Source organism: Populus nigra, chromosome 2 (assembly GCF_951802175.1).
Source record: "Populus nigra chromosome 2, ddPopNigr1.1, whole genome shotgun sequence".
Classification (NCBI taxonomy): Eukaryota; Viridiplantae; Streptophyta; class Magnoliopsida; order Malpighiales; family Salicaceae; genus Populus; species Populus nigra.
In genome coordinates this window covers 46,692,954-46,759,638 of record NC_084853.1, presented here as the reverse complement: position 1 = coordinate 46,759,638, position 66,685 = coordinate 46,692,954, and the positions used below count along the sequence as shown (strand labels likewise).

The window sequence follows — 66,685 nt, the reverse complement described above, 5'->3', positions numbered from 1 at the left end:
AATTAAAAAAAAATCAAGAAAATGATAAGAATATAGCAATCAAAAGAATGATGACCAATAATGAATTAAAAAATGCAATAAATTTAAAAGGGATGAAATTAAAAAAAATAAAGAAAAGTATAAAGCACATAAATAAAGTAATTAGAAGTAAAAGGGACTAAATCGAATAAAAAAATCAAATTGAATAAAATAATGAGGTATGAAATTGAAAACAATCAAAACTTCAAAAAGCATCAAATACCAAATAAACAATAATTAAAAGAAGAATGACAAAATAAAAAATAATTAAAATTACAAGGTTAGTTTTGTCATTTTACTATTTAAAAAAGAGGACAGAGAAGCCCATCCATGCATGTATATTTTTTTCTCTTTCAAGGAAAAGATGAAAAATCCCCTCATCAAAGGTGTTTTTGTTGCTTTTAAAGGTAAAATAATTATTGTATTGTATTGTAAGAAAAAAAACATGATTAGGCCATTTTGCTCTAAATCAATTTTATAATGTTGGATATATCCCAATAGAGAAGACATTTTTACCTTTAATTGAAAGTTTAATCAGTTTTTTTTTTCAATAATAATATTGTATTTACATTGTTATAATCCATATTATTCAAGTGTAACCAAATGAATATTTAAAATGATTTGAAAATAAATTTAACTCGAATCAAACTTCATTGTCAAATCAAATCTATCCATTATATCCGATCGGGTAGTAAGAGGGAAGATTCCTTTCTCTAACTTCCCAGTCAAGCATGGATGTCGCTTATTGAAGCATTATTTTCATAATAATTTGAATATTTAATTAACACATCAAACGAAGTCAAGAATCAGATTGTTGAACCTGTCATCTATCAAACACGTTTTTTTCACACGACTACACCGCGTTCAACATAAATAAAGTAAAACACAAAACTGAGGTTGATAATCCTATGAAATTAATTAAATGATTAATGTTGAACTCTCGAGTCTTAGCACTTAAGATCTGGAGAGACTGTTTCCAATTTTAGGAATGTCTGGACGCTAGTAACCTTCGAAAGAGTCCACCAATCGAGGAAAACAGAATCTTTACAGCAAAGCCCATCATCCTGCACCAACCCTCACTCCTAATTTTAAAACCTAATTCGAGATCAATAAAACCAAAATTATAAATTAAAAGAATTAATCTGGATTCTCTTGATTTTCATAAAAATAAAAACAACACTATTGTTTTTCTTTTAAAGTCAACGAATTGATAACACAGATTTTATTTGAATTAGATCCGAGTCGATCGGATTACCACATCATTCTAGATTTTTGACTGGATTAATCAAAAAAATTTATTTTATTATTTTTTAACCCATACCGGTTCAAGATCCCGGGTTAATTTCCAGGGGCTGATATGGGTTTTAAAACAATGCTTCCGCACCCTCACGTCCCAAGACAAAGAAATGAATGCCATCTCAACTGTTAACAATCCTGTTGAAATGGTATGGGCCTATATCGGCCTGTAGAAAGTAGCAAAGCTATCACACAGCCGATAGTACAGTCATGGATAATAATAAGTTGGGCCTGAACTTTGAAACCCTTGATAGAGTGGGCATGTAAATGGGCTGCGAGTTCTAGAATGGAGCCCAGGACAAAAACTCTAGCTTGCCTTCAAGGATATAAACAAGCATGATTTTCCATGAGCTAAGATTACCATGTTTAGGGCTTGTAGCCTTTTGATTTATCCTTCTCGTGAGCTAAGCTACAAGGATATTTATTATTTGACTGATTTAATTTATCTCGTTAAGATATAAATCTTATATAATTTTATCTGTGTGTTTATGTCCATTGAATTAATCCATGGATTTCTCCAAGAACAAATTGAAGCAAGGTGGCAGAGTTCTGGCAATATTTTAACTTCTCCCAACAGGGATGTGTTGCCACATACATTGCTTCGAGACTCTTGGTCGTCGGCGCCATTGAATCCACTATTTTCCATGTAGAGGATAACAATATCATCCATGGCAAGTGAATTGGAACTTGGAATGGAAGCATTCTTTTCGGTCGAATGGTTGTCAAACCTATAACGGACTGAAGAATCAACTAGAGATCTAGCTCACCCGATGTTTGGACTAAAAAAATTACCTAACTGATCGATTAAAAACATGGGTTATCTAATTATCTAGGTGGTGGTCCAATAATAAAAGTTTAGGACTAAAAAGTTTGCTCTCTCTGTGGTCTCATATTCGAACCCTGTGGTTGCTCATATAATGATCACTGGAGGCTTATATGGTCGTTAACTTCAGAGCCTGTGGGATTAGTCGAGATACACGCAAGCTAGCTCAGACACTCGTGTTAAACTAAAAAAAACATGGGTTATCCACTAGCTCATTAACATCACCGATTCATGTTTGACCATATGAAAACACTTAATAAATTGAATATTTTTAATTAAAATAATATTATGTTTTAAAAAAAATTAAGGGACGAACCGTAACGGCCTTCCTAACACATGACTCTAATCGAGTTTTGCAACCATGTTTCTACACCCTGGCACTTAGGATTTGGGATCACAGTGATGGCAGACTCATTCTAATTAAAACAAGTTAAACTTCCCATGTTCCTGTCTCATAGAAAATCTAACAAGATTTAATTAATTCCTGGACTTGTTAAAAGCTCTAATAGATAAATAACTCATAAGAAATTCCCACAAACCCTCCACCATACAACTTTCGCTTGACCAAAATGATTAGTTCTAGGCAACGGTTTAAAAGGGACCTCAATTTAAAAATAAATGGAGTCGGAAGAATAACCGGAACAGCAGCGCCGATTCAACTTTCGGCAAGCAAGCCCTGGTGCGCTGTGGTCCATCTCTTTGCTTCGGAAAATAATAATCATTCGTTGCAAAATATTACAAAGCTCTAAAAAATATATAAATTTAATATTTTTTTAAATTAAAAATATTTTTAAAAAACATGTAAAAATAAAAATACAAGCTATGCCAATAACCCTCTAAATTTAAATGATAACTGCCATCGAGAAAAAAACAATTGAAGGACTATATAGAACAGTATTATGTTGACCAAGCATGCAAAACGAACAAAAAAAAACGAAATGATACGCTGTTCGACATGCTAGTTTTTCATCATTAATCAAAGACGGTCATTAGGTATAACTTCTAGATTGATTCCAAAAAAAAAATACTTGGATTATCAAGTTAATCTAAATTATTTATTTTATTTTTTATAGCGATGTATTTTTTTAATTTAATTAATTCAATTTGAAACGAGTTTCATCATTTACTAAAAGTTTAATCGAGAAAAATTAAATTTTATCGAACCAATCAATATTTTTTATAATTTAACCTAAAATCTAATTTAAAGTATTTTCAAATCATCGAATTTAATGATAATGATAGAAGCTAAGCATGGGATGAACTTCTCCAGTATGATTTTACCAAAAAGGTAAAAAAAATAAAAAAAATCCACTGAAAATGGAGATATCTTCTGTCCGAGACTTAAATTTTTTTGTAGGCAGGCACCATGCGTGGCTAACAAATATGGCAAGGCTAATAATCGCATGGGTGCACAAGCCACGCGAGATGAGTGGCACGTGGTGGTGTCGAACAAACCTGACACTGCGTGTCCCTACTTTTTTTCAAAGTTACCGCCGCGCAGTAATCGATGACTGTGGGACCCTTCAATGTTCCTCTTCCTTACTTTATTGATTGGTCTCGGATCCTTATAGCCTATCCCACGCGCACGGCGTTCCTTTTTCGTATGAATTTCAAGACCTTTTCTTTTTGAATTAATGGACTCTGCAATTTTATATTTTTAAAATTAAAATACCTCTTTCAATACTTTTTGTTTATAAGATTAAAATTAAAATTCTCACGTGTATTAAATTTTTATTTAAAATAATATTTTTTATAGCACAGATATAGACAAAGAAAAAGAAAACTGTTTTATTAAGTGTATTAAATCAAATGTAAAAAATATTCTTAAAAATATTTACAAATAAAATTTAATCTTGATTAATAAATAAATTGATAGCAGAATAACTTAAATATCATTGAAAAATCACAATAATCTTCCTTAACTAGTAAAAAATGAGAGTAGTAAAACCGTGAAAATTAGTCTGCTAATAGCCAAATAACACTTTTAGGGTTATCTAGCAATCGGTCCAAAACCAGATACTTTGACATTCCAAGACCAACGCGCCACGCATCCATTATTCATGACAACGGAAAATCCGGAGCAAGGCCTGGGACCCACCCTAAAATGATCATTCATCAAACACCCTGATTGAAATGATCGATGCATTCTTTGACCTGCCCCAGTGCCCCACCCCATACTAGTCTACCAAACCCGCCCGGCACAAGTTAAGGCTCTGTTTGTCTATACACCGTAGGAGGTTATATTGGTTTCGCTAAAAGTTTTTTTTTTCAAATCTTTTTTTTTAACTGAAACTACAAAAATTATTAAACACCCTAATTTGTATTATAGTTCCACCTCAAAATATTTTTTATTTAGAAATATATTAAGGTGATATGTTTTTTATTTTTTAAAAATTATTTTTGATATCAACGCATCAAAACGATCCAAAAACACTAAAAAAATATTAATTTTAAACAAAAAATCTTTTGAATTTTTTAAAAACACAAGTTCTATAACGTTTCCAAATAGACTGCTATTAGTATTAATGATTTTCATGTAAAATTAGATGAAAATTAAGCTGGTAAAATCTATGTAATCCAATTAGCCTTATCAAAATCCAACTAAAATCTGTTTCGATTTATTTTTTTTAAAAAACTTAACAAATCAGGTTAACCCGCTCTGCCAATAACTCAAACTTTAAACTGAGGAATATGCTAGACCGGGTTTTATAACCACCACCCGGCCATCCATTACACTTTCACACTCCTCTCACCTCACTATATATAATAGTATATATCTCATCAGCATTGCATCTCTTGTCCCTCACTCACTCACACAAACACAAAAAAAAAAAACCCATCAATCGAAATCAAAACCAGTCAACTTCACGCCTGTAAATTCAGAAACCTTGTTCACGTTACCCGAGAAACACGTATCACAACCATCCTTTTTACAACCATCCTGATCCGTTCGTTTCCACTTCCATGCAAAATCAACGGTTGCGATCATAAATTTTCAAACTTTCATGCTCTCTGTTTACACCCCCTCACATTCCTCCTCACAGCCACTCGGGTTCAGACACAACTGAAAAAGATAAACATACGTAAAGTAACAAAGAAAGCAAAATCTCGTACACACGCTTTACTTCTATTTCAACGCAGAGAGGGTCGAGTGTGCACCGAGAGAGCATTCAAGAATGGAGGAGAGACCAGAGACGGAGTTAATATCCATTCCAGCAACGCCACGTGCATCGACGCCAGAGATACTGACTCCGTCAGGTCAAAGGTCACCAAGGCCAGCTTCAAAGGAAGCGAAATCATCGACAGCATGGACACCGACATCGTTTATCTCGCCGAGGTTTTTGAGCCCAATAGGGACGCCAATGAAGAGGGTGTTGATTAACATGAAGGGTTATTTAGAGGAAGTGGGTCATTTGACTAAGCTCAATCCGCAAGATGCTTGGCTTCCTATCACCGAGTCTCGTAATGGGAATGCTCATTATGCGGCGTTTCATAACTTGAATGCCGGTGTTGGGTTTCAAGCCCTTGTTTTGCCTGTTGCCTTTGCTTTTCTTGGCTGGTAATTACTACTCCTTGATCTTTTGCTTTACATCTTGTATGTCTGAAGAGCATATATAGAAGTACTAAACTATACTTCTTGCTTGATGCATTTATTATGTTGAAGTACTTAACTAATAATGCATCTGATGGACACTGGTTTCTAGTTATGTTCATGGGTTGATTCTTGCTTTCAGTCTATGCCCTACACCCCCTCAAATTGCTCATCTTGATCATGTTTTCAGCTTTGGACTTCATTTCTTTTTCCTTCTGTTGATGCGTTCGAGTTTCTAGTACCACTACCCAGTTATATCCTCAAACATTTTGTTGATTTTTACCTTATTTCGATTTCTTTCAGTTGTGTATATAAAATGTGAGGTGTGAGTTTTTCTCTTTTTATTTCAACGAATGAGAAAACGTGACTGTACTCTGCAGCACTGGCTTCACATGGTGGTCAGAAGAATTTTGCTAAAAGTTTATGGACTGTGGGTCTACAAAGTGATCTTCTTTGATCTTTTTATAATGTTCTTGAAGATTTGTTTTTGAATAGAAGATATAGAAACATACTAGAAAGCTGAAGCTGGTCATTCCATGTTTTGGTTTTATGCATATTCAATTATTCTAGACAAGGGATACCAAATTTGTTATTGGGCCGCTCATAATTCTGTTTTTTACCTTTGGCCAATTTCAGAGGTCCCCTTTATATTTAATTGTTGCTTTTGTAGCTTTTTGCTCATTCATGATCAAGATTGTTGATATTTTTAAATTGTGCAGCTTTCAACATTGAAACCTATCACTTCCATCGAAGTTTGATGACCAAAAAAAGTACAGAAACAGTGTTAAAATTATGCTTTTTAATATATTGCTGCCTTTAGTTCTGAAATATCATGGTTCTGACAAGAGCCGGGATGCGTTCAGTTTGACGCTTGGCTTTGACTGATTTTAGAGGGAGTAGAAAGGGACACTGTAATGAGACTGATTTGAGCATGTTTGCAGCTCCTAGAAAGTTATAAGGTCAAGAAGAGCTAAAATGACCAAATTTACCACTCTGATTTTGGTCTTTGCAATTGATTGTTTGGTTACTTAATTCAGCATTTTCTATCCTACCAAGAAAGCTAGGTAAAAGAGGAGTTAAATGCTCAAATTCAGAGACAATTAAAACAGAAAAAGATTTGCAGCGCTTCTGCTGCCGTATTCCTTAATTGGAGCTTCTAGAAAATTTCAAAATATGAGAATGGAAATTGGATTAGTTGCTTAGAGGCACAGAAGCAACTGAATTTGGTTGATTTACCTTCTTTTTTTCTGTTTCTCCAGGAGTTGGGGAATACTGTCCTTAACCATAGCCTACTGCTGGCAACTTTACACTCTATGGATTCTGGTTCAGCTGCATGAAGCTGTTCCCGGGAAGAGATACAACAGATATGTGGAGCTTGCACAAGCTGCATTCGGTGAGAATCATGTCACGCTCAGTTGAAAATCTGATAGATTCTATGCCCAATAAACTGTTAAATTCGTAAGCTCAGAAATAATGAAGCACGGGTATAGATTCAGACATTCAATCATAAAGTAAATTGTAAGAGTGTTACTTGAACTATAACCTCTGCTCAAATTGATTGGAATCAATATTTCACAGTGCTTGGTTGGCATCTCTGTTTATTTTGTCAATTGGAGTTCAATGGCATGGTGATTGAAGCTGGAGAAGTTTTTGTCTTTTGCAATTTCTGTTCTATATTGATTCTGTATTGTTGTGGTTGCAGGGGAAAGATTAGGCCTCTGGCTTGCGCTCTTCCCAACAGTTTATTTGTCAGCTGGAACCGCAACAGCTTTGATTCTTATAGGAGGGGAGACAATGAAATTATTCTTCCAAATAGTTTGTGGGCCACTCTGTTCATCAAATCCCCTAACAACAGTTGAGTGGTACCTGGTATTCACTTCTCTATGCATCGTTCTGTCCCAGCTCCCAAATCTGAATTCAATTGCGGGACTTTCACTCATCGGTGCCATAACAGCTATCACTTACTCTACCATGGTGTGGGTTCTTTCTGTTAGCCAACAAAGGCCACCTACAATCTCTTATGAACCCCTTTCTTTGCCATCCTTTAGTGCTTCTGTCTTTTCAGTCATGAATGCTCTTGGGATTGTTGCCTTTGCTTTCAGAGGGCACAATCTAGCCATGGAGATTCAGGTATTCACTCTGAGTTTCGAAGCAATGATTTTATATGAAAAAATCATTATCATTTCAGGGTTTTTTTTTTTAATCTGGAGTTTATTTGATTTTCTTCAGGCAACAATGCCATCAACATTTAAGCACCCAGCTCATGTGCCCATGTGGAAAGGAGCCAAAGTTGCCTATTTCTTTATTGCTTTGTGCCTGTTTCCAGTCGCCATTGGAGGCTTTTGGGCTTATGGGAACCTTGTGAGTTCATCATCGTGACACATTTTATTCCTCTTTTACTTTAGTGTGTGACCAGTGAAAAATGTAAAGGGAGCAAAACAATCAACATTCAGGAAAATAAAAGCAAAATAAAATTAAGTTGTGCTATAAATCTCACAAAATTGTGCTGACTAAAGGTTTGGCTGCAAGTATTGTGTTAGGATATCCAATTCCTGATAGAATTGCTATGGCTTGGATTTCGTCAAAAACTAAAACCTCACCATTACCATACGATCAAGTTTTCTCAATTGCCTTGGAGAATCTAGTACATTAACAACTGTTCATAACTTGTTTGTCCTGTGTTTTGTTCATGACCTTTCCGTTGCTTGATTCCACTCTGCCTGTATTCCCTTGCATCCATTCTCTGTAGTTTTGAATCATGGCTGTTCTCTTGTTTAGATGCCTTCAGGAGGAATTCTCAATGCCCTGTATGGGTTTCACAGCCACGACATTCCTCGAGGACTTCTTGCAATGACTTTTCTTCTCGTGGTGTTCAATTGCCTAAGCAGCTTCCAGATATATTCAATGCCTGTTTTTGACAGTTTTGAAGCTAGCTATACCACCCGAACAAACCGACCATGCTCCATTTGGGTTCGATCCGGCTTCCGGGTGTTCTATGGATTCATCTCTTTCTTCATTGGGGTAGCACTCCCTTTCCTCTCCAGTCTTGCTGGTCTCTTAGGAGGATTAACACTTCCAGTCACATTCGCTTACCCTTGCTTCATGTGGGTTCTCATAAAAAAACCTTCCAAATACAGTTTCAATTGGTACTTCAACTGGATCCTTGGTTGGTTAGGTATTGCTTTTAGCTTGGCCTTCTCCATTGGAGGTGTCTGGAGCATGGTGAACAGTGGACTTAAATTAAAATTCTTCAAGCCACCAAATTAAGAATCCTATGCAGGGGCAGCATTGAAACCTTGTAAACATTATATAGGTTTACGTTGTATGTTGTTTTTGTACCTGCTGAGAAATCTACACTTAAAATGTATGGATATGTTGCTTTTGGAAGTTGAATGGGGGTAAAGCTTATCCTGATCAATTGCCTGTGCAAGATTTTACCTGGCTTTACTAGGGGTTATCTACTTGTCTTTGATTCAATACTGTCTTGTCTTCAAAAGAATGTAGAGAAATATCAAAATATGAATGTGTTTGTTATACCTTGGAATTGGACTGCACTTTTTTCTTTCTGATTGTTAAGCTAAACCTCTCAATAAAATTTAATAAGAGGAGCAACAAGATCTAGAGTATTGGATGCAGCAATGATAGCCTATTGGCAAGTATAGTGAAAGTGACCCGTCGATTCTGAACTTGTTCCAAAGTGGATGTGGAGGTTGACTGACTAATCTGGTCTCGTTTATCTTTGTTGTGTTTGAGATAGATTCAGATTAACCTGTCGGCTTGTGTTTTGATCTATGATAAATTCAGATTGACCTGTCGACTTGTGTATTGATCTAAGATAGATTGACCCGTCGACTACTTACGATGCTAATGACAAGATGTATACCTTGACAGCTGCGCAATGTTGATCCCTCCTTTATCATCAAATCTCCACTTTTTGAAAATGCAAGTGTTTGTGTATTTTAGAATGCAAGCAAGCATTCAAAATAATCAGAAAGCTCTGGTATCCAAAGGGTCAAAAGGTCTTCAAAGGAAATGATTCAAGGCATAATTGATTTTGCACATTACAGCGACTGCGGAGGTTAAAATACTTCGTGTCTAGGAAAATAACAAAAAGCTTGAAGTGAAATGCGACTAAAACATCATGCTGCATGGGGTTCCATTGTCACGCATGCCAAACCACGGATCTCGATAATAATAGCATGAAGTCTCTTCCAGACTGAGAGATGTTGCTGTCCACTCCGAGGAACAACAGTTCCTCGAAGCTTCATGCTTGCAATGGGGCAAGGCAGGCCTCAGCTTTGTGTACTCCATAAGCTAAACATGATCATGGTCAGGGTCCACGTTTCCAAAGTAGGTCAAATAGCAAGGAAACAGCGGGCTTATACCATGTGGTGACCTTGCTACACCACCAATATGGAAACTTAGTAGGTGTTTGCACATGCCACTTAATTGGCTTCAATTTAAAGCTAGAACTAAACATTCATGATGACAAGAAATGGCATGATGACGCATGGTGCAATATTGAATTATTTGCAGCACTAATTCAAAAGTCCTTACCTGTTTTTTTGCGGTGGGTTATGATAAGCTTGTGCCCTAAATATTCAAAATTTATTAACGGTAAAGTACTTGATTGGGCCCAACTTAATAATACTTCTCATGTTCCTTAATCCATTTCTTAATGCTATGATTCGGATTTAGCTCCCTTGAATGTTTTTTTTATCTTGTAATTGAAAAAATAACTATAATTGGGATTTTTGTTTTTAAAAATAAAAATCTATTATAAAATTGCATGGACAGACAAATTTATATATATATATATATATTCATCCTCGTTTCTTCCAATCACATGTTTTTATCATTCCATGTTTTTCTATTCTAAAACACCAACCAAAATGCCATATTTGGGTGGGCATTTGGGTAGTGATAATATAACCTATCATGTTAAATGAATCTAAATGGTTGATTTTAAAATTAATTTTTTAGATTTTTTTTATAAAAATCAATAACTACTAATTTTAATACAATTTAAAAGGATTTTAACCACTCACTAACATAACATGATTAAATAGTATCCTTGTCATTGATTGAATTTATCTACATGATAGATCATGTTCCCTGATTTGAGGGGGATCCAAATCTAATCCCAAATAGATCCATTTATTTAGTTAGGTGACAGCCGACAACATGCACAAAAACCTTTGACCTTCGTAACCCATCTAGACATGTTCCATGAATTCATCGAATTAATTACCATCCACAACTTGGTGAAAATGATGCTGCTAATTCAGTGCTAATTATGTCATTCAACATTTCTGCAAGCTGGGTCGAATGAAAATGGATGCCTGTCAAACTAATTAGCACAGCATTAACCATGAACTGTCAATAACGGGCCATGTTTAGCGGCTCTATTGCTACCCCATTAATGAGCATAATCAAGCATATCCAAAACAAACACGGGAAGGAACCAGAAAAAGAAGAGCCCGGCGAAAGATGTACTCGATGTTTTGGCTTGATAGTGGAGGCAACCCAGCAAACAGGATACGGTTGGCTGTTTCTTGGATAAACGAGTGGCTAAAATATCGAAAACCGAGATAATACCAGAGTCTGGAGTCTCCAGACATTTTTCGAAAACCGGAACTCAGTTTTCATGCGTTATGTCAGATTCTTCTGCTACTTGTTCACGACAATCCAGGACAAGCACAAATAAATAAACAACAAAAAAGCATATTTTTTTCTATATTTTCTTCGAAAGATTTGTTCGAGCAAGAACCCAAAAGCTTTACAAAGACCTTAAGAAATCACTTACACAAGAGGTATGCTTCGAACTTCTCCATCTTCTATACCATAACCCTATAGTCTATACGGTCTTGCTCAGTAAACAAAAAACACAACTTGAAATTAACATAAGTTGCAGCAATCAATAAGACTAAACCTCCGAGGACATCAAAAGGGAACATGTTTTTTTCTTTTTGTGAAAAGAAAAGGCCAGTATCAGTTCAAACCTTTTCCTGCTGGAGCAGACATAACAAGATCAGGCCACGAACCAAAGTAATTTTCAGTATCTGCTGTAAATCCAGCTTGAAGCCCCCCTCCTTCAACATGATCACAATCAAGCTGCCATGGATGACATCCAGAAGTACCACCATTAACAAGAACATTTTCCATTACAGGACAGGACCAAGATCCTCTTCCACCAAATCCAATACCCATTTCACTAGGCCCGAATCCAAAACCTGACGCGTATCCATACCCGCCAAGACCAGTAAACCCATGCTGATCGTTAGAGTTCATGAGCGAAATGAAGTTTCCATCTTCAGAAGGTAATCCGTCATTCAGATTTAACCCGGCCGGTACCTCAGTTTTCACAGCTGCTAAACCAGAGTCCGTAGTCGAGGATAAAACCACTGGCATGGATTCGGGTTCATGAGTGGTGGTGAAAGCAGTCAAAGTTGCAGAATTCGAGGAAGTAGAATTAGAAGATGAGGTAGATATTGATGAAGAATTATTTGAAGTTGAGCGAGAGCGCTTGGAATTCTTGCGTGTACCGCCACCAACAGGGACATCACGGAGAGTTCCACCTTGTGTCCAGTAACGGCGGCATGACTTGCAGAAATGGCGAGGTTGAGAGAGGTTATAGTTATTGTAATAGCAAAACTTCGTGGTGGTGGAGTTACACCTTGGACAAGGCAGTGGCTCAGTCGTTCTTGGTGGTTGGTGTGTAGCCCCCATGGTGTTTTGGGCTTCTGTTGGGTGTCCCTGGCTTATTTCTGATGGCATTCTTGGTCTCTCTCTGGGCTTTCTTTCTCTTGTTGGAGAAAAATGCTATCCTGAATTGTTCTCGAGAGTCGAGGGTTTTGCTTTCGTTGTTAGGTTGAGGCGATGTTCTAAAAGGTTTTCTCGACAGGCGGTGGGTTCTGCACTGTGTACGATGTTTTTGACGGCTTGACGCGTGGTTTCGCGTGGGTCGTTTGTTTCTTCTGAAATAATAAAAAAGAAAACAAGAGAGAGGGAGACTGAAGTGGGATTTGGTGTGAGGGTTTTTGAATGGTTAGGTGCTTCTGTTAACGTGTTGGAATTTAATTTGCAGGGAACAATTGTATTCTGATGGACGAATCAAGATTGCTTCTCTGCCTTTTGATTTCTCGAGGCAGTGCACGAAAAAATATTCCTGGTCGAGTTTAAATTTTTTAAGAAATTGGAATTCCCTAACAGTATGTTTGAATATTCTTCGCTTGGTTTAGAAATTTTAATGAATTTTTATATTTTGAGTTTTGATGGTTAAATTATATAAAAATAAATCAAAGATTAACTGATATAGACGGGAGTTAAAAATAGCAAACAAACATATAATACATAAATTTAACAAGTAAAAACGGTTGTATACGTACGTGGATCGTGAATTTATAATTTTATTCTTTCTAAAAAATAATGCCGACAAGGTATGTTTAACTGTGAGGTTTACATAACCTTGATTAAGTCAGAAATCATACCTCGATTATGAAGCAAAATAAAAATCTAAAAACATAAAAAAATAAATATAAAATAACATCTCAAAAATAAAACAATGCATGGTGGCCAATGGGTTATTACATGAAAAATAGATTTTAGAAACTCTAGTAAAAAATTGAGTTTGATTTAACGACTAAATTAAAAATTATCATTTTAGTTTTGAGCGATTAAATCTTTTATTGAACCTCGACATGGACCCGACTCATTGATTTATAAATATACATGTTAGGTCATCTATCCATTTTTATGTTATATATCATTGTTTAGTTGCGAGAATCCACATGTGACTGCTTAAAAGTACCTATTACATCAATTCCGAGTAGTGTCCAACTACATCTAAGCCTTCTTATTAACCACACTAAAAAATATAAGATATTGATAAAACAAATTGTTTATTTCAAAAATTCTTATATACCAATCTCTCTTCTCACGTACGTTTAAATGAATAAGATGAAAGTAATAAAATTAATATAAAAAATAAAATTATTTAAATTTTATTTTTTCTAGACATGTAAGTTCGATTTATTCATCAATTAAATTAAAATTTAATATTATTAATAAATTTAATTGCAGTGGAAAATTAATTACAAACCGTCCATAATAATTTCTTATTAGAGTGATGCTGGTAGTAAACTGGCCAGCATTAACTCGATCCCACTAAAGAGACCTGGCTATTCAGCTAGATCAAATTAAATTAAGATGTCCTGTAACATTGCTCCAGATATTAGATTTTGGAGACAGCGAGCGTGATCCATCCAGCAGTGCTGTGAAAGTCTTTAAATGACACCAAGACAATGTACACTTGTATTTATGAGGCAGATAAACTATGTTTAATAGTCGTTTTTTTTTTGTTCAGATTTTTGAGGAAGGATTCAGAAAAAATATTGATTCGATAATGTTTGAACTATAAATAATAACATTTCAAACTTAATTTGGTGACTGGTAATAGATATTTTATATAGCATATATGCCGCGGTCGGAGCTAGGATATTTTAGATAAATAAATAAATTATTAATAAATATTTAATATTATACAGATATACATTATATAAATAAATCAATTTGAAACATATATATTAACTCATATAAAATAAAATTAATTTAAAAATATTTTTAAAATAAAAAAAGTTATATTATAATTGTTATGTTTAATTTTTTATATTTTGAAAAACATCTTCATGATAATTTTATTATCAATTTTATCAAAGATTTTTTTTTAATATATACAACCAAATTATGATTTATCTACTTATCTCTCATTTTATTTTGTAATTTATTATTGATAATATGCATAACAAAAAAAACTCTTTCTACTATAATAGTTGCAACTCATAAAAATAATAACATCTTAATAAATAGATATATTAATCTGAAAAACCCTTCCCATAACATAAATTTTTTGTTTTTACCATTTTACTCGCAAGACTAGAAGATCGTTTAGAAATGTAGGTCAATCTAGGTTTTTAAAAAATTCAAACTTTTTTTAATGAAGATTTTTTTTAATGTTTTGGATTGTTTTGATGCGCTGATCTTGAAAATATTTTTTAAAAAATAAAAAAATATCATTTTAAAGTATTTCAATATAAAAAATATATTAAAAAACAATTACAATTATACTCTCAAACAAACTATAATAATATCATATCAGAGAACTCATCATATTATTTTGATAACCATAATTTTTGTTGTTTAATATTAGTATTAGATTTTGCTTGGTGTCGCGACAAAGTTATGATATTTTTTTCTTCACCGAAGTTTTTTTTAAAAGTTCTCAACCGTGAGAATAGGGTGCGATGACTAAGTGCGTGTGTGGTGTTCTAGTAGTTCTCAAAAGGTTTTATTATTTTTTGTTTTTTAATGTTAGTGTTGGAGCTTGGAAAGGCAGTTCAATCTATATTTATAAAAAAATTAAATTTTTTTTATTAAAATTTAATATGATTTATATATTTTGGATTGTTTTGATGTGCTGATATAAAAAATAATTTTTAAAAATGAAAAAAAATCATTGATATAAATTTTAGCATGAAAAATTATTTAAAAAGCATCTGTAACCACACTGCCAAACAAGCTCTTGATGTGTTTTTATTACTGTGCCGACGTTTACCGTTATGATTTAATAAAAAAGCTATAAATGGTAATTTTTTCTTAACAAAATTTTTTTGAAATTTTTTTTAATAAAATTGAGGTGATTATTTTGTATTGTGATGTAGATTATTTTTAAAAAATATTTTTTATTTTAAAATATATTTTTTCATGTAATACATGTATTTAAAACACATTCAAAAGAAAAAAAAAGTACCCTATATTGCAGTCACACCGTTGCTTTTTTTTTAAATAATTTTTGTTCTTTGAAATTATTATTTATTATTTTTAAATTTTTTTAATATATTTATATCAAAAATAAATTTTAAAAAATAAAAAAAAATTAATGCAATAAATTTTAAAGAGAAAAAAACATCAGGACAAATAAACATAAAAAGCAAAACACTTTTGAAAACCATGTCTAGGATAAAATACAGTTTCAAGTACACACAGCAAATCCTCCGAAACGGACCATGACTTGAGAAGGTGAGGGATACAGGGTCCGAGAAGGCCATCTATCGGGAATGGAGAAGGACTAATTATAGATGAGAGAGAATTTTTTATATTTAGAATAAACGAAAACCGACAGCATCATTGGAGCTGGGCAGCGTGGGAAGCAATAACTGGGCTTTGCCTGCTCCCAGCCTTCTTATGCACTGTACAGAATCAAGATTCTCTCGGAGGACTACTGACACTGACACTTTCCTGTTGCCTGATTTATCGGGTAGCGTGATATCTGCTCCTTTGATTTTGCACTCTTACCATTCTATGCTCCAGAGCCCTGACTCCCTGCACAAGTTTGTACATGTCTCCTTCTCTTGGATTGCAAGGGGCAACTTAACAACATCTTGTTTTTTGTGTTTGGACCACGGGTCAATTATCTGTTCGGGTGCTCAAATTATATTTAAAATAATATATTTTTTTAATTTTAAAAAATTATTTTTAAATTCAACACATCAAAAAATATAAAATATAAAAAAATTAATTTTCAATAAAAAAATTTAAATTTTTTAAAAATACAAATTGTTCCACGTAACGCTCTCTTAGTGTCTTACATAGTGTTTCTTATATATGTAATATTTTATTTAAAAATATGTTAAGATATATTTTTTTTAATTATTTTTATAAGAATACATTGAAACCTTTAAAAAAATACTAAAAAAATCAATATGATATACTTTCAAGTTAATAATTTTAATCAAACATATATTTTTTAAAATATATATTTAAAAAACTTTAATTAAATGTTTTTTGTTAATTGTTTTTAAAAATCCCAATTCTAAAAGTTATGACAAAGCCGGTACACTTTTAGATGAATTGATTTTGTGTATTGATGGTTTAAATTATAATTTTAAAAAAATAAAATAAAAATATTATTTAAAGTAAAATTTGGTTCACATCACATTAATAAGTGAGTCACACGAATTATTTAAATGCAAGTGTATCATGATATTTTTTAAAATATCAAGTGGCCCACTTAAATCACCGTTTATAATCTTATTTGATTTTATTAAATTTATTTTATCAAGATTTTTTTAATAATATTGATATTATCACTATTGAAGCTTCAACTCTAATGTTAATGTTTTATTTTTTTTTCCTTTTCTTTCCTCCAAAATATATCTAGATTTATTTATTTTTTAGGATGTTTACGTGACATGCTCTGTTCATCGTTGAAATTTTTTTTTGAATATTTTTAAATTTATTTCATTGAGCAGTAATATTATCACTGGAGTTCTAGTGTCACTGTAGACTCTTATCATTTCCTGTTTCTTTCCTCTCCTCTCTGTCCTCTCATTTTATTGAACATCATGTCATACAGTGCTGCATATCACGACTTGCAAATCGAATATTGCATGTGCTGATTTTTTTAAAATATTTTTTTTATTGTGTTATCTTAATAATTTTTTTTATTATAATAGAATCCAAAAAAAAACTCGTTCTATCTAAAATCTGAACGTACCTAGGGCTAGCAGGCCAGACCCTGGCATGATACTTGGCATGGTGGAGTGACACGTTACAATTCCCACGTGACTATGCAAGGGAGCCGCTGGAGCCTCAAGTCGGTAAAACAGCAGTTAGCTGAATAAGGTAACTGAGTCCAAGGCTACATCTCTTCCCTGTCTCTGTCAAAATTACCTCGACGAAATAACATAAAGTTAGCCACCGGCTTCCCTTTTCAAACTTGTTTTGGCGGTCTCCCAGGCAGAATAATTAATGGGTCCTCGTTGGAATAAACGAAGCAATCCATGCCGACACAGTCCAACTTTCTCCAGTAAAAGACCGTGTTTGGCATTGTATTAATGTTTACTTTTTAAAAAATATCTTTTACTTAAAAATAAATTAAAATAATATTCTTTTAAAACTATTTTTAATATTAACATAGTTTAAAAATACTAAAAAAATATTTTTAATTAAAAATATTTTTTTAAAAAAAACAATTTTACTCTGCAAAAACAAATTAAATTCTTTGTTTCAATGGCAGTGATGAGTGATGCTCATGTTCTTATACAGATGTTCATAATGTATGTTTAGTACTATTTGATAGAGTGATTTTTAAAAGTTTTTTTCTTTAAAAAATAATTTTAAATGATTTGTTTTTTTAGATATTTTTATTTTTCATTTCAGCACATTGTTTATTTTTAAAAAAATATCTTTTATTTAAAAATAGATTAAAATAATATTTTTTTAAGATTATTTTTTATATTAACATGATTTAAAAATACTAAAACATATATTTTTAATTAAAAATATTTTTTTAAAAAACAATGTTTCTGCTGCAAAAACAAACTAAATACTTTGTTTCAACGGCAGTGTTGAGTGATGCTCATGGTCTTGTACAGATGTTCATAGTGTATGTTTAGTACTATTTGATAGAGTGATTTTTAAAAGTTTTTTTCTTTAAAAAATAATTTTAAATGATTTGTTTTTTAAGTATTTTTTATTTTTCATTTTAGTATATCAAAATCATAAGAAAACACTAACAAAACATTAATTTTCTATTTTTTTAAACAATTTATTTTTAAAATACATCAGAAAATAAAAGTTACTGTATTACTTGGATAATTACTGGGATCTTTCATCGTTGCTTCTTTTTTTTCCCAGTTCCCATCATGTATTTTTTTAGTAAATTAGCGCAAACATTAAATAGAAAAAAATAAGTATTGTGCTGCAGCTAATTTGATTATTGTAATATTTGATAATGCAGTTTAATCTATTTTTAAAGTATTGTTTAAATTATTTTTTATATAAAAAATATTAAATTTATATTTTTAAAATAGTTTTCATACACTAGTATCAAAACTAAAAAAAATTTAAAAAATTTATTTTAATATATTTTTAATTAAAAAACTCTTATGAAAACATATTACATGGTGTTACCGAACAGAATACATATTGCTGCTTTCAATTCTTCTTGTTTTTTTTTAATTGAGCTTTGTTACAGTAAAATATATATATATATATATATATATATACAGTGCCAATAATTTATATCATATAAGTGGCTTGTTTGTTAAGTTCCTACATTGACATCGGCGACCGGCATCTCTATCAAGTCAAGGTCTAATCCGATTTTGATAATACTGCTTTATATTTAAATTAATTTGTAATTCTTTTTCGTACATTAAAGAAACAGTATATTATAAATATAATAAAAAGACTGGTTTAACTGTTTATGAAAACAAAATACGTTATTAATATTAAACTAATTTTTATTATATAATAAAATAAAAATAATAATTTGAGTTAACGTATTTTATGTATTCTAATTGATAAGGTTATATAAAAATAATTTTTATAAAATTTAATTTAAAATTTTAGCTCAGCAAAGGATTTTAAAGTTCGAATCATCATATCAACTTTAATGACATGACGTGCTGATTTTTTTTCACTATCTAGATATTATATTTTTTATATTTTAATTTTTTTTATCCTATCCGCAATGGCAAGGCAGGAAAAAAACCAGTTTCATGGTATAAAAGAAAAAGGGCTGAAATTAGAAATATGAAAATTCAGCCGTTTATGGTTGAAGATAGTCGACGTCTTGAAGTGCCTGTCTAGGAGAGGCTGCCGAGGAGAGATATTTTTCCAAGTTAGACATGTAGGTGGTCCAGTACCACCGAAGACTGACGAGGCATCTGTAAGAGCTGTCTTGATCAATCCTGGTCGAGGCATGTAAATATGAAATCCAACTGGGGTCGCTGTTTTGTTTAGTCCACTCTCACAGAATTGGTAGAAGAATCTGTCTGAGGTGCAGATTGTGATTGAAGAAACATGGAAGCTAATATTTCAAACCTATTAGATTTTTCAGTACTTCCAAACAATCTGGTGGACCTGTTTCGTTGAATTAATACAATTCTTACTGTTCCCAATTTCCAAATGTTGTGTGGTTTTCTATATATATAGAAATAGAGGTTCTCGAGTAAAAATTTCATCTGAAAATCAATAATAACTACACTTTCAAATATCTCTGGATATTGATATTGTAGCTTCTTCTTCTTCCCGAAAAAATATACTTATAGCAGTGCTATTTTACTCGAAAAAATATTGAATCCACTAGAGATTAATTGTTTTTATTAAAATGATGATATATTTTTTTTAAATGTTAACCCAATAGATTTTGATAAGATAAATAAGATTCTATCCAAATTATTTTTTTTTTTTTTTAATTCAATGAAACATCTGGTTAGAAACAGGCTCTAAATTAACCCGACGACCGGCAACGTCCAACAAATATGCATGCATCTGGCTACTGGTCAAATTTGCCCTCTTGTGTACTTTTCTCCACAATCACGCATGGGGTTACGTTCAGGGAAGTTTTCAACTCTGCACTGCCATCTGACATTAAATTCTCTCAGCCCATCTATCTAAAATAGAGATGGCCTGTTACAGGCCAGTGGGCGGTTTGACTTATTGGCCAAGTTGTCATCTTGGACTCAAGGAGTGGCTCCACCAAAGCCAGGTAGGCTGTAACCAGCAGCACCGGCACTGGTATTTTGGTATTAGAGAGCAGAAAAAAAAATGGTTTTTGCCTGTCAAACACCCTGCAGAAATTACAGTGACTAGGAGAATAGACTACAATCTACTGTTAGAAAAACAGCACAGCATACTTCGATGCCCACGACAGACAGCTTAATTCTTCTCGGAAGGTGCATTGCAAATTCCCGTATTCGGACATCCAATGGCTAATCTGTGTCGTTTTCTGTAACCCTCCATGCTTGCCGTGCATGGTGGTCTGGGTTATCATAATTAATTATTAATATTGATATAAAAAACAAAAACAATGTTGTTTTACTGTTTACTTAGAAACAGATCACGATTTACATACTATCTGTTCATCATATCATCTGATTTTTTTTATTGATTTTGGAGGTTATTATTAGCTGCCATTTTTTTTGGGTATTATTTTTGGTTTTTCTTTTTATTTTTGTTGGAACCAGCCAAAGTTCATGATTGCTTTGAAAAGTTTTTATTTGTTGCCAAGGTTTGTGTTTACAAATAAGCTCTCATTTTTTATTTTTTTATTTATAATATTCATGTTTAAGTGCTGATATTTCATTTGATTTGTATTTTGATCCTTGATAACTGAGAGAGATAGAGGAGAGAGTCGAGCAGAGAATGCCTTTTGCAGTCATATTATTTATATTTAAGTGATGATATTTAAGTTTCCATTTTTTAATCTGCTGAAAAGGCAAGCTTACAGGCCTCCCTATCAAGTCCAAACGCATAGGGCTTGGCTTCCTAGCCCATGCCCATTTCTCTTTTCTATTTCTAAAATTCTAAATTTGATTTCTCCTCTAATCAAATAATTAAAATAATATTTTAAAAATTGAATATTGCTGTCATTCTTTTTAAAAAGAACTAGAGTATTTTGATGCTAATATGCACATATTATTCAATGAAAAAAATATTTTGTCCTTTGACTCTCTCTCTCTCTCTATATATATATATAAAAGCATTAACTCACTCGACAACTTCCAATGTTGTGTAATGGATTAGCAATTCTGAACTAGCAGTTCGAATAACCCATGTGCAATGGGGCAAGGTGATAATTCTGGGGTACTAAATTTTCTATTCAATGATAATTCAAGGACCGACTCGAAAAATAGATATTAATTCAATTGGATTTTCACTCGGGCCAACCTGATCTTTAGCTAACCTGCTTGAATTAATTGAGTTTGACTGCATAAACATTTTTTTTATTCATCTTAACATCTATCAGGGAACAAACTTTAAATCGTTACAACAACTATGTTTTCAATGTCTTATTGGATGCTTCGGCATTAAAATAGGGTGTCATTTTTCAAGTGGGTCGGTCACTAGGCCCGTAACAAATGAAATTCTTTAGGCTTGTTGTCGTTGTCTAATGGAAAAGGGCTACAGTAAAAAGACTTCGATGGATTAAATATTTATAAACAATTTTGCAAATTTCCTGCTGTTTGCGTATTTGAAAATTAAAAAAAATCCCAAGTTGAATCCTGTAAGATTGATAGCAATCATCAGACAAGGAGAGTGGTTAAAACGTAATATCAGCAACGTTAAACTAAGTTATGCACCATCTTCTCACTTATGATTTTTTTTTTTAGTTTTTTAGTTTAACGTGGGTGTTCGGACCAGCTTGCGTGTACCTCGACTAATCTCACGGGCCCTGAAGTTAACAACCATATAAACCTCCAGTGGTCATCATATGAGCAACCACAGAGCTTGAACCTGAGACCACAGAGAGAACAAACCTCTTAGTACCAAGCTTTTACCATTGGACCACCGCTTACTTATAATCTTTTTTAATTATATACTTGGTATATATCTTTATAAATCTTTATAGTTTTTAAAATTAATAATTAAATAAATTTTTGATGATTATTAATATTAATATTAACAATTACATTATTTAAATCTGATATCACCGGAGGAGGAATCTCACTTATAATCTTAATTCTGACACGTATTGCCTAAGATAGAATACAAGATTATGATCATTCAGACCACAAAAGAAAACCAGAATGGAAATTGCTTAACATCTTTGCTTGATACAATTTGATAATTCTCTATCAATTGCTTAAATTAATTTAAGGAAAAAGATGGGAGAAGAGGGCAATTACATTTTATAGACTACCAGAGTTAAAACTACGGACTAACAAAAGTGGCCATATGATGTAAAACTATCATAAAAGGTTTTTTTTAAAAAAAAAGAAAGTTGAAATGATTTCAAGTGTTTTTAGTATCCTGCAAACGTTGGTGGAGGTGGCGATGAGTATGAGAAGCCGAGATTTGGTGGAACAACGACCTTTGGAGGTGGTGGCGAGACCATATGAGGAGGTGGGGAATGGACTGGTGGTGGTGGAGAGACCATAGGAGGAGGCGGGGAATGGACAGGTGGTGGTGGGGAATGAACAGGTGGAGGTGGAGAGTGAACCGGAGGAGGTGGTGAATGAATTGGTGGTGGTGGAGAGTGAACTGGAGGAGGCGGGGAACGGATTAGTGGAGGAGGGGATGAAAGAAAATGGTCGACTGGTGATTTGTCAGAAGGATTATCAGCAGGTGCTGGTGCTGGAACTGGAGCTGCTGTTGGTGGAGAATGAACTGGCGGCAGAGGTAAGTGAACCAGTGGAGGTGCTAAATGAGCTGTTGGTGGCGAAGAGTAAGCAGGAGGAGGTGGGGAATAGACTAATGGAGGTGGAGATGAAGTAGAATGGCTGATTGGTGATTCTTCATGAGGATCATCAGTAGGTGCTGGTGCAGGAGCTGGAGCTGGTTTTGGATGCAATTTTAATTTAGGTGGACAAGGTGCTGGCTTTGGTACCTTTGGCGGATGTGCCTTAGGTGATGGTGATGGTTGTGGAGATGGCTTTGGCAAGGACGAACTGGATGGTGATCCTCCACACATTGCCTCGTTGCAATCAACAGGTTTGCTCACAACTGGGTGGCATATTTTCGGTGATTTCTGATTAGGCCTGTCTGGTAAACAATTGCCCGTGTCATCCATGGTAATGTCCTTTCTCTTTGGTGGGCTGCACGCTTGTGCCTCGCCATTGAAATAGTTATATGAGAATGTGAAGTTCACCAAGTTAGGCAATTTACATATTCCTTCAGGAACAAAACCTGTAAGCAGGTTGTGGGAAACATCAAGGCGCTCGACCTGACTCAGACCTTTGAAACACCTTGGCAATACCCCACTGAATGAATTTGAGCCAACGTCAAGAACTGTTGCATTTCCAAGTTTTCCAATCTCGGACGGTAAACAACCTGAAAGGCTGTTGTTCAAGAAAACAAATTCGTTCAATGTGCTGCCCATCTTGCCAATGCTACTTGGAATGCAGCCTGTTAGCTTGTTATTGGCAATCACCACAACAGAAGCAGGGGATGATCCAAGAGTTTCAGGAATTGTTGATGTGAACCTATTGTTGTTCAAGAACAACGCATCAAGATCCTTTTCGAAAACCTCAGGTGGCAATCCACCCTCGAAATCATTATATCTAATATCAAGGTACTTAAGTGAAGGCAATGATATAACAACTTCTGGGAAAGGTCCAACGAGACGGTTGTTGCTCACATCTAGCTCATGGAGAAGAGTTAGCCTCGAGAAACTTTTAGGAATAATCCCACTGAACCTGTTGGAATTGATGTGAAATAGAGCAATGTCTGTCAATAGACCCAACTCCACAGGAAGATAGCCGACAATGTCAAAATGGTTGAGATCAATTCCAGCTACAACGTTTTGTTTTGGGTCATCAAGAGCCGGAGCACAAAAGACACCATTGTAATCACAAACTCTTAGCCCTTCCCAGTTCCCTGTGCTATTGAAAGGGTCTGAACGTATAGCTTTTTTCCATGCTTGAAGTGCAATGTATGCTTTTCGAAGCCTTGGATTGGGAAAGGTAACGTTAAGCTCAATTTTCAATTCGAAGTAATCTGGCAAATTCACATTCTTTTCAAGGGACAATGGTTGGCGTCGAGCAATGAACGAGGCTTCGGAATGAGATAGAGCTACGGAGAAAGATGAGAAGGAAGACAAAAGGAGAAGACAGATTACTAAGAAGCAGGTAGAGGCCTGCATTTTTTCTGACTTCTGTATTGCCTCGCCACCATAGGTTGCTTATAGGTGAAATAGAAACGGTTAAGGGGTGATATTTGGAGGCTACTCAACAATCTGTCTAGAGATAATTACAGCAATAAAAAAAGAGAGAGGTGGATTTACCATGCACCATATGATTGTTCCGATGTTGTTAACTTGTTGGATTTTGACGTTCTCTCCTAAAGTTTAGAAAAAGGCGGATTTACCATGCACCACATGCTGTCTTGATTGGCAGCTTTGCCTATATTTAGGCCAAGATTCATCTGTTGTTTCTGTATTTGCTTGTTTGGTTTTGAGGGTGAGTCTAATTATAGAGAAGGTTGGCATTGAAATGATCAACACCAGGATTTTTAGCTGCCCATTTTTATACCTGGCAGCTGTGACTCATAAACTAGCAACGACCAAGTCTTGCTTTGAGATCATATTTATAAGTTCTCACCCCATGTTGAATGTTCATCCTGTATAAAACTTGAGTCAATTTAAATTAATCTAAGATTTAAAAAATATATATAAAATATTTTTTTTAATTTAAACAATAATATTTTAAAAAATAAAAAATAATAAATTTTTAATTAATTAGATCCAGTCAGGTCTCATAACTATTTTGAAAAACTATAAGAACTCCTATGACTTGACAAGACAAGATAAATATAAAAAGAGATAAATTTGGTAATAGAATACAATCTACTTTTTAAAATACTTTTAAAATTATTTTTATTTAAAAAAAATTCACTTGATATTTTTAGATGTTTTTTAATGGTTTTAATATATTAATATAAAAAATTAAAAAAATTTAAATAAAATCATTTAAAAAAATTTTAATTAAAAAATACTTTAAAAAAATCATACATCGCATTATTAAACATGTAGAAACTAAAAACTAACAGCCAGACACATTGTATAATGTACACATCCTTTGATGTGTTCATATATATATATATATATATATATATATATATATATATATATATATATGTTTTTGTGGTAGTTTTCGCGTTTTGGATGTACCACATTTATTTATCATTTGGTAATAACAAAAACTAGTGGTAGATTTGGTGGGATCCACCAATAAATGAGTTACAACATGTGATTCATTTGGTAATAACAAAAACCAATGGATTTGACGACATATATTAGTCAACTCGTTTTTTAAGGACCAATAACAATAAGTTGTCGCTATATTCATTTGTATAAAAATCATTGATAAATTTGAAATTATCGGTGAGGTACTTCAAAACATGTTTTCATTAATAAATCGGTAAGTGAATTTTATACTAATAAAATTATTGTTTAGCTGTGAGCATATTGAAATCATAGTTTAATTAAAGTAAATTCAAATCGTGGTAATTTTTTTTTCTTCGGACAAATAGCATTTGCAATTCTAGTAACGCAACTTATTAATTCATACTAGCACCAGCAATTCAGGAACTTATAACTAGAGCACTCACCAGGCAAAATCCTTATAAATTGTAATCTGTGCTTTTCAATTATTCTCGTATAAAAGACAGCGTTAATCTACTGTTACTGTTTCGTGGGATGTGCCTTCTATGGTTATTCTGTGCTTTTCAGGGCTTATTTGTTTCTTCGTTTCAAAAACATTTTTGATAAAATTTAAATTTTTTTTATTTTTTTATTAATTTCAAATTAATATGTTTTTAGTGTTTTTAAATTATTTTGATGTGCCGATGTAAAAAATAATTTTTAAAAAATAAAATAAAAAAATATTACCATGTATTTTAGCACGAAAATCTATTTAAAAAACAACCGCAACCACACTGCCAAGCAAACCTTCAATTATTCGCGGAGGCCTGCTTCTTACATAGCCATCCCTGTCATTATTATTCTTGGCAAGCAATGAATGGTCCATCAAGTGCGTCGAGCAGATCGAAGATTGAACATATTCTAAGTCCCTTTATCAAGTTCTGTAAGAGTTTGCTTCTGCTGTTGGTGCTCGAGGTCTGAAAACTGGAGAACCGATTTTCCGGCATGGCTATGGAGCTCCCAATTACCTGCTTTTTTTCTTCTTCAAAATTACGATGCCCGGTTTCCTTGCAAAACTTGTGTTTGGTATAGTTTCTCTGCTTTTGTTTTTAATTGTTCTTTAAAAGTATTTTTAATTTTAAAAAATATTAATTATTTTAATAATAACAAAATGAAATTGATATTCTTAAATTACACTTAAAACGCTTTACCGTCAAAGCCTTGATAACCGCGGGCGATGCCCGGGAACCACTGCTGCTCAGCTTTTCACCTCCGCGCCATGTGTTAACGTGAATACACTCTCTCCATAATATCAGTCAACGATCTCTACGCATAATTGTAAAACTTAGTTCAAGAACTAATTCGAAAAAAACCTTAAATTATTGGGGGTGAATTTGTAAATCACTATATCAATTGGATTGATATTTTATTTAAGACAATATCATGTTGACATTCCAAGAAGAAATTTCTTAGAATTGACCCATTTAAATTTAATGAGCATTTAAAAATGTGGTAGCTTATGTTTTTTAGTGTGTTTTAAAAGTATATTTCATTTAATAAATATTGAATTGAAATTTTTTAAATATTTTTTTGATCATTTTGATGTGTTAATATAAATAATAAAAAAATTATTTTAGTGTATTTTTATGAATAAAAAACACTTTTTAAAAATACCATACACAACAATACTAAACACTTTTTTAAGCCATGTCATTAAAATCCTGATTAAATTAACCATGTTTCATTGAATCAATTAAATTTTAAGTTACAAAACTCAATATGAGTCAAATTTTGAGTTAATGATCTAAATCTTGGGTAAAGTTAAATTAACATAAACTAAGCTTTATGAGCAAAACACTATTATTGTAAACACTGTTCATTATCTTATAATTCACTGTAAATTATAATAGTAATTTTTTAAAAAAGATTTAATTTGGCCCTTGATATTTTTTCTTGCCTAATTGAGCTATTTTAAGCCAAAATTAGCACCAAATTGCATATTTTTTTGGAAGAAAATGTTAGATTGAAAGTTAGAGGACCGAAATGAAAATGATAGGTAAAATAGACAATGACTTTGAATTTCATACATAACATTTATTTTGATCCCTTATCTATTTTAGTTTATAAGTGACTGATACTTTTAGTTGTTAAAAAATCATTTTTTGTACCAGAATTCATTACTTTATCTTTCAATCATTTCTCGTGAGAAAAAAAACAAAAAGAAAGAGAGAAGACATCAAATTATAGTGTAGAGAGAGAAAGCGAGCGCTAATGATGATTATAGCCACCAAAAAAATTAAAATTAGTGTCAGTAAATTTCTTTTCATAAATATAGTTTTACCTGAGTCTTTTGTTTTTTTCTCGTTGCTCGAGGAGGCATATCTGAGTGTTCAAAAATGTTTGGGTTGATTTTGATTTTTAAGCCATTTTGTTTTTGATTTTTTAGGCTATGGATGAGTTTAACAAGGTGTTTGAGATATTTTTCTAGATATTTGTGCTAAAAAAAGATTTTTAAGCTAAAAAACTGAAGCCTTGTTTTTTCAGGGACTAAAGGTTGCTGTATTTTGTAGAAAGCAGACAACACATCATGTGTTGTATTTTTTTTAAAGAAAAATAGTGTAGGCAATGTCTTCTGCCCCTTTTAAGAAATTATGAAAACCAAAGACAGGCTCATGCACTCAAGTTGGGCTAGAAGCCTCCCGCACTTGGGTTGTTTTTTTTAATGCCCAGGCTCATGCAAGTTGGCTCCATTTATGTGTTTATTTTATTTTATATTCGAGTTAAAATTTTGATAAAAAAATATTATTGAACACAACTAAGTCCATAAGTTAGCTCACAAGTTTAATAAGTTAATTCGTACCATCCATACTATCACTTTTTTTTTGTTTAATGATTTTTTATTCTTTATTTTTAAAAATACAATTTCATCATTTGTTATCGATGATCTATTTTTTTTATTTAGTTCAAACCTAAAAGAATATAAATTCATCCTTTGTTATTAATGATGTACTTTTACTATATCAGTACCATGTGCCTATTATAATTTGTTTTACCTTTTTAAAAAATATTTGATATAAAAAAAATTATCATGTGTTTTATTGTCGTATAATTAAAAAAAATAATTTTGAATAAAAAAATTTATTGAATCTGATGATGTATATGACTTGTACCACGAGCTTAATTGGTTGACTGAATTCATTTAAGTTTTTTTTAAAGTAAATGTTATTTTTTACCGATTTCATTTTTTGACGTTGAGTCAATTTGAAAATATGCATTTTAATTTGTGTTTTTTTCAAGATTATCACTATAGAATTTTTAAGTCAATCTATATTAATCCAGGTAAATTAAATATTTTTTCCTCTTAATATTAGATAAAAAAATATTTAAATCATAATTAAAATCTAATTTATTTTTAAAAGATACTTTACCACTACCTGATTTTTTTTTTTTTTTATGTATTAAAAGAAAACTTACCCCGACTCGCAATCTTGCGCAGGCCAATGTAAGAGTTTAATAACAAAGTCTGGTCGTGGCAAAGGCACTCCAATTCGAAATACGACCATGCCATTTCCTACCCTGTTTTCCCCGCAATCAAACTAAAAGAACATCTCTCTCCCTCTCTCTCTAAAAATGACTTTTGTGTTTGGTTCCTAACAATAATTTACTTAGATTTCAATTTTTTTTATTGTAAATTAATTATCAATGGTTTTTCTTGTTTGATGTTGTAATTTCGAGAGAAGTAGAAATGACCAAAGAGAATCAATCGGAGAAGATGGTGAATGTTGTCAGGCGTCCATGCTTCTTTGTGATTTTCTCTTCTAATTTAAGCTCAGAGCGACTGGTAATTTTTTTTTTCATTTCACATGCTCCATTTCCCCCATAAATGAAATTCCCATATTTCTTTTTGGATTTCCTTTCATGGTTCCTTGAATCAAACTAGGGTTTAGACCCGACTTGAGTTTCGGATTGTTACTCATTGGTGGGAAAAAAGAAAAGAGTTCATTTTCTGCTATTCAATGCATGCATTAGTTCTTGCTAATATTTTTCTTTTATGTGTATGATTGTAGTAGTAATCTTTAACTGGTTGAAGATTTTGGATTTGCTTGATATCAGTTTAATTACAGGATTAACGCAATCCAAATTGTTCACATGGCAGAGAATCCCTGTCAGTTTCATCAAGCATATGGAAGGGAAAACGCCGGGATTAGTTTCTTTGTTGGGCCCTAGTGGGGATGTTTGGACAGCTGACTTAACTCAGGAGAATGACGATGTGTTATTCAGTAATGGGTGGTCGGAATTTGTGAGAGATCATTTCTTGGAATGCGGTGACCTTTTGGTTTTTAGGTATCATGGCGAGTTGTGTTTCTCTGTGCAAGTGTTTGATCAAAGTGCGTGTGAGAAAGAGGCTGCGTTTCATTCCAAATGCAGCCAAGGTTGTAGTGAATTTTGTGGAAGTACAGGGAAGAAGAGAGAAAGAGAGGAGGAGGCTGCATCATTAGAGAAAGATTTTGTTTGTGCACGGAAAAAGGTTAGAGAGGGCTCTTCTGAATTCCATTCAGCATGCATAGAAAAGAACCGGGAAGCTCATATCAGCGCATGTGATGTGGGAGGGTGCCAGCGTGATGGGGTCCTTGCAACTGAAGAAAGTTTATCTCGTGAAACAAATCAATGTGGGAATCCAGCCAATTGTTTTGCCACTCCCTCTCAATCAAAAGCATGCTCTGAAAAGCAAGGTAAGGATGAAAACTTTCAGTCGTGGGTCCTTTGCAGATAAGAATCTGTTTCATCTTTTTTTGCGTTTCTGCTTGGAAGAGAAGGCATGGGAGCCAACTATGTTTCTATCAAACTTTGGTTTGAATCCAAGTTTGCATTAAAAAGTAATGGGACTGAATACTATTATAGATATTTGCGCAAACATGTCTTATTCTGGTTCCTTTGTGATTTCAAAAATAATTCAGTGAAGTTAGATTTTCATGAAATGTCCAAACATCTTCCATGTCCTAATCAATGGGTTACTATGTCTTAAAACAGAGGTACCCATCTGGAAAAGATTTGGCAAAGATGATGACTTGAAGCTGCATGAAAGAGGTCATGTGTCAATTTTTTCAGAACGTGAGAAAAGAGTTGCTGAATCTTTTATCTCTTGCTTTCCGTACTTCGTGAGGATCATGAAACGGTTTAACGTCAGTGGTTCATACACTCTGGTAAGCTTTTTCCTTATTTTTATCTTTCTGGATTTTTGACTGCAAGACATCATTCTTAGATTCTGTATATTAATGTTCCTAGAGAATCACAGATTGGATTGGACCATGCTAGGACTCCGTCGCATCCGTTTTGCATGTAGTCGAACAAAAACAGGGCATTTTCCTAATTATCTTTTGATGTCTGTTTCTATGCTGCAGAATATACCATATCAATTTTCAATGGCACATCTTCCTAATTGCAGAACAGAAATTATCCTTCGTACTATCAAAGGAGCGTGTTGGAGTGTGAATTCTGTACCAGCTACAAGAGTGCATACAAGCCATACCTTATGTGGAGGATGGATGGCCTTTGTTCGTAGCAATGACATCAATGTGGGAGATGTTTGTATTTTTGAACTTGTGCGCAAATATGAATTGCGTGTTTTTATTCTTCGAGTTGGAAAGGATGGCCCAGATATGGAAACTGGAAAAGTAGTTTCTAACGGGGAAAACACTGGGTGTCCTGCCATTGCACATAAAACTGAAAGTTTTCCAAAGAAATCGAGAAGAAACTGCTTGAAGGTCCATTCTAAACTCATTAAAAAGGCAGAAATATGTGATAAAAAAGAGTTTGAGAAGAGTCAAGCAACTGGCATTTCGAGGCATGGAAATGCAACAAAGGATTCTGCCAGTGCTGTGCTCTTCTCTATGTCACAAACTGGAGATGGAAAGAAGCGTAAGGGCACTGATGTTCTTATTCTTAGTCTTCCAATTAAAGAATCTCCTTTCTAAATATATGCGTTGCCTTGCATCTAGCCCAGATTTTCATTTGTTTTTTTGCCCTTCTCTCAGTGAATTTCTGGTGAAGTTGGCTCGTGTTTGCTAAGCATCACTTGTGAAACAAAGTTTAGTTCCATCTAAGTTTGCACGGATGCTTTTATTTATGCACATTAGAATCTCCTTTCTAATTATGTGTACCGTGTTCACCTTTAGAATTTACCATGTTTAACAGAAACTTGGGATATTCTTCTCTTTAATCTTCAGAAGGATCTTGGTAGTTTTTTATCAACTTGCTTCATCCAATTGTTCCATTTGTAACATAAAGTGGATTCTTAATTACAAAACAGAGGCACCAATTCAGAATGGAAAGGGTGTAGAAGCTGAAGCTGGTCTGAGAAGGGTGGTAGCACTGGATGAAGAAAGAGCAGCCAAGTCCTTTACGTCTGGTTTTCCTAATTTTGTTAGAATCATGAGGAAGTTCAATGTTAGTGGTTCATATACTTTGGTGAGTGTTCTCCTTTTTTCTTTGCATCTTTCAATGTTTTTTACTGACTGACATATTCGTGATTAATGATGAAATCTAAGGGTGCACCATTACTTCAAGCACTCAAGCTTAGCAGAAACCAAACAAATATGAAGATCCCAAAAACCTAAATGAAATCACAATCATTTGACAAAACAAGACCACAGCATTCAAGAGTTTCTCCTGTTTTGCTATCTTTTGTCAAGATTGATGTTTGACAATCTCTGTTGCCATCGTGCAGAAAATCCCCCACCAGTTTTCAGCAGCATATCTTCCGAACTGTAAGACAGAGGTCATCCTTTGTAATTTACGAGGGCACTGCTGGACTGTGAATTCTCTCCCAGACTCAAAAGGTAGAGCAGTGCACACTTTTTGTGGAGGGTGGATGGCCTTTGTTCGTGACAACAATATCAAGATAGGGGATATCTGCATGTTTGAGCTTGTTAGCAAGTGTCAAATGCGGGTTCAAATATCTGGGGTTGGACATGAAGTGGTCAATCATCAAATTGGAAATCCAGCATCCAATGACTTACCTCTTCTGGCAGTGCCTCGCAATGATCCTCCCTCATGAGGTACATGGAAGAGTCCAGCCTTCGCTGGACATGTATGAATTTTATGTGTCTATTTTTGGTGAGCATTACAATGCCCGTGTCTCCCTGCTTGTGAGATTTTTTTTACATGAATTTTATGTTGGATTTTCCTATGAGTAAAATTCACTCTTAAAAAGAAGCCATCTATGAGTTTCTGAATGCCATTGCCGGGTGTTGAATTGAAGAAACCCATTGCAATTTCATTCATCCCGTAGTAGAAATGATGAAAAACAATAACAATCTGTACAATAGGTTTTATATGCCATCCCAGATGTTGGCCTCGCCCTCTCCTTCTCTCTCACACACACGCCCGCACACACTTCTTAATGTTGTATAAATAGTTTATGGACAATCAACTTGTCCAACGACATGGTGAAGCTTTTTATTCGTTCATTTTCGTATACTATGTACAGGCTGAGCTTCTTTTTGCATGTGTTTACCAGAGTGTGATACTCGTGTTTGAGCCAAGGGGCAGTACTCGAAGGTGGCTGAAGGAAGTGGAGACGTTCTTCAAGGCTCGGTCTGTTATTCGGCATTTTTGGGGATTCATGAATCTACCGCCACTAATTTTTCATGCAACAGGGAGTCGTCCTTGTAACTGTCATTGTACATGCTATGTATCCTGGTTAGTTTTGTTTATCTGTAGCTTGCGCTTGCAGCTTAGCATGCAGTGGAAACAATTAGAGTGTAGGATGGAACTGTAAGATCAGGCCCTTTGCTCAAACATCTTGGCTGATAATTAATTCTTAGCGGACATGAATGAATGAAGGCGTTGAAATGAATGAAGAGGATGGAACCTAATTTACTTGGAACGATATATCTGTGCCTATAGTAAAAGGCCTTCAATATTAGAACCCATCCTGACTGACATGGTGATAAAAGCTAGACCCTATTCTTTCTCGTTCCTTTGTTTGGTTACAAGAACTCTTAAGTGTAATGATAATGGAGATTTGACGCTGTCATGGTAAGACCAGTAACATCATAAAGATGGAAGAATGTCTCCACTTGAAAATAAAAATAGAAATGTTATTTCCTTTAAATATAAATACTATAAAGGTCTATTGAATACAAGAGAAAAAAACGGGAAAAATATTTATTTTCCTAAAAATTTCATGCATCATTCTCTCTTAATTATAATGAACTCAAACAACAACAGTTTTCCACTAACATTCTTTATGTGATAGCGTGCTGTATCATGAGTTTTTAATACCATTGTGTGAGCCATGGATTTCTACTATAATATCTTTACACCGGTTGTTCTATCATGGATTTCACCATCAAAATTTTCAATAATAACATTTGATACAAATAAAAATAACACAATGGTTCTTAATTGTTTTTTTCTCGAGAGAACCTTTTTATCTTTTCTCATACAAGTATATTATATTCTGCAATCTTTTCTTACTATAATTATTCAATAACGCATAACAACTAACCACATAAAATCATTTAGCTCTATTACACATCCTCTGTAAACTCTAACAAAAACCACCAGTTTGTGCATTTTATTTTCATTTACAAATTGGTTCTTATTCAAAAGTTTTGTGGTCCTGGTATTTTTTTAAGTTTATTGTTTAGTCTTTATGATAAAAAAATTTGTAATTAGATTCATGTCTAATTAATCTTAATCTTCATCACCTATTTTTTTTTTTCATGTAATGCTTGCATGATCATTAATGGACGGATTTTAAACCAAATTTGATTCAACTCCAATGATATTAAATGGATTTGATATATAATTTCATGACTTAAATATGATTCTAATTTGAATTTATTAATTTGCCTATTACATAGATCAAATATAAAATTATCTCAATTTGGTTTGATAATAACTTGATCTGAAATTAATATTGATATTAATATTATTTCTAGTAACTATAATATTTTAAAATGTAAAAAAAAGTTTAAATATAAAAGACAAGAAATAATATGGCCCAAGGTTTAGACTTAGGGTTTATTTACCTAAAATGCTAAATAATGTCTTCCACTTTTGTTCTTTTTTTTGTTCTATATTTATGGCTATTCTTTCACATGATAAGTTTTATTTTCATCGTTTTTCAAGTCTAAAATTATTTTTTTGAAAAATGCTAAAAACGTATGAAAAAATTAATTAACAAGTTGTTGTTATAATCATATTTATATATCTAATTTCTTGATCCAATCTGATTTTTTTCCCATTTAAACTTTATTCTTTATCAAACACTAGGATTTTGTTTCATGTTAGCCAGGTTGTATTAAAGTAGGTATTTTAATTATTTTTCTTTAACTAATTATAATTTACCTATTATATTATAACCTTAAAAATTATATAATTAAATATAGAAATATAATGAATCATTATTATATGTCCAATTAAATTTTATTATGTTGAATTAGTGGCGATGGCGACGGCATTATTAAAACCCGAAGAGTCCAGTAAGGCCCAAGGGTGCGAGCGTGCGACGCATGTTGGCTCTTCGTTTCATGTCCCTGTCTTGTCATTGCAAGTCTCTCCGCACTGACTTCTTGTCCGCAGTTAAGTTCTAACAAAACTGTCTCCGTCGCTGTCCTTCTGTGTCTCTCCTCCTCCTCCTCCTCCCTTTTATTGAAAAGGTAATTCCTTTCCTTCTTCTTTAGAAGGAAACAGTAATGTTGTTTGTATGCAGTAAAAGAAAGCACTTATGACGGATAACAGTAGTAGTCGGTGTAACCTCAAAAAGTCCATCGATGTTGTTTGTATGCAGTAAAAGAAAGTACTTATGAACAAATTTACTGCCTCTCTTAATTTTGGAGATTTATTGTTGTTGAATTGTTGTCGTTGTTCAGCTCATTCTTGTTAACTTCTAATTTCTAGAACTGCAGTAAGTTCAGCAAGTGAAAATGGGGGAAGAAACATGTGAAGATTGCAGAGGCTGGGAAGAGGAACTATACTGGACTCATTTCCAGTGCACCCATTTTTTTCAAATTCTCAGTGCTGGTTCTGATCATCAGCTTGTAAGTGTTCTTTGCTATGATCATTGATCCTATTTTATTTTTTTGGGTTTAGGCTTCCGGGGTTCTCTCTGATTTCGTGTTGTGTTTTTGTTTTAGGCTTTCAGGGGTGGTTCTGTATTTTGCTTTATTAAAAGAACTTTATGGTTTCTCTGGTTTTGTATCGCAATATTTGCATGAAAAGGAGCTGGAAAGTCTTGAAATGAGCAGCATATTCTGCTCTTGCCATAATGTACTCAACTCAACAAAATTTTACTCATAAAAAAAACGTTTCTTTACTTGATTTCGTGGTCCCTTGCCATAAGCGTGTAATCCTGCATGTTGATATGCGTAACCTGATTCACATCTTAGTCCTCCTGTCCCTTAATTGAACCAGGTTGTGGATATTCTTTTCCCTCTAGCCCCCGTGACTGTTTTCTTAGCTTCCTTGTAGACTTCATACGCAGATTTTAGCACTTGGATTCTTGGGCTATCCCATTTTGGCCTTAATAAATTTGAAGTTGTAGAAACGTAAATGTTCATGTGATGTTATTTTACAACTAATATTTTTAACTTTCACCAAGGATATGGAATGTTATGTGATCATGGCCGACACATTTTTTTATTCATTATGCTAAATCATGTTTGACCACATTGCCTCTTTTTGTTTAAATTGCAGCCGATCCCTGAAAAATTTTCTAATCATTTGAAGAACAAACTGCTTGAAAACGTGACTCTTAAAGGTCCTAGTGGCAGCACATGGCAAGTTGAACTGACTACAGATGATAACACCATGTTTTTCAAACATGGTTGGGAAGAATTTGTAAAGGACCATTTTCTGGAGGAAAAGGATTTGTTGATCTTTAAGTACAATGGGGAGTCATATTTTGACGTTCTAATTTTTGATGGACAAAGCTTCTGTGAGAAAGCAGCATCGTATTTTGTCAGAAAATGTGGGCACCGAGAAGGCGACAGTTTTGTCCAAACAAAGAGGAAAGCTGTAGAAGATTCTGTTGAAGTTACTAATGCCTGCCCCCATAATGGTCTTGGAGGCACTCCAGAGAAATCTGCAGATGGTTATATTTACGAAACACCTGTAAGAAACAGTGTGGTCGCAAAAGCTATTAACAAAAAGACTCGGAGGGAAATCAAGTTTAGTAAGCCTATCCAAACTAGGAAGAGAGTGAGATATGAAGGACCTTCTTCTACTGCCGAGGAAATAGAAACCAAACCTGGTAAGTCCTAGTTTCTACGCATAATGAATGAATAATGGCTCACTGCCCTTGGGCACTCACTAGACTTGTTCGCATAGCAATCTACTGGTGCTCTGGGTATAAGAAGTATTGCCGGTTGATCCAACACCTTGCTAAGCATCCATCTTCTAAGCTTGCCTTACTAATGTAAAATAAAATAAGTTGCTTGCCTTTTCTTTTTTTCTTCATTGTTTGCTACTCCTTTTGATTAACTGACTTTGCGTTGAAGTGTATGGTCTTTAATGAAGTTTCTTTGCGTTGCTAGATGCATAGAATTGTGCAGTGATGGGATGCCTTGCCTCTTAAATTGTTATGGTTTGTTAATGAATCAGATGTCCAGCATATACCTATCGGCACGGCATATGTATCAAGTAGAAGGATGGTAACAGAGCAAGACAAACTCAATGCATTGCGGTTAGCACAAACAGCACAAACCAATGAGGGCTTCGTCGTGGTTATGAAACCCACACATGTATACAGGAAATTTTACATGGTACAAATATCTTTTTCAGTTATTGCATGTTCGAATTTCTCGCTATTTTATCTCCCTGTGCCTGTTTCTTTTTATCCAGAGGTAAGTGTCAATTGTTTCCATTGTCACTTGTTATACTTGCTGTTCTGCTTCATTCAGGTAATCCCTTCAGCATGGTCAACTAGACATTTCAGAACCCTGGAAAAAAAAGTTGTGATTCTTCGTGTGAAAGAAAATATATGGAACACCAACTTCTTATATTATAAATCCAAGAACAGTGGAGGTCTTTCTTCTGGGTGGAAGAGTTTTGCTCTGGATAACAATTTACAGGAGTTCGATGTGTGCCTCTTCGAACCTAGTGGCACAATGAACTACTCTTTTGTCTTGGATGTTAATATCTTTCGTGTTCTCTAGCAAACTTGTCTTCTGCGGATCATCAGGGGATGAAGCTAACTCACACCTGTTATCTGGGAATGAAAACTACTCAAATCTTGTTTCAATTGAGTTGTTGACCGATGTAGAGTTTTAACTAAGCTTCGTAGTATTGTAAACTATAACAACTGGTGACTCGTGTTCAAGTTTAGTGTAAGGTTGGCTATTAGAACTCATATTGCTGGTTTTCCATGACGACTCGTTCATCTCATGATCCATGCAGACCATATGTATATAGTTAGATTGCTTCTGTTCTGTTAAATCTATGTCGGGCCTTTGATGACCTGTACTTTCAGTTATGATGGGGGGGATTTGCCTTCTGATTAGATTTCAGTTGAGGTTGTATCCAGTAATCAAGGCAAAAAAGAAAAGAAAAAAGAAAGGGAAAGGACAACACCTGAATAGCTTTGCCACGCTCATCTTTCACTTCCAATTCACGAGTGAGAAGAATTTGTGCCGTATCAATGGAGACCTCTCAAAATAGCTTGGGCATGAAAGAATGGTGGGCTGTATTTGCCCTCGTTCACAGCTATGTGTTGCTAGTTCATATACTGGGTTTAGGGGAAAGGGGCCAAGGGCTATACCCATTCAAGTCTCGAACAATTAATTATACATTACGGGCTATTATTTCGACAAAATAGGTGCCAAGTCACGAACTCTTTTATGGGCTTGCATGGTCTACAGGATACAAACGGTAGCATCTGTATTTGCGTCTTGTCGGCTCTAGTTCCCTTTCCCCTTATCGGCCTTCAATAAGATGCTTACCCATTCAAGAGTCTCTTTCGAGCCTAGAAAAAAGATCCACTTTTGGGTCGGCTCCTATATCTCATCTCAATTATGTGTCAGCCAATCATATCATTTCTCACCTTATCCAATTTCATCCCTTTACAAAAACTTTCCTTTGTGCCTTCCTCTTCTTGTTTGCAAGCTTTTCCAATCCAAGATACAGGTGATCCCATTAACCGCTCTACTTCATTCGAAGGTTTCATAATCTAAGTAACCTCTAACTTGTGCTCATTGCAGACATGGCAACAACAGCCGCTGCCTTTACTCCTGCAACAATCACTGGTGCAGTTGTGGATTTTGACAGCAAGATCCCCAAGAGAACGAACAAGGTGGTTTACATGGGAGGAATGAATTCTTATGGGGGTCTTAAAGCCCATAACAGTGTGCTTTCTCTGAACATACCTGTGTCCACTGAGCAATGCTTTGCAAAGGTGGTTAGCTCATTGAGAGCAGCATCAAATGGGAAAGGAGGAGGTGGAGGCGCACTCTCCTCTCAATGCGGCGATGCGGGTGAGATATTCAGGATCGCTGCAATCATGAATGGCCTTGTTTTGGTTGGGGTTGCTGTTGGGTTTGTACTCCTCCGAGTTGAAGCGTGGTATGAGGAAAATGAGTGAGTCTTTTGTTTAGTTAACTAGCGAAAGAATTATGCTCGGCTAGAGTCGCTAGACATTGGTTGATTTGTCAATCTTTTACATGTAGTGTATAACTAAATATATTTGCTTCAAAACTTCTGGCATGCCTTGTTTTAGAAGTGAATCAATGTCCTCCTTTACCCGAGAAAAAAAGATGATCAATTACCAAGTAATGCGAGTTTTGTTATCATCCTGAACAATCAAGGCTAAAGTCCCATTTCATGGTATTGAATTAGTGAAATAAATGGATGCCAAGGCTTCAATATCAATCCTTCCTCGAGTCATATTCGGACAAGCAAGTCCCAAGAAAATATAGACAGCAACTGATTCCATTGTGTTTGAATCACTAATAAAAAAGCGCTGCTAATTTTTTTCTGCGATTGCAGATAACGGAGTCACAGTGGAAGTCGATTGTTTCTCAGTAATTCCTAGAGGTTACTATAGAAGACACTGCAATTTAAAAGCAACACCACAACCTCCCGGGGCAAAACTTGGCAGTGATAATTGACAGTAATATGATCAAGGAATTCCTTCAATATGCTTCAAGAGCTTTTCTTCAGCCAACTATCTGCTGTTGGAGAACATACTGGATTTCCTCAAGAAGAGGGTCTCTGACATGCAGAAAAGAGTTGCCAGCTAATAAAAGCCATCACAAGAGATGTGAACAGTTCAAAGCCTACAACCTTTGGAAAATGCCACCCCAATCCTCCTCTCAAGTAGCTGCAAAAGCCATAATTTAGCAAAATAGATGAAAAACTAAGCTCTTCCAGATGCACAAGAGTGAAACCATAAACATACAAAACACATGATGCTTTCTTTGCTAATCATCCTTGGGTTGTAATGAAACTATAGGATGAATTTCATTACACTTGCAAAAGAAAATAGTTTTCAAGGAGAAAGGATATCAGACTTCTAAAAGGGTTTTAAGAAATATTAGATGCATGGACCTAGTACCATCCAGTCTCTCTGATTTCAAACACACTTAAATTGTTGGGTGACTGTTGAATCTAACACATTCCTAAATTGCTATAAAGTTTTAATTTAGATTGTGTAAAAAAAAAACACATGCACAGACGACCTTTTGGCCATATGCTATGAACAACAGGTGAGTAGCAGACCTTGTAATGGATGGCATGGTGGCCACAATTCCTGCGCATGCGTATATGATGGGAATCAAAGTCTTGGGCTTATTTTTCCGAAGCCACATCAGAGATCCCAAAGCAGCAAGGGATATACTTAACACCTGAAATTCATCGAAGAGAAAAAATTCCACAATGAGTATCAGACACGTATAATCCCATTTTTATTTTTTTTTCTTTTTAAGTTCCAAACTAATCTCAGCAAATGATATGAAAAGTAATAAAAGAGATAAACAAGAAAATAGACGCACCAGGTTTGCATTTGCTTCAAGGCCTTGCAGAATGAAATCCCATGTGAATTCTAGTCCTCTAGCTCCCACCCAAAGAGGTGCCAGTCTATGTAAAACAGAATCAGCAAAAGCCCACCCTGCAAATGGGGAAATTGTGTTGTTAAGTTAATGAGGATTAAGATCGCATAACCAATGCCAAGCGAAAAGAAAAGGACGATGATGATTTCATTCAATCCGTTTTTCAAGCAAGCATGAAGAGAAGAGATTATGACGATGCACAACATATATAAATATCGGACCCTTATTATATTCCTTATCGTTTACATCATCACAAATCAGTTATAGTTTGATAAATTTTTGTGTAAGAAAATCCTAGTGGTTTGAAGAAATTCCCAAGTTTTACAATCAACAAGAGGAAAGGGTCAAAAAATGTCCATAAAGAAAAAGAGGAAACAGTCTAAACACATACACACCCCCTTTCTTCTTAAAGAAGTATACCACAAGTTGAGGCCATAAATTTTCAAAGAAACTATAGCAAGATATAAAAGAATCTCATGTAGGATTATGGGGAAGAAACTAACAATCAATTTAACATTAGAAATCAGCTTATTGTTTTAGGGAAAAACATGCTGCCATTCAAATGAAATGACTCAGACAAGTCAAACTCACCAAGTCCAACAGCTTGAAATTTATGATTTTGAGATATGTTCCTGTGAGTCAACTGGGTCAAGGCAAAGTAAAGCCCAGCAACATCTATAAATCCAATCAGTGCTTTCAGTAGTTCCTGCATATAGGTGGGGTTGGTGACAAGTGATTCACATATCAGAATGCACACGTTATCAGAACAGAGAAGAACATTTGATAGTAAGTGGAACTAGCACGAAAGGAAGGTTCATTTACACGTTAGACACCTCACGAGTCAAATTCAACAAAATGATGAATTTCAAACAAAAAACTAGCGAAAAAAACATCAAATTCTACATCATTTGATTTTTCATACACCAAACTTGATCAACAGCCGCGAAAGAATATAGTAATACAACAAAAAGCTTCTTCTTTGTTCATCAATAAGTTTGTTTACAGAAGGGTCTTCATACCTAACCATATAAAATGCAAGGGTCGACATAGAAGCATTTTATTTCCACTCTAACACCGTCCGGCCTTCTTATATATACATCAAAACTCAGCTAATACAAAACAAATATAAATTACTCCATCTCAACTTCAAAAATGTTAAAAATAAAGCTATGTAAAGAACCTGATACGGATCAAAGCTATCATTCTCGGAAACCTTAAGAAACGTTGCCAAGCAAACCAGCTGCAAACATACATCCAAGAATCTAAGCTAAAAGACACCAACCTTAAATTCATAAAATAAAAATAAAAATAATTCAAGAAATTACAGACACTAAGCAACTCTACAAACCTTAACTAGAGCAGTTCCGAGATAAACAAGAGCAGCTTTAATAGAAGTACCGAGCGTGTCATACTCGGACCTGCAAACATTAAATTTCAACAAAAATTAATAAAAAAAACAGAAATTATAATGGGTTTTTCAGGAAGAAGATTATTCGAATCTAGGAAGGTTCTTTTCAGAGAGAGGAGTACAAAGGAGTGGCGGAGTAATAGACGGCGTGGGGGCCGAAGGTGAGAATCGCACAGTTGAAGAAGTGAAACAACGTCATCTCTCTGTTAACTTCTCTCTGTCTCTCTTCGTCTCGGAAGAGAAGTGAGAGATCCAAAGTGAATCGAAGAAGAGAGAAATTTGGAACAGAGGAGGATGAACAAGCAATTCACGGAAATACCACTCGGAGCTGGGCTTGGTTAAAGCAGAGATAGTGATAAGAGTTAGAAAGGAGTCAAGGACCTGCGTGTTGGGCCATTTGAGCAATTAATTCGACTAGTCTTGGGCTTGTATTTTTCTTCATGTGAATCATTGGGCCTCTGACGTTTCTTGGAATTGATGGGTCCAAAAGAGGGCCCATTTAAAGATGGGCTAAATTGCTTTGGGCTTTTGAAATCATTTTTTGTATAAAAATCCGAGACTCTTTCAGTATCAAACACACCTTTGCTATATTTGTGAGTTCCCACTGGATCATCTAGGTTTACTGTAAAGGTTGCACATGCATAGCCAAAGAGTCGGTCCAATATTAAAACCCAAATGTTTCGGATCCTCTTTAGCTTTACACGAGGCACAAAGTCCCTCAATAATAGAGTTCTATTTTTTAAAAAACTTTTTAATATTAACTTAATTGGATTGAAACCAGTTTAACCAAGTTATAATTTTTTTTATTAATACGGATGTTTGAACCAACTTGTATGCACCTCGACTAATCTTATGGGTCTTAAAATTAACAACCATATAAGTTTCTAGTACCTCTGAGATTTGTAAAACTCATACTTATAACTTTTAAAAAATAAACTCAAATCAGGTTATGATTTAATAGTATTGAGTCGGGTTAATATCAAAACCAATTCATCTTAAAATCTATTCTAGATTAGATTTCAAGTCGTACATTTTTTAAACCAATCCACCAATCAAGCCGAGTTTAGCAAATATAGAATTGATTGAATACATGACCGTGATGCCCAGGACATTGCTACCAACCATAAACTATTCTTGTTCTGTATACTGCCAGTATTGGAACTTGACAATGCCATCCCAACTGTATCACACCAGCTACCGTCTAATTTTTCCTTCTAAAATCAGATTCCAGGAATGTCTTATATCCCTAGTCCCTATCTTTGTTTGAATAATTAATTTCTATCTTTTACTATTCATCTTTCTCCAGTTATTTTACTGCAACCTCCTCTCCAGGTTCCACTTGCTTGCAATCTGCAAAATGTGATCCTGTCACGTGTTATTCGAATTTCTCAATTGAACTTTTCCGCTTGTTTTCTCTCTCAAAGTCTCTTTTTTTTTTTAAAAAAAAAAACAGGATATTTTGGATTAGCTTTCCCATAAGAGATTTAAAATTAAAGCACTTTTAAAATTCTTTGATTTTTTTTAAATTATTTTTTTTAATGTTTTTGGATAGTTTTTATATGCTAGTGCTAGAAATACATTTTAAAAAATTATTTTTTTATTTTCATATATATCAAAATAAAAAACATTTTGAAAACAATTGTTATCATAATTTAAATACTATTTACGTTCTTTGACCCAGAACCAGACATTTCCATGACCTGAAAACCAGCCTTTACACATGGTTGATTTGCGCCTTGCAGCCCGTGGTCCCAACAATTTTTTGTTGGCAGGATGGTTCAAACTCGAGACTTGAAGAGAACGAACCCCAAACCCCAAGTAATAGCCGACAAGACCGACCTCTTCAAGTTCTCTCAAAGTCTCTAAATTCCGAGCACATTTTCAACCTTATCGTAAAGCTTTGATCGTGGCCGGTAGGTCTTTTAGTACGAGAACAACATCATAACAACCAATTTCTTTCTTCTTCAAAGAAAGATTTTTCTTTTTAACTTGGACCCATAAAAAAGAACCATGTTCATTACTTTTTTGTTTTCTCCAATGGCCCATATGGATTTGGACAAAACATTCTGGCTAGAACGAAACTATATATTTCCAAGCAGAAAAGGCGAGTTCTATCCCTAATAATAGTACTCGACATATCATTTTCATATTCATTTTGTTCTAACAATATTGTTAAATGAGAATCATTATAATTAACATAACAAGTATTGTCAAAAGGGAATTAGGTATGGAGTTCAAACCATTATTATATATGTATTCTACGTCAGGCAGAAGTTTTATTCCTTGTGAAAGAGAAATCTATAGGGATTTATTTGTTGATGTAGACATAAAGGGATTCGGTTTCTTCTCTATATATTCCATGAATGAGGAGCTTTGAGTGCTTGACAATTGACAGGCAAAAAGGGCATTCTCTCTATCAATGTAAGAAAGGGTCAAAACAAGGAAGATATTGGGGGGAGATGCATAATTGAGCTTTGGACAAACTATAAAAATCTAAGCTTGTGGTCCATGAGACAACTATCAGGAAATGAGAGTGCGACAGAGTCACGAGAATATTACTAAACAGGCACCTTCCTAAACATGTAGAAATGGAATTGATCAAGGAAGCCAAAACAAAAGATAAATACAAGGGGAGAGTATGCAAGCGATTGGGATGGGAATATCTTTCCATAGCACTCGCTACAAAACTCGGTTTCAAAAACCCATTTTCACCATATAAGTATGTGCAAAAGTACATTTTAGATAATCTACCATGGATAGAAATCTAGGAAATTGAAGATGATAGAAAATGACAAATACTAGTTTAGTAGCAACTTGAAGACACAAATGCTAGGATTCAATTTTAGTTTTTGTTTCAATGATGTTCACCAAAATATTATATAGTCTCCTCCCTTATGGCCTCCTCGCATATTCCCCAGTGAGAATACCATGGCTTCAGGTAATTTCAAGTAAAGCATGGATTGATCTATCAGCTCATTAGAATTTAGTGGGACAGTATTAAAATTAGTTTAAATTGAAAAACTTCAACTCGTCTAATCAAAAACTTCAACTCGTCTAAAAAAAAAAAAATCGAGTTGAATAACTCTACGTTTCAAGCTTTAGTGCCCAGTCTGCAATTCTCAGCAACAACTGATTGGAGGCACATGCTCTATTCTGGATGTGGGTCCTGCGATATTAGGTACAATATTTTCGTTTGCAGTGATCTCGATCAATTAATTGATCAAGAGGGTTGCTGAATTTAGAAGCTATATTACACCCCCCCCCCGTACGCACACCACTAGTAATTATAAGTAAAACACAACTTTCTTCACTCGACGAATCATGCACCAGACATAACCTCTCAACTTTTTGTTTTTTCAGAGATTGGTTCTTAGACTTTTACAACATACGGCCCGGCTCGGCCCTGTCTAATTTAATTTTCATGGCTCCACTACTTGCAGTTCCTGCAAAAGATTAATAAAAAGAACTGTGCATGTACCTTCTTCTCTGCATTAAAATTCCAATAAATTAAATTGATGTCGAAGAGAATGGACTGGTCTGGTTATTGATGTTGGCAGCAGGAGTTTGGCACCTATCCATCACCTTCAATTCACTCAACCCGGTGAGGATATATCGGGGCTTTCAACGTAGTCAATGTACTGTGGCAGTGGGAATGTAAAATTTGTGCCTGTTGTTCACATCTCTCTAACGAAATCTCATTTTCATCTGAGCAACCCCGTCCGAGGAGAGAAAAATTGGTAAATTTTCAGGGGCAAAGAAAAAACAACCCTTCTCTAGCTACAGCTAAACTAGTATAGTTATAATACCTTACTCAAAACTTACATAATAAATCAGGTAAACATATCTAAATTTTAATATCTAATAAAAAAACCCCTGTTTTTTCTATTTACAGTTTTCCAACTACATTCTGAGTCGCAAAACACTGCATCAATCTGCCGACCGACTGGGACATTCCAAGATGCAAATCACTGGACCGACCGACCAGGACATTCCGAGTTGTAAATCACTGGATCAATTTGCCGACCGACCGGGACGGGTTATTACACTACTAGTGAGTAGTGCCAACTAGGATCCAATATACATTAAATGGCTTGACTGACCTTGTAATTGCTGCATAGTCTTATAATTTCATTTGAAGTAGAACAGCAATAATTATCTGTGGCTAACATTAATAAAATTGACTGGATGGGGTCGAATGAGTCGTAAGATTCATTGAAGATATTGTGTATGTTGTCCCCACCCTTCAATTATTCTCTTGCTTCTCTCCTATTTTTGTACCCTTTTTAAATAAACAGTCAATTAAGTAATCTAATAGGTCTTGACTCTGCAGTAGCCTCGTCCTATGTATCTTTTTAATTGTTCACTTGCTAATTTAAAACCTTGATTGGGGATTTTCCGTAATTATATAATTTGAATTTATTTATTTATTTTTCATTTTTGCCTTAATTTGATAGAGAATTTAGTTGTTGGACCAACTCTTTGGAGACATTTTTTTTTCTTTCCTTTGGGTTTTGACCCCATTAGTATCCAACAAATTAAAACTCACTCTCTGGAGATTAAATAATTTGTTGTCACTTTGAATATCGGTGGAGGCATATATATATATATATAGAGGGAGGTATCTATGTAAAGTGATGTTGGTTTGTACTGTGTTAATTTTTATTTTTTAAATTATTTTTTATTTAAAAAATATTAAATTAATATTTATATATATATAAATAATTTTAATATGTTAATATTAAAAATATTTAAAAAAGAACATACAAAACTCTTAGCACTTAATTCAAAATTTGCTAGAAAAATAGACAGGATCAATAGGTTCCGATCGAGGCTGTCTGACTTCGTTCTACTTTAAACCAATTCATTGCAGATAAATTGACACCTTTGTACTTTATCATAGGTATATAATTGCCCACTAATTGCTTGGGGACGGATGCCCTTGCCTGGTCCCTGAAACTGCCATGCTGAATTTCTGATCATCTGTTCTGGTGGCGCGTGGGTACCTGTGCATCTTCATTTGTGATACAAAACATTGCTTTCAATTATGCTCCTCCAAAAGAGTGTCAAGTGCCCCTTTAAGTTCACCAATAAATAGCTTTTTTTAGTATTTTGAACCGAGTTTGGACCATGTAGTAGTTGTTAGCTGTTAACATTGACAGCCATACGTCTTAATTCTTTACTATTTTCATAAGGGTATCTTTTTATCTTGATTTGACAAATACCATAATTATTAAACTTGATCAATTTGATATGTCAGTATGTAACTTGTTGGGTTTAAGCTTATTCTAGCCATATTTTTTATTTTTTATTTTAAATAGTAGTGAATATTGACTTAATTAAATTTGAATGACTTAGTCAAACACATTTGATATTCAATTGAGTCTATTATATTGCTTCTTTTTTTTTAATTTTTATTCAAAATGATAATATTGTTTCAATTTAATTTATTTGAAATGTTGTTTCACTAAAACAAGAAGATTTAGGATTGACCCAACCAATCTATTACCGGGATTTTACCTGATCCGATAACAATGGGTAATACTCCTAAAAATTAAAGACAAAGAAATTCTTCCGAACCTGCTGCGAAACAATCTGGTGGTGGAGGGAATTAGTAAAACCATGTTTATTCCATGCATGTCGTGGAGCACGTCAGCCTAAACTGCGTTGATTTCGGTGATTCCATCCTTTTTTATTTATTTTTTTCTTTTTTGTCTTTCTCTTCGATACTCGAGGAGTGGGAGAAGGTGAAAAACCAAGTTTCAAAGCAACCCTGCCAGTATTCTGATCTCATGAATCACCATGAACAAGCTAATATTCTTCCAAAAAGGCATATAATTATTTAATCGTATCAACAGACAAAAAATGGGTTTGTAGTTGAAGTCATCATCTCTGCTCAAAACCAAAAGTGAACGCTACTCAATTGCTGTCCAAATATGCTCATTAATTAGGCAACTGATCATATAAGAAAAATACCTGACACTTTAAGTATTAAACAAGGTATATATCATTTTCTATATATATAAATAGCTACTCATCGCACGATAATTTATTTCAATTTGTTGCGATTCAAGAATATTCTAAATGATTTCAAAGATGGATTTTATTTCAATTTGCACACATATGTCTGTCCTTGCTTGGTCTGCACTGAACAAAAACCCATTCAGCCATGTTTCAGTAATTAAAAGGGTGGTATATGGGGAGCTAGGTGCCTTCATTACGAATTGCTGGTCATGGGTACCCACTAGCCTAAACTTTAGCTTAATTTTGTTGCAATGTGAAAAAGAATGGAGTCGTTTTCTGGGAAAGATATAAAATCAATGCAAAAGCTTTTAAATATAGTAGTATACGAGAGAGAGGTGGTGCATGGGGGGTAGTTCTTATAAGACAAACACATGGAATATGGAATATAGCCGTAGCATTTGACAACATTACAAGAGATCCATAGAGAGACATGTTGAGCGGATATTACCATACTACAAACTGATTATTCAGTAATCCGTATAAAGAAAGATAGAGAATTTATTAGCCCGAATAAAGTAACACAAGATGTACAAAAAGATTTCATTTCCCGGTGAATCTAGAGCGCATCAGGCGCTGACCATGGCTTCGAAAACTATAATTTAGAAATGATGAACACTTTCTAGTAATCATCTTGTTGTTATTGCCATCAAATATTCCCATAAACAAACAAATTATGAAAAGCAAAGCATGGGTTTTCGAGCATAATCAAATAGAGAATTCAGCATTTTAAACGGGGGTTGGAGAAAAGTAAAGAAAGAACAAGAGAAGAGAACAAGAGAAGAGACTATATAACCTAGACAAGGTCACGTCCATAAGTCACGTGATGGGAACCCCATGTTGACGCCGAGGAATATGGTATGTTTTCCTTTCTTATACTATATTTCTTCCACGCCTGGGGAGGGGCTCCACAGCTGGGTTTAGCCATGGAATATTTGGACATGGAGAGGGAATATTGGAGGTAGACAGATTAGACAAATACTACACGGTGGTCATGAATTGAACGTTAGGGCTGCACTCCGTTTTCCATTTCTCGCCTGCCACGCGCCTCTTTAATTTCTAAATACCAAGCTTAATTTGCCGTGCTCTATACCCACCAGCATTTGTTTTTATGTACTCAAATCATGCCCAAAATTTAATGGTTAGATTTTTTTGTTTGTTTAATTACAAAGCTATTGGACTCCTAATCAAATAAAGAAATAATTATAATTAGCAAGCTAAGTAGTGTTCTTTTTATTAGATTTGTAGTGCCAGCTCTTGTGTGTGCTCTTTTATTGCTAATTCAAAAAACAATTATCTTGAATATAATTACTTGAAGAATATTATTGATATATACATTAGTAAGATCGATTTTTATTCAATCAATGAATTAGTAATTAGTGTCCCCAGAATCATACACTGGATACTTCTCCGATCGTTTAGATTTCCGAGATCCACTGGTAATATTAATTTTCATTCGATCAATGAGTTTTTTTTTTTTTCTGGACCAAGGCCCATCACTTATTATCCAAAAGGAGGATTTTATTTTTCATTTTCCCATTACACAGGCATACTCTATTCCTCTCCCGGTCACCATTTGTTTTCTCATTCTTTTTTTCAACGGAGAAATCTTATTTGAGTTTGATCATACTGAGGCCACTATTACACAGATGAAAGACTTTTGATCTGTCAGCACGAAAGTTAATTAAAATTTTTTATTAAACAAAAAGATTGACTCGATTTTATAACAAATCTCCTATTCAAGTTAAAAATTATTTCTAACCAACTATTTCTATTTTTTTTTAGTAAAAGTTCAAAAACAATTTAAATAATTTGTAAAAGTCATATAAAAATTAACCTCACTATTACCACTAAAGCAATGTTTTTAGAACCAAACTAGATAAAGAAGTAGTTAAAGAGTTGGATCGTGGGTTTTTTTTGTTCAATCAATGGTTTATTGGTTCAACCAGTGATTCAATGCAATATTCTAGATATGTTGTTGTTGTTGATGATAAACTATACTCGTATTTCTAAAAAGAGATTGTATCTCAAAAACTGTATACATTACAAAAATCATAAATAAAGCAAGAGGGAGCCACCAAATAGCCAAGTAAATTATGTGATGATAGCTCCATTCAACCCAACAAAAGTACCCACAGACCCAACATCATAGTAATATTAATGTACAAACGCAACTGGCTATCTCTTGAGTGATAGATTCAACTACATAAACTTGATAGCTAGCAAGAACTTCTACATGATTATAAATTTGGAAAGCAAAAAAAACATAAGATTTAAGGAAGCCCGCGTGTTGTTTTAGGAATAGAAATATTAAATGAATCATTTTATACATAGACTTCAATTCTTGTGATCTTTGATTTTACTATGAAAAATATGAGAATCCCACAAAAGATACTATGAATTTGAGAGGTTTGTTATTAAAATGATGGAGGGTGAAGATATAAAAACCAAACCGATTAAAATATAGAAACTATGGTTATTTAACCCGATTTAATGGATAGATTTAAAGATATAAAATATAACCTTAATAAGGTTTTATTTTAATTGTTTTAAATTCAACTTAATTAAAACTAGAATGACATTAAATTAACAATCTTATTAAATTGAGAACTCAACAAAGTCAAAGCTAATAATTTAAAAAAATTAAAATAAATTTGTTTTAAACAAAAATGATATAGATACATACGAATATAATGACTTGCAAAATAATCTTATAATTCAATGATCCGATCCTATTTGTTTTTACGTTTCAAAAGTATTTTTAAAAAAATTTGAAATTTTTTTATTTTTTTCTTTATTTCAATTTAATATTTTTTTATGTTTTTAGATCATTTTGATGTATTAATATCAAAAATAATTTTTAAAAAATAAAAAAATATTATTTTAATATATTTTTAAATAAAAACATTTTAAAAAATAATAACTATCATACTATACTATGAAAAAGATAAACATGAGACCCTAAATTCTTCTATTTATAAAAGAAACTACATTTTTTTTCCTTATAATCGAAGCAAACAAAAGCTCGGTTGGTCGTACAATAATTTTGACCCGGGTTTTCATGGGGGCATTAATTGGAGAAATTAAAGCGCGTGGGGTATCAACTTTTTTTTGGAAATTTAAAGGGAAAGTGGGTCAGAGAGAGTTTTGCATGTGGGTCTGCAACCCTGGTGTCGCCGGACACCCTAGCCACTCTGACACCCTTCTTCTCTCACAATTCCCCTTACCGATTTCAATTTTAATCCCTCCTACTAGACTAGTATATTTTCCTGCTTGAAAGGGCCTTCTCACGTGTACAGCTCGATATTTATCGACAATTTAGTTGCTACGTGCGCACCGAGGCTAGAAGAGACCTAAAGAGAGTCTTCCCCTTCCTCCTCGTGGCTTATCTTGTGTCCATTGTGAAGTCGGACAAAAGACAAACACTCGATTGACTTGACTCGATCGAGCTGGCTAAATAATGGTCGGTTTAGGCAAAGGGAATTAAGATTGGGTTGGAACTGCTAGAGCAAATTGTGTTTGATGTTTTCTTATGCAAGTCTTTGCAAATGATCAAAACCTTAATTAATTGATTGTGCTATTCTTTTTAGAGGAAGGAAAGGGATCGGTCGTGCTAATCCTTACTGTGTCATGATAATGACTTGTATTAATTATTTAATTAAGTTTGATAAATTTTCATTGACGTCCTCAGAAAGGAACATCTAGTTCTTAAATTCTCGAGACATTGTTTAGCTTTTAATTATGTTTCTCTTAATTATTAATTACACAAAAGATAAATGCAGGAAAAATTTATGATGCATAGGAATAACTAGTGGTGGCATTTAATTATATATTTTACATGAAGGAGAGAGGAAATCAAATCCAAAATCCATTTATATATATATATATATATATATATATATATATATATATATATATATATATATATATAATGTTTCCTTGTAAAGTATTTTTCAATGGTTAAGGATAAAGTGGTGGGGGAGGTATTGGTGGTTGTGGTGATGGTGAAAGAGAAGGTGATTGTGAGATCACAATGGTTGTAAAGAGATGGTGATAGTGAGATGAAGGTAATTGTTAAAATATTTGGATGATATTGTAATATAGATTATTATTCATAAAATATTTTGTAGAATTTCATGAGCGAAAAATATTTTTTCAGTAAATAAACTAAATTTGAAGGTTGAATATAGAATAGCTATATATATTGAAAAGTTTTCTTGTAAAATATTTAATGGAAAACAAAAATAGAAAAATATTTTCTGAAAACAAACATGAAAAATCTAGAAAATATTTTCCAGTAAAATATTTTATAAAAGAAAGACTCTAAAAATAATAAAAATATCTCAACGTAAACTTTCTTTCCTCCTTGTATCTATATAATTTTTTTAAAAAAATCCAGGAAAATAACTAATGCATAAACTTTCTAATAAAAGAATAAGCATGGAAGAGGCCCTAATTGCAGCTTTTGAACAAGAATTGTTTTCATTATTATTATATTTTTTATTTTGGGCCTGCCAAATAAAACAGGAATATTCTCATTGAAGCAAAAGCTCACGAAAATCACCATTGATTAAATTAAAATAAAATCTAAAATAAAAATCTTATAGAGGAAACATAAGGAGGGAGTAGCTCTAGGGAATCTGAAAGGGTCACGATCCATCAACGTATAGAGATGGTGAGAGCTAGCTAGAAAGAGAGAGATAGAAAACAAAAAGAAAAAAAAGAAAAAAGAATTCATCATCAATTAGACTCACTCAATTCCCTTCCAATAAACCTTGACAGTACTTTTTTTGTTATCTCAAATTCCATCCATTTTCCCTGCAAACACCACCATTAATATATCCTCTGCAAAGCTCCCTTTTATTCATTGTCAATTATAAAAGTTAAGGCAAGAAAAAAGGTCCCCTCCTCCAGCTCTCTCTGAAGAAATGTCTCTGACCTTTCTGCATCCTTAAATACATAACTTTCTCTTTTTACAAACTTTTCATCTAGGCCATCATCCCCGGAGAGACTGTGTTACTTTCTCTTTTCGTTCACCTTTTTTTAATCTCGATCTCTCACTACTACTCTGATCACTCTCTGCGATGCCTTCAATCACCTCACTATTTATACTTCTTTCTCTGATCTTCTATTGGATCAACCCTAGAGTGATCCTACTGAAAGAAAGCTAGCCTACTGATCATTTCGAATTCTCTCTACTTTAACATTTCTATATATTCATCTCTCAACACCCATGCAAATCATAAGGCACTCATGATTTAATCATTATATAATCACAACGACCCATTTTCTTTTCAAGCTGCTTATCCCCATAGCTCTTCCTTCAAAGATCTCACCTATTCACTTGCTTTCTGTTTTACAATTTCCTTATTTGTACTATTTTAAAACTCTTTCATTCTTTCTCCCTTGTCACTCCCAAACCTGGCTTAATTTGATATATAGATCCCCGTCTTCTTCATGTTCTCAAGTTCAAAACACATAATTATGAGAAGTGTATCACCTTTTCCTGATCTTTCACTGCAGATCAGCCCGCCATCAGTGGAAGCTAAAGAAACGGGCTATGATGGAGGATTAACAAGAAAAGCCCTTTGTAGTGATAGGAGCTCAACTACAGATTCTGGTAGTAGTGGAAGTGATTTAAGCCATGAAAATGGCTTTCTCAATCAAGAAAGGAGTTATAATCTTGGTCCTAGTGAACCAACTTTGAGCTTAGGGTTTGATATGGCAGATTTGAGTTCTCAAACACTTCAACTACCAAGAAATCTTAATCACCACCACCACCAACCCCAAATCTATGGGCGTGATTTCAAGAGAAGTGCAAGAATGATTAATGGAGTGAAGAGAAGCGTAAGGGCTCCTAGAATGAGATGGACCACAACTCTCCATGCCCATTTTGTTCATGCGGTCCAGCTTCTTGGTGGCCATGAAAGTAATATTCTTAAAAACTTGCACTCACTAGTACATTTCTGCATCTGGAGTTTGTTTCCTGTGTTTTTCCTCTTCTTAATTATTTGACACGATAGTAGAGATAATTTGTTGATATAAAAGAGAAGAAGTTTACACCTTCTCTTGGCGAATATTGTTACAGGAGCAACACCAAAATCAGTCTTAGAGTTGATGAATGTGAAGGATCTTACCCTAGCTCATGTGAAGAGTCACTTGCAGGTGGGGTTACTGTGTTGAATCTGCATTGCCTTGAATTTGTGTATTTGTTAGGAGATTTTCAAGATTTTTCAACTTTGTTTTAGCACTTTTATCGTTACATGTATCTGTGTATTGCTGTGACTAATTCGTAGTGGGGAGGGAAAACAAGGGGTAAGGACAAAAGGGCATCTCTAAAGTAATCTTAACAATGTGGACTTTTTCTCATTTTTCCTGTGGGTGTTCATGCAGATGTATAGAACAGTGAAGAGCACTGACAGAGGATCAGGTAAATTATATTGTCCTTAAGAACTCGATATTTACTCTCTTCCGTGAAATAATTGTCTTGCTAGAGAGAGCTTGGTGATTCAAGTGTGGCCAAAAACTCTATCATTAATTTGATTTACTATTTTCGAGTTAAAAAAATAGATGTTGTTGGGATCTGACTGACTGAATTAATCAGTCCATATATGAATTATTTTTCTGAGTGTCTGATAAAGCTGGAGCAATGGTTCAATATATGATGATTGCAGGTCAAGAGCTGACAGATATGGGTTTGAGCCAAAGGGCAGGGATTCTTGAGGTGGACGCTTTAGGTTTATCTAGTGGAAAAGCTGATGCCAAAAACCTTCCTCAACCTCTCAATAATCCACCACCACCACCACCACCATCACCACCACTATCTTCTACACAAAAAAATCAAAGGTCACTTGTGCTTCTCCTTCCTCCTTATCTATTGTTTCTTCTTTTGTTTTTTCACAATAAGGTGCATCTTATCATCTAAATTTTTTTAAAACGGTAAAGTACAATTCCATATTCAATGAATGCATTAAATCAACGCAAACATATATACATGCACGCATTCACACAAATACCTTTGGTGATGAACTTCAATTTGGTCCAACATGTTCTGTCTTAGTTATTCGTGTAGACAATAGGTTTCACTAATAGAGTCTCTACTCAGATCATAATTAATGAAGCTTGCCGAGGGTTTCTAGGTTAAGTGTATGATTTACGTACGTGTACCTTTCATAGCAATATATACGCGCCCTAGCATGCTCTTCATCCGTTAGATTATGAATGTTTCTTCATCCCAATGTATGTAAAAAGTCAAGGGCTTGGTTGCAATCTCAATGCTACTTTATTCTAAGGGTTCTTTGGTTTGGTTTCCAGTGCACAACTCAGAACCTCAAATAGTCATGTTAACGTTTATAGTTCCCCGAGTCATAATATTTCATCGATGGCTGGATTCTGTTGACTAATTCCCGTGGACAATCAATTCAAAACCAGAAGACTGACTTTTGCTTCCCGTATTTGAATCTTCAGTATGGATTAATATTTTTTTTTTCTGAACTATACAATATATATGACCTTATATATGTTATCTTACTCAGGACATAAGAGAAATAAAGCAAAAATAAAATCAATCCTCTCTTCAAAAATTATACTATGTAGTGAAATTGCTTCTGTAGTAGTAGCTGATAACATAAAAGAATGATTTAACTTCTGAGATATTGCAGTAACTTTCACATCTTCTTGTTCTAAGAGCTTTTAATGCATATTGTATTCAACTTTGAACAATTTTTCTCATTGATTTTCCACTGCACATCAAAATCTTCCAAGTAGGTAGCCGGATATGCATACCTAAATCTCAATTGATTATATCATGATTTTTTATTTCCTCACATGTAGAAGGAAAAGAAACGAGAGAAAGGAGACAACTTTTTGCCTACAATTATTTGTTTTAACGTATTCACTAGTAATAATTAAATATTGATTTCTTGGTGATTTTTTGAACAGAAATTCAGGGCCATCATCAATGGAGGGAGATGAGAAAAATATATCAAGTCTTGAGGCTCTGACATATGTTAATGTCGAAGCACATGACCATTCTAAGGTATATGACTTAATCATCAAAAACAAAAAATTCATGGATTAGACACACACACACACATCAAATATCTTCCTAATTAACTTCTAGCTGATAATGTTATCTGTTTCTATCCTTAATTAGGAGGACGGACACACGGAAGCCCTCCACATGGCTGCTAATTTGAAGGAGAGATTGGACTCTAGCTCCTCGTCATCTTCAGATATGTTGCTTAACCTAGAGTTCACCCTTGGAAGGCCAAGTTGGCAATTGGACTATGCTGAAACTACAAATGAGCTAACCCTTCTCAAGTGTTAATTAATCAGGCTAACAAACTATGAATTTATAATTTATCTAATCCTCCTTTTAATGGACCACATATCTACTAATCTTTATGCATCTTCCATGTTTCTTGGATTCTGTCTCAAATGTGAAAGGGCGGAAACAAAAAAAAAGGAGACAACTTTATCATATGGTTAATTAATTGTGATAATGAGATTTTCCTTCCAACGGGATGCTCAAAAACCATGAATTAATTATAAAGTAGGAGTAGCTTTCACCATGTCCTAAATCTCCACCCATCATCGTTAAAGGTTGTGCGTATATAGCACCTCTTAATCGAAGTGCCTAAGTTCTAACTGTCGGGATGTCCCTTGACTTAACATATCAGTGTAGATACAAGGTGTAAATATATTAGAATAATATGTACATATGCCTAGTTTATTATAACAAGAATGTAGTTAAAAAATAATTAGAGTTTAGACATGTAATATGAACCTATAAACTCAAAATAAAAAAAAATTAAATCAGTTACGCTTAAATTAAAATAAAAATGATATTTACTTTTTAAAACACTTTAAATTAAGTAATGAATCTTTTATTGTTTTCAAGTATGAATCATTTATCTTAAAGATTTTATTGCTTTTTATTTGTGCAACTAGCATGTATATAATATACCTTTCAAGATTCCAACAATAGCATCTTGGTTTAAATGCATTTCTAAATCAAGATCTTTGAACCAAAAAATATAAAACTCAAATATATCTTTACAATATGAACTTAAGCTCTAGATTTTAGTAGAAAACTAAAGCATAAAATGAGAATAAAACACTAAAATATAAGATAAAAAAATGTATAAAAATTTAAAAAATTCACATGTTAAACTCTTCCTTCATCCCTTGTGAAATTTAAAAGTTAAAACATTAAAATATTAATAAGAGTTAATTTTTACCATTATCAATCATTGATTAACTATCATAAATTAAAAATTAAATCTAAAAAAATTAAAAGTTCTATGAGCAAAAACACCAAGAAAATTTTAAAATTAATATCTCAATAATTTTTCTCCTTGAAACAAATGTACAACAATTCTCACCATCGACATATACATATTATAATTTTGGGACATGGTCTAGTTAATTTGTCCTTGCCTGTCCCATGCCATAGTACCCACGGAGGGTCAGGATTGATGAGTTACTTGGAGAAGAGACATCATTTACTTGTATGTTGAGTGTGCAATATTGTTCCGTCACCGGTGTATTTGACCTTTGATCGAATGTAAAAAAATAACCTGAAAATACCTAAAAATTCCCAGGACCCATTGACCCGATAAAATCTGTCACAGTCATTGCCATCTTCGAGCGATGATACTGTGTGCAAAGAGGGGGGCCAAAATGGACTACTGTGCTATCCTTTGCATTTGCGTGTGCTAAATGTTTCTGCTTCCTTGAACGTAAGCTTCTTTTTACAAGGCAGTACTCAGCAGCAACAACGAAAGGTTTAAAGTTTGAATGGCCCTTTTGTATTGTGATTGATCCATCGAGGAAACAAAGCTTCAAAAGCATGCATGTGCATGTACTGATATATTGTCGAATGTCAAGGTGTATATGTATTAACTGTGCAGGCACGTTAGCGTTGTTGACGTCTTCTCCTTCGACGTAGGTGTGTCTCTGGGACCATTTTTAAAACTTGAAGCTACAATTTATCGTAAGATTTACCTAAAATCCACCCAAAAATGTCATAAAAGTTAGAACAGAAACAGTTAATTGCTAACAATTACTTGTAGTGTCTTATTGTCAATCCACAATGATTGATGCTGTGTCGCTTGTTTTGAATTTTGATTGCAGACAAGATGGAGAACAGAAAGTATATAGAGACTAAAAAGATGGAACCTTCTTTTCGGCTTTCTCATCCACTCACCCATGCGCACGGTGCACGTCTAGCTCCCAGTTGGGATTAGAGATGGTGGTGGCATTGCCATTGTCAATTCGCCATCACCTCAACTTCACATTTATTGTTTAGAGTCCAAAACTGACTGATGAGCTACGGCAGGACCACCACGTCGGCAACAATAATGTGGATGTGGATCAGCTACGCCATTTTAATATCACCATTTGGCCCATGACTCCTTGATTCATCTAGTGGGTTAATCTATACGAATATTTTGGACTGACTTGGGGGCCCAGTCTTCCCTTTTCCTATTTCCAGCCTTCTTCGTCTTTGACCATGTGCACTTAGGATCGGGGTGGGCTAACATATATTTTTTAAAATATTTTTTTTATTTTAAAATATTTTGAAATAATTTTTTTTTATATTTTAAAAAATTATTTTTAATATTAGTATAATAAAATGATCTGAAAATATTAATTAATTTAAAATAAAAAAATTAAATTTTTTCATCGTTTGCTCATTACAGTTTATGCAGGCGGCAACAAAAAATTAAAAAAAAGCAATTCAGGGTAACTGCAATGCAGCTAATTATGTCACCGGGGTGAAAATGATAAAAAAGAAAAAAAAGAAAAAAATATCATTTGTTAATGGGATAGCGTTTGCATTTTATTCAATTACAGTGTTTGATTGATGTCATTGTTTATAGTGTTTTTTAAAATATTTTATTTAAAAATAATTTTTTTTTAAATTTTTTACATCAACATATCAAAATTATTAAAAAAAATACTAAAAAAATTATTAATTTCATATTTTTTCATTTTAAATACATTTTTAAAACACATCAAACTCATATTCATAGTAATACCAAACAAACTTATAAAAATAACAGTTTTATTAACCAAAAAATTTATATTTTTTGTACCAAGTCGAACACATAATTATGTTTTTAATATTAATTTTTTATAATTTAAAATAATAAATTTTTTATTTACAAAGACTTATTTTTATTTATTTTGTTTTAACTAAATATATATTTGTTTTTAAAATTCTGATAAAATTTAAAAAAAAAAAACAAATTAAAGAAGAAAGCGTGGTCCAACAATCATCAAGGGGGGTTGTCTCTTGCTTGAAATTTCTCTTTTGAGGTACCTACCTACATACCTACCTACCTATAGGCTATAATAGCTCAGAAACAAGCAGCCCAGACAATGCAGACATTTTGGTATCCTCCTTGAATTTCTACGACCCGCATCATTACTTGATATCTTGTAATAGATCTTGTGACAGAATACGTGTGCCTGTGTTTGCCTCTCTAATTATCTTTTTGTCCCCCCATCTTTCTTCCACCTTCATCAGTTTAATTCACTCTTTCAACGTTTCTTCCTCCTCCCCCCCTCCCTCTTTTCTCTTTTTTCTTTTTTAAATATATTTTATTTTTCTCCTTCTTACACGTTGGACCGCCATAACCATCAGACGGAAACCTTGGTTATCAAATCGGTGGCTCGATGGATTAATTCAGTTATCTATTAATCTAGACCTAACTTGCTTTTAAATTATTTGGAGAGTTGATTTTATTAAACTTTTAGTGATTAGGTCCATTAACCCTCGATCTAAGTGGGATTCCATCGATTTTTTTAAAAAAATACATTTGTATTGTTTTATTAAAAAAAATTGATAAATTTAGTCAATCTATCAACTCATGAGTTGGCATATCCAACTCATAATTTAGATAGTAGAAAAATTATAGATTGAGTTGATTCAACTATCGAGTGAAATTCATGTAAATTAAAAGAAAATCTAGTATAAAATAAAATTAAGAAAGTGCATTTATTAGAATTTGCAAATCAGAAAATTACTATATTTTTGTCCACCAAAAAATGCGTTACAATATTTTCTACTAGTCAGTTAGTAAAACGGTATTACACATGCGCTGCAATATTATGATTGTTGTGAGATGTTTTGTGGCTTGTGGTGTCTTATTAACTGATGACCTAAATATTTATTAACCTTAATCACATAAGATTACTGTGTGGAGCAGTCATAAATTTTTTTACCTATATCGCGCAAATAAAGCTGTGGAGGCACTATATTGCAAGAAAGATATATATTCAGTGGCGAGACAAGTAAGCCCTCGCAGGTGACGTGATGCCATACCTCCAAAGTGTGTTTCTCTAAGTTATTATTTATTTTTATATTTTAAAAGTATTTTTAAAATAAATTTAAAATTAATTTTTTTTTATGTTTTTAAGTGATTTTGATGCACTGATTTTAAAAATAATTTTTAAAAAATATTAATAATAAAATATTATTTTAATACATTTCTAAATAAAAAATATTTTTATTTTTATGCAACTGCAGCTTGGTTTGGTGTTATGGGCCGAGCCTCGCCACACATGAAAGGATAGCTTGATATCCTGGCTTTCTTTGGAGTCAACTCCCATCAAACCCAATCCTTTGGGCTAAAGCCCATCAAATCTTACTAAACAACTTTGCTGTTTGGGGCCGAGCCCCACCACACCAGACTGTACAACTTGCTCTTTGGGCTCTGTTTTTTTTTTTTTAATTGGTAATTTGTTATTATAAGATATGAATATATTTCCTCTTATTTGATGGAACAAAAACATTATGTTCTGGCTATAGTCAAATGTCATTAAAATATAGCTCACTGTCGAAACAAAGGCAGGCAATTGTGGGTGAGTTGTAAGAGAATGTTTTAACTCTTAAACGCCTTATATTTTACACTGTCATTAATTTAATGATAACTCTCCACATTGTGATTTTCGCTAAATTAGTAGCTCACATGCATGAGCTTTGAATATAGAAAAGAAATTTATTTCCTAGATTTTATTGCATTGCAGTATCTGCAGCAATCAACCTGATGTAAAGAACATAGTGGCATGTTAAAGTGGGCATGATCCCTGCATATCAGTCATGTTTGCCGACCAGCTCTCACTCCCCAGGTAGTACCTATGTACCTATGTTGTGAAGAAACTGAACCCACTGACCAAGAACAATGAACCTTTATGTATAGCATCATCTTACAAGATTCTTTAATCAAATATACTAAACAAAGTCATTGTGGATCAATAATTATAATGTCTAGAATAGAGTAAACTATTTCACCTAATAGTTTTTTTTTTTTTTTTTTGATGCAAGATTGAGTTGAGTGACTTGATGATATCGTATGCATTTCAACTTCTCTTCTCACTTTGCAAGAAGTCATCTGTCAACATGTTGGTTGGAGAAACAGAACAAATTTAAATCCTTACTAAGAGTGAAATGGGGATCGATAATTTATTATGAAAGCATACATCAGAATTTTCTGTTCTCATAGATACACTCGCTCACAGGGGCAAGCCATGGCCCTTGCCACAAACTGTTAGGAAGTGGCCTGCTTCTTGCTGAATTTAGTTGAATTGTTGTCTGGAGGTGGCTTATAAATTGACTGGGATGTCAGTTTCACAATTGTGCATCTCTCTATAGAACATGGATCCTTCTCCTCAATTAATTGCGATTGCTTTGTTTTTTCCATGCGTCCTTCACAGGGCAAGCCATGGCCCTTACCACAAACTGTTTGGAAGTGGCCTGCTTCTTGCTGAATTTAGTTGAATTGTTGTCTGGAGGTGGCTTATAAATTGACTGGGATGTCAGTTTCACAATTGTGCATCTCTCTATAGAACATGGATCCTTGTCCTCAATTAATTGCGATTGCTTTGTTTTTTTCATGCATACTTCTCTACAATGCACTGATTAAAAAAAACAGTACTAAAGGGAACCAAATTAAAGAGGCTCCTGAACCAGCTGGAGCATGGCCAATTATTGGCCATCTACATCTGTTAGGTGGGGGTGATCAGCTTCTATACCGAACTCTTGGAGCAATGGCTGATAAGCATGGTTCAGCGTTCACTATCCGTCTCGGCAGTCGCCGGGCTTTTGTGGTGAGTAGTTGGGAGGTAGTGAAGGAATGCTTCACAATTAATGACCAGGCGCTAGCTTCACGTCCGACTACAGTTGCAGCAAAGCATATGGGCTACAACTATGCTGTTTTTGGATTTGCTCCATACAGCTCTTTCTGGCGTGAGATGAGAAAGATCGCAACTCTTGAACTTCTTTCTAACCGACGGCTTGAGATGCTTAAGCATGTTCGAGCTTCTGAAGTTGACATAGGGATAAGGGAGCTATACAATTCGTGGGCTAACAATAGCTCCAGTCCTGTGGTTGTTGAACTTAAACGATGGCTAGAAGACTTGACACTTAATGTGGTCGTCAGAATGGTGGCTGGAAAGCGTTATTTTGGTTCTGCCGCCGCCTCTGATGATGGAGAGGCAAGACGGTGCCAGAAGGCGATTAATCAGTTCTTTCGTCTGATTGGTATTTTTGTGGTTTCAGATGCACTTCCATTTCTTGGGTGGTTAGATTTGCAGGGACATGAAAGGGAAATGAAGAATACAGCCAAAGAGTTGGATGCTATTCTCGAGGGCTGGCTGGATGAACATCGCCAAAGGAGAGTTTCTGCTGGAATCAAGGATGAGGGTGAGCAGGACTTCATCGATGTGATGTTGTCACTTAAGGAGGAAGGCCAACTGTCCAATTTTCAGTATGATGCAAATAACAGCATCAAGTCTACCTGCCTAGTAAGTTGATATGCAAAATAACCATGGAATACAATTTACAGAGCCAGTTCAATCAATTTTTTTTTTTGATGAGAATAAAAAAACTAATTGCGAATTGGAGTTTGCCAATAGTGAGATTTCAGGTTTTCCCTGCCATTCTCATCTTAGATTACCTTTAATTGGGGTGGTTATCACATTTTGTGCCTACACTTAAATAAAGTGGTTGTTGGAATATATTAATTTCATAATTCATGCTCACGAAGTATTGTAAAATGTCCGTAGGACTCCTCCAGGTGAAGATAATGACTGAATTTTTTGAGTTCATAATTTTGTGCAGGCTCTTATCCTTGGTGGTAGTGACACCACAGCAGGCACACTAACCTGGGCCATCTCATTGCTTCTGAACAATCGCCACATGTTGAAGAAGGCACAAGAAGAGCTAGACCTCCATGTTGGCAAGGAGCGGCAAGTTGAAGATTCAGATGTTAAGAATCTTGTTTATCTACAAGCAATCATCAAAGAAACCCTCCGACTATATCCAGCTGGTCCCTTGTTAGGACCCCGAGAAGCAATGGAGGATTGCAAAGTTGCTGGTTACCATGTCCCTGCTGGCACCCGCTTGATAGTAAATGTATGGAAGATTCAAAGGGATCCGAGAGTTTGGACAAATCCATCTGCATTCCTGCCAGAGAGGTTTCTCACTAGCCATGGAGATGTTGATGTTAGAGGCCAGCAATTTGAACTCATTCCTTTTGGTTCTGGCAGGAGGTCCTGTCCAGGTATGTCGTTTGCACTCCAAGTCCTTCACCTGACACTTGCCCGTCTTCTTCACTCTTTTGAATTGGCTACCCCAATGGACCAGCCTGTTGACTTGACTGAAAGTTCAGGTCTAACCATTCCAAAAGCTACCCCATTAGAGGTTATTCTTACCCCACGCTTACCTCCCAAGCTCTATGGCTATTGAACCGAGCACTGAAGGAAGGTTGGATGTGCCATTTAAATTTTAAGGAAACAAAGGAGTTTTTGGATCAGGTAGTTAATAATTGTTTCTACTTTGTTATTGCCTGTTGCATCGTGTGGAAACTTATCTTGATCGATCAATTTGTAACGTCCATTTATATTTCAAGCACTGCTCTGGTCTCTGCTGTCCGAATTTGTGTCTTTTTTAGGTTGGTTGGTTAGTGTTTGGTATGGGGAATAATATTGATTACAGTGGACTGGAGAGGATTGAACAATGTCTTTTTTATATTTGATAGATATGAGATGAGATTTGGTTTACTCGAGGTTTATAACGTTATAAATTTTAAAAAAAAAATAAAGCAAAGATTGACCTAACTTGACCTGATAAAAAACTCAAGTCAACCTCTAATTTTTTTTTTTTATATATATATATATATATATATATATATTATTGGTAATAATGAGGTTAATTTGATTTTTCAATTTAGGTCAACTCAGGTTGACCCTCTCAAACCGTAACTTAGGCTTATCTCAAGTGAATATCGGCTAAGATTTTAAGACTATGATAATAATTATTTTTATTCTTATATTGCTTCGTATAAACTCAAGTTGACCATCCCGATCCATGGTTTGGGCCTAGCCTCAGGCTGACTCCTTAGTTGAGTTTTTAAACTATCATAATAACTATTTTTATTCTTATATTGACCTGAGTCAATGGTCAACCTGGGCCTGACCCCTGGTTGACATCCGAGTCGGTTTTAAAACTATAATAATAATAACTTTTATTTTTATTTTGACTCGGATCAATGGTCAACTCGGGTCTAACCCTAGCTCGACTTTTGAGTTAAGTTTTAAAGTTATGATAACATGATCAACTTGACTTGTAATCCAGGTTGATTTCTAGTTGAGTTTTAAAACTATAATTACAATCATTTTTATCTATGCATTAACTCAAATCAATTAAATTAATTCTCGTGTAGAGAATTGAACAAGCTTGCCTTACTCTTTTTATTGATACAAAAATTTCTTCACTAGAACAGTCTTGAATAGGAAAAAATAATAATTTTTGCAGTATATAAAGATACAACAAACAACTTCACAAAAAAAATTATTTTGTCTAGTCCATTATTATTTAACATACCAAAAACAACCTTATTGTGACATTTTATGAGTATTTTCAAGAATTCACTTGCAAGACATTTGGATCATGCAAGACATAAAGCTCCTTTGTTTTAGTCTTTCACCAAGTTTAGAAATCACAAATCACCCACAAACGTTTTATAAATAGATTATAGAATAAAATAAACTATCATATTCCAATAAAAATTCTAAATAATCATTTAATAAGAATAGGATTCTAATTAATTAATTAAAAAGAATTTAAATACGAATCTTTTTAATCTAGAAACCTTTTCTTGTTTTAAGGGTTCTAATTCACTAATTAAATAATAATTCTAAGCACAAATCTTTTTAATCCAGAAACCTTTTCTTATCTCAAAATCAGTGTTTAGCAATGAGGGACTACGTTTGAGTCTTTATAAGTAAAATTAATGTATTTAACCCTACAACCTATTAGTCATTGATATTCAACACACAAGATTCTAAATACATGTCCTTAATTTATAAAGAGATTATAGGAAGAAGATAATCTTAAATTATTTTCTTCCAATAAACATTCTAAATAATAGTTCGATAAAAATTCTAATTAACTAGTTAAATAAGGATTTTAAACACAAATTGATATAGAAAACCTTTTATCATCTCAACAGTTGGGATACACTCCATGTTTAAATAAGGATTTTAAACACAAATTGATATAGATTTTCAGTTAAAAATGCAGTGAAGCATAATTTAACTGAGCAAGGGGAAGGTTTTTTCTCTATGATTTGGTGATTGAATATAGGAGGAGCATGGTCACTCTGCCTGTCACTAAGAATTTCTGCTACTTTGTTATTGGAATTTGAATTGCCGCAGGCTCAGAAAGTAGAATCATAAGCAAACTGGACTGTGGCGAGATGACTTGCCATTGGCAGCTATGTCTTCGCCGGAGAATGATGCCCCAGCTAAATGTAATTTTTTTTTTTTTAGAAACATGGTTGTTGGACTCAGTTTGAAGATCAATTTGGAAAAGAATATAAGAATATGCTTGATAACATGGCTTGGCTGACTGTGTGTTTGTTAAAAAAATGATTTTTTTTAAATTAATATTTTTAAATTGTTTTGATATGTTGATAGAAAGATAAATTTTAAAAAATATTAATATAATATATTTTCAAATAAAAAATATTTACAAGATAAATTATTTTTATTAAACTATTATTTTATACTTTTAGTTTTTTTTTTTATAGTTGATCTATCATAATGGATAAACGTTGACAGAACAATTATGTTTCTTTATAGTCATAATGGATATGCCAATCTAATAGACTGGGATCAATTTCAATTTCTGAACACTGTAGACATGATTTCAAGGCTGAAAATCTAACAATCAATTATTTTTATTAAAATATTATTTTATACTTTTAGTTTTTTTTTATAGTTAATCTATCATAATGGATATTACTGTATTATTGGTCACCATTTGTTTCTTTCATCGAAGACAAATTAAGGTGGCTTGACCTCGATATTTGATGAATAAATACAATCAAGATGAAGATGATTAGTTTTCAATAGATATTTGACTTGCGTTTCACTTCCTGCAACTTAATTTTTTTTATATAAAACAAATTTATATACAAACTTTTTCAACATGTTTTTTATTTAAAAATTTTTAAATGAAAATAAAAAAATTTACACTTATATATAATCAAAAAAATTAAAAACTATGTGTATTAATAAGTGAAAAAAATCATAAACGATGACTAAATATAAAAACTAGAAAAATCAAGAGACAAATATAAATCAAGATATTTAATTTTACAAGACGTGACATTTACGCAGTTGTGTTTGCTAAATTGCTTAATTAAAATATTTTTTTATTCAATTAAACGATAATAAAAATAGACACACATATTAAATTGATTAAATAAAATAAAAGGGAAAAAATATACAATGCTGCACATATTAGAAATATTATTTG

At 33.7% G+C, this 66,685-nt stretch overlaps 9 protein-coding genes across 15 annotated transcripts; 6 read left to right on the top strand and 3 right to left on the bottom strand.

Annotated features, from left to right (window-relative positions):
* Window positions 1–4,923: 4,923 nt before the first annotated feature.
* Window positions 4,924–9,263, top strand: LOC133683152 (lysine histidine transporter-like 8). Its single transcript, XM_062106683.1, has 5 exons — window positions 4,924–5,696; window positions 6,989–7,122; window positions 7,432–7,859; window positions 7,959–8,090; window positions 8,508–9,263. The coding sequence occupies exons 1-5, from the start codon at window positions 5,314–5,316 to the stop codon at window positions 8,994–8,996; spliced, it is 1,566 nt and encodes a 521-aa protein (XP_061962667.1). The 5' UTR covers window positions 4,924–5,313; the 3' UTR covers window positions 8,997–9,263.
* Window positions 9,264–11,437: 2,174 nt separating this feature from the next.
* On the bottom strand, window positions 11,438–12,804 carry LOC133681946 (dof zinc finger protein DOF1.6-like). The gene has a single exon (XM_062105157.1). It carries the CDS (start codon window positions 12,504–12,506, stop codon window positions 11,721–11,723), a length of 786 nt encoding a protein of 261 aa, XP_061961141.1. The 5' UTR covers window positions 12,507–12,804; the 3' UTR covers window positions 11,438–11,720.
* A 9,615-nt stretch (window positions 12,805–22,419) lies between these two features.
* Window positions 22,420–24,378, bottom strand: LOC133683034 (pollen-specific leucine-rich repeat extensin-like protein 3). Its single transcript, XM_062106548.1, has one exon. The coding sequence runs from the start codon at window positions 24,376–24,378 to the stop codon at window positions 22,540–22,542; it is 1,839 nt and encodes a 612-aa protein (XP_061962532.1). The 3' UTR covers window positions 22,420–22,539.
* Window positions 24,379–28,881: 4,503 nt separating this feature from the next.
* On the top strand, window positions 28,882–33,265 carry LOC133682787 (B3 domain-containing protein Os01g0723500-like). Of its 5 annotated transcripts, none has more exons than XR_009836722.1 (7): window positions 28,882–29,218; window positions 29,534–30,110; window positions 30,409–30,581; window positions 30,780–31,296; window positions 31,688–31,845; window positions 32,105–32,493; window positions 32,897–33,265. XR_009836722.1 is itself a non-coding variant. In XM_062106307.1 (7 exons), exons 1-6 carry the CDS (start codon window positions 29,123–29,125, stop codon window positions 32,432–32,434), a joined length of 1,851 nt encoding a protein of 616 aa, XP_061962291.1. In that variant the 5' UTR covers window positions 28,882–29,122; the 3' UTR covers window position 32,435; window positions 32,897–33,265. The 5 variants fall into 5 exon arrangements, 3 of the variants coding, with proteins under 3 accessions (XP_061962291.1, XP_061962292.1, XP_061962293.1); XR_009836723.1 differs by having other exon boundaries at window positions 32,867–33,265; XM_062106307.1 differs by having other exon boundaries at window positions 32,105–32,435.
* A 1,669-nt stretch (window positions 33,266–34,934) lies between these two features.
* On the top strand, window positions 34,935–37,754 carry LOC133682556 (B3 domain-containing protein REM16-like). 2 transcript variants are annotated; one of them, XM_062105943.1, is made up of 5 exons: window positions 34,935–35,045; window positions 35,295–35,426; window positions 36,082–36,637; window positions 36,988–37,148; window positions 37,287–37,754. In XM_062105943.1, exons 2-5 carry the CDS (start codon window positions 35,313–35,315, stop codon window positions 37,539–37,541), a joined length of 1,086 nt encoding a protein of 361 aa, XP_061961927.1. In that variant the 5' UTR covers window positions 34,935–35,045; window positions 35,295–35,312; the 3' UTR covers window positions 37,542–37,754. The 2 variants fall into 2 exon arrangements, with proteins under 2 accessions (XP_061961927.1, XP_061961926.1); XM_062105942.1 differs by having other exon boundaries at window positions 34,936–35,045; window positions 35,287–35,426.
* Window positions 37,755–38,352: 598 nt separating this feature from the next.
* LOC133682558 (uncharacterized) lies at window positions 38,353–39,911 on the top strand. The gene is made up of 3 exons (XM_062105946.1): window positions 38,353–38,508; window positions 38,583–38,958; window positions 39,367–39,911. Exons 1-3 carry the CDS (start codon window positions 38,397–38,399, stop codon window positions 39,368–39,370), a joined length of 492 nt encoding a protein of 163 aa, XP_061961930.1. The 5' UTR covers window positions 38,353–38,396; the 3' UTR covers window positions 39,371–39,911.
* LOC133682557 (uncharacterized) lies at window positions 39,239–42,168 on the bottom strand. Of its 2 annotated transcripts, XM_062105944.1 has the most exons (7): window positions 41,958–42,167; window positions 41,776–41,845; window positions 41,608–41,667; window positions 41,019–41,133; window positions 40,371–40,486; window positions 40,099–40,223; window positions 39,239–39,700 (listed from the first exon to the last, which is right to left on the bottom strand). In XM_062105944.1, the coding sequence occupies exons 1-7, from the start codon at window positions 42,032–42,034 to the stop codon at window positions 39,577–39,579; spliced, it is 687 nt and encodes a 228-aa protein (XP_061961928.1). In that variant the 5' UTR covers window positions 42,035–42,167; the 3' UTR covers window positions 39,239–39,576. The 2 variants fall into 2 exon arrangements, with proteins under 2 accessions (XP_061961928.1, XP_061961929.1); XM_062105945.1 differs by lacking the exon at window positions 41,608–41,667 and having other exon boundaries at window positions 41,958–42,168.
* Window positions 42,169–52,516: 10,348 nt separating this feature from the next.
* LOC133681707 (probable transcription factor KAN4) lies at window positions 52,517–56,243 on the top strand. Its single transcript, XM_062104815.1, has 6 exons — window positions 52,517–53,782; window positions 53,942–54,018; window positions 54,247–54,283; window positions 54,528–54,699; window positions 55,795–55,891; window positions 56,009–56,243. The coding sequence occupies exons 1-6, from the start codon at window positions 53,311–53,313 to the stop codon at window positions 56,180–56,182; spliced, it is 1,029 nt and encodes a 342-aa protein (XP_061960799.1). The 5' UTR covers window positions 52,517–53,310; the 3' UTR covers window positions 56,183–56,243.
* Window positions 56,244–61,713: 5,470 nt separating this feature from the next.
* Window positions 61,714–63,868, top strand: LOC133681497 (xanthotoxin 5-hydroxylase CYP82C4-like). The gene is made up of 2 exons (XM_062104547.1): window positions 61,714–62,667; window positions 62,984–63,868. Exons 1-2 carry the CDS (start codon window positions 61,714–61,716, stop codon window positions 63,608–63,610), a joined length of 1,581 nt encoding a protein of 526 aa, XP_061960531.1. The 3' UTR covers window positions 63,611–63,868.
* The last annotated feature ends 2,817 nt before the right edge of the window (window positions 63,869–66,685 follow it).

Excerpts from the sequence above, each read along its gene's own strand:
- LOC133682558 (XM_062105946.1), top strand. The coding sequence starts at position 38,397 with ATGTGTCAGCCAATCATATCATTTCTCACCTTATCCAATTTCATCCCT. Across the intron at positions 38,509-38,582 it reads TTTTCCAATCCAAGATACAG|ACATGGCAACAACAGCCGCT; the intron begins GTGATCCCATTA and ends TGCTCATTGCAG.
- LOC133682557 (XM_062105944.1), bottom strand. The coding sequence starts at position 42,034 with ATGACGTTGTTTCACTTCTTCAACTGTGCGATTCTCACCTTCGGCCCC. Across the intron at positions 41,846-41,957 it reads TATTACTCCGCCACTCCTTT|GTCCGAGTATGACACGCTCG; the intron begins GTACTCCTCTCT and ends TAATGTTTGCAG. Across the intron at positions 39,701-40,098 it reads ACCATGCCATCCATTACAAG|CTACTTGAGAGGAGGATTGG; the intron begins GTCTGCTACTCA and ends TGGCTTTTGCAG.
- LOC133681946 (XM_062105157.1), bottom strand. The coding sequence starts at position 12,506 with ATGCCATCAGAAATAAGCCAGGGACACCCAACAGAAGCCCAAAACACC.
- LOC133683152 (XM_062106683.1), top strand. The coding sequence starts at position 5,314 with ATGGAGGAGAGACCAGAGACGGAGTTAATATCCATTCCAGCAACGCCA. Across the intron at positions 7,123-7,431 it reads GCTTGCACAAGCTGCATTCG|GGGAAAGATTAGGCCTCTGG; the intron begins GTGAGAATCATG and ends TTGTGGTTGCAG. Across the intron at positions 7,860-7,958 it reads ATCTAGCCATGGAGATTCAG|GCAACAATGCCATCAACATT; the intron begins GTATTCACTCTG and ends GATTTTCTTCAG.
- LOC133682787 (XM_062106307.1), top strand. The coding sequence starts at position 29,123 with ATGACCAAAGAGAATCAATCGGAGAAGATGGTGAATGTTGTCAGGCGT. Across the intron at positions 31,297-31,687 it reads AACTGGAGATGGAAAGAAGC|AGGCACCAATTCAGAATGGA; the intron begins GTAAGGGCACTG and ends ATTACAAAACAG. Across the intron at positions 31,846-32,104 it reads TTAGTGGTTCATATACTTTG|AAAATCCCCCACCAGTTTTC; the intron begins GTGAGTGTTCTC and ends GCCATCGTGCAG.
- LOC133683034 (XM_062106548.1), bottom strand. The coding sequence starts at position 24,378 with ATGCAGGCCTCTACCTGCTTCTTAGTAATCTGTCTTCTCCTTTTGTCT.
- LOC133682556 (XM_062105943.1), top strand. The coding sequence starts at position 35,313 with ATGGGGGAAGAAACATGTGAAGATTGCAGAGGCTGGGAAGAGGAACTA. Across the intron at positions 35,427-36,081 it reads CTGGTTCTGATCATCAGCTT|CCGATCCCTGAAAAATTTTC; the intron begins GTAAGTGTTCTT and ends TTTAAATTGCAG. Across the intron at positions 37,149-37,286 it reads TATACAGGAAATTTTACATG|GTAATCCCTTCAGCATGGTC; the intron begins GTACAAATATCT and ends TGCTTCATTCAG.
- LOC133681707 (XM_062104815.1), top strand. The coding sequence starts at position 53,311 with ATGTTCTCAAGTTCAAAACACATAATTATGAGAAGTGTATCACCTTTT. Across the intron at positions 54,019-54,246 it reads ATGTGAAGAGTCACTTGCAG|ATGTATAGAACAGTGAAGAG; the intron begins GTGGGGTTACTG and ends GTGTTCATGCAG. Across the intron at positions 55,892-56,008 it reads AAGCACATGACCATTCTAAG|GAGGACGGACACACGGAAGC; the intron begins GTATATGACTTA and ends ATCCTTAATTAG.
- LOC133681497 (XM_062104547.1), top strand. The coding sequence starts at position 61,714 with ATGGATCCTTGTCCTCAATTAATTGCGATTGCTTTGTTTTTTTCATGC. Across the intron at positions 62,668-62,983 it reads GCATCAAGTCTACCTGCCTA|GCTCTTATCCTTGGTGGTAG; the intron begins GTAAGTTGATAT and ends AATTTTGTGCAG.